The sequence below is a fragment of the Lactuca sativa genome, chromosome 7 (assembly GCF_002870075.4).
Source record: "Lactuca sativa cultivar Salinas chromosome 7, Lsat_Salinas_v11, whole genome shotgun sequence".
Classification (NCBI taxonomy): domain Eukaryota; kingdom Viridiplantae; phylum Streptophyta; class Magnoliopsida; order Asterales; family Asteraceae; genus Lactuca; species Lactuca sativa.
In genome coordinates, this window is record NC_056629.2 from 147,137,168 (window position 1) to 147,209,256 (window position 72,089).

Below are 72,089 nucleotides of genomic sequence, written 5' to 3' on the forward strand. Positions count from 1 at the left end.
AAGTATGCAATTAAAGTCCTGTATTATATACTATAATCTCTTGTAGGGAGAGCATGATACTTGTGTATAGGTTTATACAGGATTGACAATCCCGCACCTAAACTGTTAGCTATAGTTAGACCGGTTGGTCTGGGGTGACAAACGTCATAACATTCCAATGCCTGAAGAACATTGTTATAGGCAGTCTGGGTCAATAGCATGGTTATAAAACTCACATGGAGTATTAAAAAAACATTGATTTATGGGGTTATCAAATGCCTTAGTGATTTTATACATACGTAAATCTACCATTCTGGGCATGAAAAACACTATTGCATTACAGTTTTGGAACTTTTAAACTACCACACACTTATGGAAAAATATTGGATTTCTAGAAGCAAACATTCAAAACGGTCGGGTCTTGGTAGAAGACTACTTTTATACTGGTAGGAAATATGGGATTTTCTTGGAGTTTTCAAACATCTACAAACAATTTCATTCAAAATTATACAAACATTGACATTAAATACTTATGAACTCACCAGCTTAGATGGTAATCTACTCTTTCAAATCCACTTGTATTTCTCAGGGATTCAGTAATACCGGTAAACTTCAGCTTTTAGAGAAGTGACGCTAAGGCGTCGGTTTAAAACTCATTTTGTCATCATATTGTAATTTGTTTTGAAACAAGTATCATTCAACAATGTAACTTTTAAATTATATATGATGGTTTTTTTACTTTCTTTACTATGTATTCAACTGTTACGATACTACATGAAGTCATCCGCCCTCGAACGATTCCGCCATTCTGGTTTGGGGGTGTGACAGACTGGTATCAGAGCATTGTTTATAGTGAACTAAGTATATCAACTTATAAAAGATATACAGCTATAAATACAATGGGACTAAAATATTCTGACCAAGAGTTATACTTTTAAATATGATGATATTTTTATAAAAGTATACACGCGTACGTATACACAAGAACAATGTCATAATTAAAACCAAACAAAAGTATTAAGATTGTTGAGTAGCTCGAGTAGGCCTTGGAATATATAATCATGTCTGGGATGAATATAGCATGATCAACTATATTTGTTCGAGAGGTGATTAGCATATGCCTAGGAATGGTCGTGGTGTTGCAACAAGGTCTAAAACTTACCAAACTCTTCATACAAAGAAACCCTAGAACCAAACATAAAGTTAAAAATACTATAGGAGTATTTTAAGTGCAATAAGATAACTTGTGTGAAAACTAGAAGACCCTTACTGATAGGTCTATAATTGAGGAGTGTATGCTCCAAGGTTATATATAATTAAGATTTCATAGACTTAGAATTTGTGATCTTCGCTCTACCACCTGTTCCTTGTTTGGTTGTGGTTTTAGAGTAGGATAACTTAATCGAAAGTCTATTTAAACTCAATTATATACAACTGGTATACACTGCATAATTATGGGAGGACCCAATAAGGATCACCATAAAAACATTTAATATTCATTAGACATCCCCATTCTCGCACAAACCACATAGTTAGGTATAACCACTCCACCACATCAGTCAACAGTGGAGTCAAAGGAAGATCAAAGAGAGGTTCATAAGGAGAATTCCGAGAATGAAACAGACAAGGATCAAAGGAATAGAGAAACAACCAAGGACCTTTAACCTATTAAGAGTAGATGTGAGAAGCTCACTCAAACATTCATATTCAAGCCCCTCATTATGAAGTAATGAAGATCAATGTTAAAACCTAAAGCATGACAGAAAGGAGATTTAACATGCCCAATAAGATCAAGGACACCACATAGAAATCAGGAGATAACAAATCATTGCCACCAAGAGGAGAACAAAGAGACAAAGGAAATCACTCGTGAGACATGCGAAGTAGTAATGAACCTGATGCGTCATACTAATAGTTGATATAACCTAGTGACTTAATATTTACATTACTCACATTAGGTTTTGAAATTATCATCTTTTCCTGTCACGACTAATAACAATAAATCGGATCACGAAATCTCAATCGAGAGTGATTACTTCTGAGATTCATAAGTCTATTTTATGTACACTCTATTATGAATCACTTTTAGATCTTTTTCAAAGTTGGAACATGATATCCACCAACCAAAAATAACTCAGTTCGGATAACACTCCTCTAATAACCATTCTAGAAACTTACTTCTACTCTTTACTAGGACTGCATCATAGGGATGTAGGTTGAACCTTCGAGATTAGTATAAAGAAACGAAAAATTTATATTCATATAAATGATTAGAATACATCAAGAACCAACCATTGTTATTCACGAGCTCATGTTCTCATCTTATAACATAATCATGCCTCCGAAGAAACGTAACCAACCCACCGTCAAAACACCAATCCTTAAGGTAGATGCGGCTACGTTTCAAGCTACAGTCACAGCAGCTGTAGCAGCTGTCATGGCACATCTTAATGCTAATAACACAAATGTTAGCGAAAATGTTATCAGCATTTCCAATCGTCGTGATAACCAAATTGAGCAACGAGTGCCTAATTGTAAGGATACTCCGAACCTTAAACCTAATATCCTGAAACGAAAGTTCGAGAATGAGAAAGGAAGATGTTCAACTCAAGGACCTACCGAAGGGCAACAAACTAGGATAGCCAATACCCCCATCAGCGCTGCTATCTCAACACCATCCATAACATACATAGGAAACCTCCCATACTACAGCAAGTGCAACTACCATCATCATGGAGTCTATCGAATGCTGCATTTCTATAGATGCAACATGAAGGGGAATACCTCCCGCATCTGTAGGACTCTGGTCGAGCTTATCACTTCAACCACAAATGTTACAATCAATCCAATATGTCACCTATGTGGTGAAATAGGTCATTTCAAGAGGGACTATCCAACAGAGAGGAATAACGGGGGAGCAGGTGGAGTTTGACCCCAGATCGCAGGGAAGCATCAAAGAACCCTGCTATATTTTTTGTATGCTTCCAAACCCCAATAACTAATGGTATTTATAAATTACTCTCTCGTTCGAAACAAATCACAACACTCATATAAAACTCAGAACCTTAATAGATAAGCTATGATGGCTTAGTGTATACATTAGGGTCATTTATAATTAAGATTTGTAGACTTAAAGTGAGTAGTCCTGCCTCATTTCCTGTTCCTTGTTTGGTTGTGGATTTAGGGCAGGATTGCTCAGTCAACTGTCTTACAAATCTTAATTATACATGACTTGTGTATACCAAGAGGTTATAGAGAGACCTAGCAGGGATCATTTCATGAACGTTCATAATTTCAAATTGCCAGAACCCTCGTGTTATTAGTACTCGTCGTGTTCAAATCAAAAAGGGGTTCGTACCAATATAACAGAATAAAACTGAAGGCACTGAAAACTTATGTACTTAGGATTGTTCATCATCCTAATAATCATCTCTTCCTGAATGTCTTAATATCAAGTTCGTCGAGAAGTTCCGACATCCTCATCCGACATGGTCTGGCTTGGTCCTTACCATGTAAAAATTTTCATGTTGTGCAAAAGAACTTTTTACTTAATCAGCCGTCAGATAAAATTCCTCCAATCCATAATGCCAACCCTTCTATCACTTCTCACTTCAAAACTTCATAAGTACCCATAGAAAGGGTACCTATGACAACCTAAAATTTACCCCATCATTGTAACCTCTTTTTCCGTTAATAAAACCCGTTTGTATTTCAATTTTTCCATTAACTTTTGGATTAAGTTAATTAAATTGAGACTTTTATTATGACTTCATGAGTGTCCAAACACATTAGAAACACGTGAAAACACCCTCAATGTTCATTTGGAAGATTTTTAGTTACGACCGCGTCGGGTTACGGCAACCTAATCGGGTATGACCATAAGCCTTGTTTAACGTCAGTATCTGGTAGATTTCCTCCGAGCCTCAAAATCTAACCCTATATAAGGGTGAAAGAACTTCATTTGAAGCTTTTTCACTCTCTCTCTCACTACTCTCTCTCTACAATCCAAGTCTTGATCCAAAATCAACCATTTCAAACTCCAAATCGGTAAGTAATCCATCCTAGCTTATAGTTTAGATTGTTTAGCTTACAAATCCATGTCTAGATCATCCAAAAGTACCAAATATTTGTGTTTACGACCCAGGAACAATCCCAAACTGCAAACACCCACAAATGGGGTTTTGAAGCCCTAAAACCCTTCCAAATCACTTCTAGTGCTTCAATATGACTTAGGGTCTTACATGTACGAGCTTAGGACACCAAGAACTTGATATTTTGGGGAGTAAAAATGAGTTTATGGCCCAAGAACATTCTTGGACCGTAAATTGTCCTTCATAGGCCGTAAACACCATTTAAGGTGTTAAAATGCACCTTAAACACCTCCTATGGCTTGGAATAATGTCTAGAACCAACCACCATTGCATTAGGGACCTTAAACTTGAAGGAAACCATGTCCTTAGGAGATTACGACCGTAAACCCCCAAGGAATGGTTCCATGGCCGTAAACTCCTATAAAGTGGTCAAATGGTGCCCTAACTTCCTTCCATGGCTTGTACATTGGATTAGAATCATTTGTGCTTAACCTAGGTCCATCAAAACACAAAAGGAAAGGGTATGTAAGAGTTTACGGCCATAAACTCCTTGTTTACAGCCATAAACTCCTTGTTTACAGCCATAAACTCCTTGTTTACAGCCGTGAACTCCTTAAAATGGTCCATTTGTTGATCCAATCACTTCCATTTGCCCTAGAACTAAACCTAGCCTAATATCACAAGTGTTGTAAGACCATTAAGCATCCAAGAACACACCACCCATGAGTTTACGGCCATAAACTCATGGGGATATGGTCATTGGGCCAAAAACTCCCTTAGGAGTTTACTCTTGAAGAGCAAACTCCATATCTAGACCTTACACCTCCTTAGATGCAACCCGGATCACCCCTAACACTTGAAATAAAGTGTTTCCGCGTCTCGGAGTGTATTATGTCAAAAATAATTAGGGGTTCAAAGTATAATTAGATACAATTATGTATCTCTTCATATTACATAGGAACCTCGCATGTATTCAAGCCTTGAGCTGACACTTAGCGTCCTAACCGACACATTTCTCGTCTGGTGAGTTCATACCCTTACACCATTTTCCGTGTTTCTCATGTTTTCAGGGGTGGAATACAAGTAAAAGTACAAGTAAACTTGTACTCTAAACTTATTAATTTGTATGTTATAGTTACATGTTCAGTATGCTTTTAACATTGAAATCCGTATTAACCAACCGTTTAACTTGCAGAGTTAGTTTTCAAACTAATTGCAAAACTCATTATAAAATGTTATATTTTATACTTCACAAAGGATTTCATGTCACTCGTAAAACATAATTTTTCCGCATTATTACTTGTAAATTCTTTATTCTTAAGATTGGAGACACGTCCTCTGTAACACTCTAGAGAGATACGCGAGTGGAGGACCGCCCCTGTAGCCAGAATCTCCTGGATGGAGAGCATGACTTGAGTGTATAGATCTATATGGGGCTGACTAACCCGCACCTTGCTGCTAGCCACAGTGGGACCGACAGGTCTACGGGTGACAAAAGTCATAAAATGATAATGCACTTCTTATTGCCATATCTAGTCTATCGTATGGTTATAGAACTCGCAAACTTGAATAATGGAGATTTACTTTTTAGTAATAATGAACTTAGTAAACTAACACCCTTAGGAATTAGTTTACTGCCTACTTATTAGTTTTATATACTTGTTAAAACTAATGTACTTTACAAGGATAACCAGGCTTTCAGGATACTTCACTTAAACGCTACAAGTATGGTAGATACTTGTACACTACATTCCGAATCGATAACCAACCACCAACTTTTAAGGAAAATAAGGGTTTTTCCTAGGATAACTTAACTTTCTTAACCAGGTTGTTTAACAAATGGATAACTAAGCTTATCTTATAAGAAAATATGGGATTTTCTTGGATAACAACTTTTTCAGAAAACCAAAGGAAACTTGTTCTTTTACCAGAAACAAACCGCTATGAACTCACCAGCTTTATGCTGATATTTTCAAAACTGCTTGTATTCTCAGGTCCTCGTTAGACAGGTATCCCGCAATCTTTTGGAGAAGACGGAGCATTTTAGCAGTGTCATCTTTACTTTTGTTATACTAATGTATATGTAAAATATGTATTACTTCGCTTTCAAACAAATGTAAATACTTCTATGTAATGTAATGGTTGTGTTTACTATGCTTACTATGTACATTGGTTGTGATACTTTACATGACGTCCTCCGCCCCGGAACGTTTCCGCCATCGGTTTCGGGGTGTGACAGATTGGTATCAGAGCCCTTGTTTATAGTGAACTAAGTATACCAAACCTTACATGGTATATAACTATAAACACTAAGGGCCGAAGCGCTCTGAACTAAAAGTATACTTTAAAAATATAATTATTTTTACTCCAAGTATACAAGAATACCTAAACACCAGAAACCGTAAACCTGAGTAGAACAAAACATAAGTAGTTAGGTGTTCTGCACTATGGTTAAACCTAGGCAGTTATGTAGTCGTGTCTAGGTTCAATATAGTCTGATCAACTATATTCATTCGAGACACGACCAACATGTGCTTGGGAGTGACTGTGGTGTGCAGCAGGCCTAAAACTTACCTAATATCCAAACAACGAGTCATCGTCGCAGCGAAAATAAAATATTATGGGAGTATTTTCTAGAGCCAACTTCGTTATATAAATCCTCGTTCAAGTGTTGCTACTCATTTCCTCTTAGCGATAAATTTCCTTGCTTTGGTAGCTCTTCTATATATTATCGCATAGTACAACACTCTACCTATCATAATGAGATAACTCTTGTTCCATATCTCTTGATTCAATTCAGAGGACTTACCATCCTCTCTCTCCTGATCATTTTAGATCAAGATGCCTCGAAGGAAAAGACCCAGCTCAAAGAACAACAATCCTCCTCCACCACCACCTCCCTCTCCATTTGATCCCGCCATGTTCCAAGCAGCTGTTACCGCTGCTGTGGCTGCTACTATGTCACAAATGAACCCCGGTGGTTCAGGAAGACCAGGAGGTGGTACTCAGCCCCAAAACTAGGAAGGTAGACAGGGACACCGGAAGGAGTATTCCTACAAAGATTTTATGAACGCAAAACCCACACCCTTCAATGGCACTGGAGGTGTTATTTCTCTAACTCGATGGTTCGAGAAAATCGAGTCTATTTTCAAAATCTGTTCCTGTTCGAAAGCCAACAAGGTGAAGTTTGTCGCCTGCACTTTCAACGATAAAGCATTGACTTGGTGGAACGGCCAAGTCAAATCCTTAACCCTGCATGTAGCCAATGCAATGGGTAGGGAGAGCATGAAGGAGCTTATGTTAGCTGAATACTGCCCGCGAGGCGAAATGCAGAAGCTAGAGCATGAACTCTGGAACCTAAATATGAAGGGTTCCGATGTCGCCGCTTACACCTCCACATTTGAAGACCTGGGGCTTCTTTTTCCGGGAATGGTTACCCCGGAAAGTAAAAAGATTGAAAGATTCATCTGGGGACTGACCCAACCAACCAAGGGTAATGTTTTGGCTATGAAGCCAAACACATTCGACAGCGCTAAATGCCTGGCGCAAACCCTGATCGACCATGGAGATGATCTTGATGAAGTGGCCACCGCTCCTGAACCAGCAAAAAGGAGTGGTGAGAAAAGAAAATTTTGGAAGCAAAAAAAGGGTCAATCTTCCCAAGAGCCGTCAAAGAAGCAACAAACTGTGGCAGTCCATGCTGCTACTACTCCCGCTGCTGTTTCTGCCGTCACTTCTGCAACTCAAGCACCTACCAGTAGCTATGATGGTACCCTCCCTCGGTGCGACAAGTGTAACTTCCACCATAACCCTGCTCCTTGTCGTGAACTTTCATGCTGCAACTGCGGTAAGAAAGGGCATACAATCTGATTCTGCAAAACTCCATCCCAATCAACCAATCAAACTTCCGTAGCGGGTGTTGGACAGGCCTGCTACGGTTGTGGTGAAGTCGGGCATTTCAAGAGAAACTGCCCCAAGGCAGCAATAGTTGGCAACACTGGGAGAGTTTTAACTATGGGGCGAGATGAAGCAGTCGCCGATCCCACTGTCGTCACGGGTACGTTCCTTCTCGACAACTCTTATGCTAGTATCCTTTTCGATTCTGGTGATGAACAAATTTTTGTTAGCCATTCATTCAAACGCCTTCTTAAACATAATCCCCAACCATTAACCGAAACGCTTACCGTCGAGATGGCTAACGGTGAGAAAGAGAACGCTAACGATATGTTCATAGGTTGTACCCTTACCCTAAACGATCACTCTTTTCCCATCGACCTAATGTCAGTTTCCATAAAGAGCTTTGATGTTATCATTGGCATGGATTGGTTGAGTCCTAATCATGCCGATATCCTTTGTTATGAAAAAGCCATCCATCTCAATCTCCCCTTTGGCCAGACTCTCATGATATACGGCGATAAACTCAGTTCCAATCTTCACATCATTTCGTGCATCAAAGTTCAAAAACTTCTGCGAAAGGAATGTTACGTATTCCTAGCTCATGTGATCAACGAGAAACAGGAAGTCAAAGACCTCGAGAGCATCCCCGAAGTCTGTAACTTTCCTGATGTCTTTCCCGAAGAGCTCCCGGGAATTCCTCCCGAACGTCAAGTCGAGTTTTGCATCGACCTAATTCCTGGAGCAAATCTTGTAGCCAAATCTCCTTATCGCTTAGCTCCAGCAGAAATGCAGGAGTTATCCAGTCAGCTCAATGAGCTACTCGGCAAAGGGTTCATCAGACCGAGTTCCTCACCCTGGGGAGCCCTGATATTGTTTGTAAAGAAGAAAGATGGATCCTTTCGGATGTGTATAGACTACCGTGAGCTGAATAAGTTGACCGTCAAAAACCTTTATCCTCCTCGAATAGATGACCTTTTTGATCAACTCCAGGGAGCCAGTTATTTCTCAAAGATAGACCTTAGATCAGGGTACCATCAATTACGGGTTCATGAGAGTGATGTTTCCAAGACAGCATTCAGAACTCGATATGGACACTACGAGTTTGTAGTGATGCCCCTTGGTCTAACCAATGCACCGACAGTGTTCATGGATCTGATGAACCAGGTGTGCCGCCCCTTTTTGGACAAGTTCATCATCGTGTTCATTGATGACATACATGTCTACTTCAGAAGCGAAGGAGATTACAAACAACACTTGAGGATAGTGTTGGAAACTCATAGATCGGAAAAGCTGTACGCGAAATTCTCTAAGTGAGAATTCTGGATTCGGAAGGTAGCTTTCCTTGGTCACATGGTAAGTGAAGAGGGTATACACGTGGACCTGTCCAAAATCAAGGCGATAGAGAATTGGTCGTCACCGAAGACACCCACAGAAATCCGTCAATTCTTAGGTCTCGCTGGCTATTATCGCAGATTCATTCAGTTTTTTTCCAGAATCGCCAAACCCCTAACCACTCTGCCACAGAAAGGCGTGCCATTTTGTTGGAGTGAAAAGCAAGACACTGCATTCCAAACGTTGAAGCGAGCCTTGTGTAGCACACCTATCCTGTCCCTGCCCGAAGGGACAGAGGATTTTGTTGTCTATTGCGATGCGTCCAATCAGGGCTTAGGCTGTGTGCTTATGCGGAGAGGAAAGGTTATCGCTTATGCCTCGACACAGCTGAAAGAACACGAAGTTAACTATACAACTCATGACCTGGAATTAGGAGCAGTGGTCTTCGCACTGAAAATTTGGAGACATTATCTCTACGGAACCAGGTGCACGATCTTCACTGACCATAAAAGCCTGCAACATATCTTCGATCAGAAAGAATTAAACATGAGACAACGGCGATGGGTAGAGTTGCTCAGTGATTATGAGTGCGAAATCAGCTACCCTCCCAGCAAGGCCAATGTGGTGGCAGACGCCCTTAGCCGAAAGGAAAGTTCAAGCCGCGAGGTAAAGACATTGACAATGACCATCCATTCCCACTTATCCATGCAAATCAGAGAAGCTCAGTTAGAATCCCTAAATCCAGAGAATGTGACGAACGAAGCTCTGAGGGGAATGGATAAGAAACTTGAGATCAGAGTTGACGGAGTCTATTATTTCATGGATAGAATCTGGACCCCAAAGTTCGGAGGGTTCAGGGAGATTGTCATAAATGAAGCTCACAAGACTAGATACTCTGTTCACCCAGGTTCGGATAAGATGTACCTGGATCTCAAGAAACAATACTGGTGGCCAAATATGAAAGCCGAAATCGCTACCTTCGTGGGCAAGTTTCTGACTTGCGCCAAGGTAAAGGTCGAATATCAGAAGCCCTCGGGTCTGCTCCAGCAGCCCGAGATACCTGAGTGGAAATGGGAGATGATTACTGTGGATTTCATCACCAAGTTACCCAAATCTCCGAGTGGGTACGATACCATTTGGGTAGTTGTCGACCGATTGAAAAAATCCGCTCACTTTCTTCCGATTAAAGAATCGTTCAAGATGGAAAGACTCACGCGAAACTACATCCAAGAGATAGTCCGACTACACGGTGTACCTGTGTAACGCATGTGTTTCCGGGCTTGCCATTTTTAGCAATGTAATAGTCTAGGTTAACCTTTGTAACCCGTTTTAAAATAATAAAGATTGTATTATTTAAGTACTGTGTGTTTTGTGCTTAATTGCTTAATTATGTGGTTTGATTAATTAAGAATAAAAATAAGCGTCAAAATTTAAGTGTAAAATAAACTTAATATCTTTGATTTATGTTGTAGTAGTTGAAACGAGGTTTCTGAATATATATAGAACGCCCAAATCTGACTTCGTATGAGGAAGTTATGATTTATCGAAGTTTCGGCTTAGGGGTATGCAGCCTGTTTTACTCGATTTGAGATCGAGGGGTTTTTAGCCGAAGCAATCTAAATGAGAATCGAAGATCTCATTGTTGGTATCGAAGCGATAAAAAGTTAGGCGAGAACGGACGTCAAACGAAGAAGTTATGAATTTATAACGAAGTTTTTCTGTCGCGGACTATTAAAAATAAATAATAAAAATAAAGTCGAAATTAGCCGACGAAGTCTAAATGAAAGTTGTAGAGCGTAGTTTCACCTTTCCGTGGATATAAAGAACGTTGAAAACGAAGTATATATGAAGAAGATATGAATTTCCGAAGTTTATTAAATATTTTGTAATTAAATTTAATTGGAAATTCGGAAGCATTATCCGAAGGCGAGTCACCGGTCTGATCCGAGGTACGCCCCGCGTACTCCGAAGGTGTCGACATCGCAGCAAGTGGCTTCGGATGACGCATGCCATGACGACTTCGGACCAGTACGCCCCGCGTACTGGCGTACGCCCCGCGTACTCCGAGGCTCCAGCCTCCTATAAATAGGATTCGAAGGCAGCCGAGTCTTTTGTTCATTTTCTCTCTTCTCTCTCCCATTTTGCATCGTTTTGCATGCCAGAAATATCCCGAAGCCCCGGTATCATACTCTAGCCCCGAGGCAAGTCCCGAGATCCCGAAGATCCCGAGAAGTGCGGTTCCCGAGCCGAAGCTCTGCCCGCGAGAAGTTCGATTTTTGAAGAGATCTTCCAGATCTGCTGAGGATTACTACTTCTGCAAGTCGTAGTGCTGACCGATCATCTTCTGATCAAGTGAGTGTATACTACCTTTCATAAACACGATAATAATACAAGTATGGTTCGAGTGTATTAAGTATATTGTTGTTTATAGGTGTGAATGTGTATTCACTTTCTTCTAACTCATAGATATGATTTATTCTCTATGAGATACGTGTTATGTGTGTGTGTGCCTCATCTATTATGTGAAATATGTGTTGATTAAAGCATGCTATACAGGTATTTTAAACTATGTATACAAATTGAATAATTTTTATCTACTAATATGTTGGGTAGAACATGGGTAGATAGTTGGTGTGTAATAAACAAATGAGAGGCCTCGTTGTTGTTTGATCTAGTCATCTAGCGGAGTTTAGATGACGACCACATACTTTTCTAGATAGTCTTGTGGAAGCATTAGCAGGTTCGCCACCTGTAGGTGTTAATGAACTTGGGTGTTCATTCGCTGCACTCCATCCCCCTCATGGTTGCCTTATTTGACTTATATTGCTGAGGTACCCCCGAAGCATGTGTTGTCGCCCCGATGAAATATTCTTAGACTAGGTCCCTTATGTTAGTTGTCTTAGGGACATAAAGTGAGAATAACGGGAATGGGTAATTGGGTTATTGTTGGTTGGTGAAAATTAAATATGATTATTTATTGTGGGTTGAAAACCCTATATGCTCACCAGGCTCCCAAGCCTGACCCACTCAGTTTTAATTGTATTACAGGAAGTGGCGCAAGGGCATGAGATGGATGAACCATCAAGTTGTTTTGTTTACAAGTCTGCATATGTTTATATTTTTTGAATGACTTTTAATGTATTCGTTTATGCTTATTGGTCTGTATCGGAACATGACACCCCGAGTTTTGATTATAATGAAAAATACATTTCTTTTATGAAATGCTTCGGTAAACATTGTTTTATCATGTTTTGTTTTTGGGAACAAATTCCGCAACTCTTTCAAATCAAAAGGATTTACTCTGAAAATACTTTAAAAGCATAAATGAAAATCGGTCTTTTCTGGCCGAGATTTTGGGGATGTCACAGTTGGTATCAGAGCATTAGTTTAAGTGAACTAGGAATTTGTAGGATTTCTAGACTTAAACTTAGAATGCTAAGTGGAATTTTGAGATGTGTGTCTGTTGTGTTTTAGACACGAGCACTAGTTTATTTTAGGAAAGTTGCCTAAAATGCTTTATGTGCTAAATGTTATATGTTGCCATATATGATATTATTTGTTCAGATCTATGGTCTGTTGCCGACCGGATCTAGAAACCTTATGTGTGTAGGATTCTAAGCGTGCGTCTACGATATTAGAACTAGCATGTAAACGTTTCGGAGTGATAAGGATGATTTGAATATCTACCGTAATTGAGGATCTAATTTCACCTTATTCGGTGTGTAGATCAAAATGGTGAGGACGAGAAGTGGAGTTGGAAATGCTGACGAAAATAGGAATCAACCACCAGTGATTGAGCAAATACCTGTCGTAGCAGCAGCACCTGAGCCAATAACCATGGTTGGTGTGCAATTGATGATTCAGACAATGTTGGATCGTCAGATGGATGAAACTAGACGGTTGCTTCAACAGAATCGTGAAGAACTATTAATTCGTGTAGAGGAGCCTGAATTAAATGAAGGGCACTCTGAAGGTGGAAACTTCAGTGGGTCTATTGGTCAAGCCAACCCACCGATAGTTAGGCAAGATAATCATGCTGGAAGGAATGATGGAATGGGATGCAAGTACAAGGACTTTTTAACTTGCAAAACATCGACCTTCAATGGAAAGGAGGTTCCGATTGGAGTTATGGATTGGATCCCCAAAATGGAGCTAGCCTTCATGACATATGGCTGCAGAGGTAAATTGCAGACTATCTATGCCGTGCGTTAATTCCGAGGTGGAGCCGTTCGTTGGTGGAACACTCTAGGGAAGACCTTAAGCCCTAATGAGCCACTGCAATTGTCATGGGCAGAGTTCTTGGTGCAGTTCAAGCGCAAGTTCTGCTCGGCTCAAAATCTATTGGAGTTGGAGAATAAATTTTTGACATTAACGAAGGGCAGCATGTCGGTCGATGAATACACCAATAACTTCACCGATAAGATGGAGTTTGCCTTGCGTATCATTCTAGATGAGCAGACAAAGGTGGATCGGTATGCGAAGGGACTTCCATGGGAGTACGAGGTGCCAGTACGTCAGGCACTTACTCTAGAGGCAGCTATATGGGCTGCCAAGTCTGTTGAGAACATGATCAAGGGGAGAACCACCGACAAGGTTGATGTTGGTGAGAAAAAGAAAGTTTGAGGGAACATCTGGTTCCGGTAAGAAAGGAAAATTTTCGAAATCTGATTCGAAAAAGTTTGGAGGAAAAGGAGGTGAAGCAAAGTGGTGTGATAAGTGTAAGAAAAAGCACTTTGGGAAATGTAGCGAGGATGTAACCTGCTACAAGTGTGGAAAGGTTGGACATTTTGCCAATGAATGTCCGAACAACAAAAGGATGTGTTTTGGGTGCAATGAAGAGGGGCACATTTTGAAAGACTGTCCGAAGAAGAATGAGGCAGCTAGGCCCAACATTCCACCAAAGCCGAAGGCGAGAGCCTTCCAAATGACACTTAAGGCTGCTAAAGATGAAGCTAATGTCGCTTCAGGTACCTTTCTCGTAAACGAATTACCTGCTCAAATTTTGTTTGATTCTGGAGCCAACTACTCCTTTATTTCGCATGAGTTTGGTAGAAAGCTAGCTTTTCCTGTTGATAGACTAGATAATGCTTTATTAATCGAAGTAGCTAGTGGCAAGTTTGTACCTGTTAGCCTACGTATGAAAGGCATCTTAATCGACCTTAATGGGAATAAGTTTAACGAGGAATTATTGCCCATCGATCTAAATGGTTTCGACATCGTTTTGGGAATGGATTGGCTTAGCGCCAATGATGCCGAAATTTTATGCAAGAAGAAGATAGTTAAAGTAAACCCGCCTGGAAAAGATTCGTTTATGGTGTATGGGGACAAACGGCGAGTGAATTCTGGAGTCATTTCTCTAATGAAAGCCAGAAAGTGTTTGACCAAGGGATGTACATCATATTTAGCATTTGTGATTGATGCTAAGAAAGAAAAGAAGGTGATGTAGAGCATTCCAGTGGTGTGTGATTATCCGGAAGTATTTCCCAAGGATCTTCCTGGATTACCAGCTGATAGACAAGTGGAGTTCAGAATAGACTTGTTACCAGGAACCACGCCAATAGCAAAAGCACCTTATCGATTACCACCAACGGAGATGAAGGAGCTGATGATGCAACTTCAGGAGTTATTGGACAAAGGTTTCATTAGACCTAGTTCATCACCCTGGGGAGCTTCAGTGTTATTTGTGAAGAAGAAAGATGGAAGTATGAGAATGTGCATCGATTACAGAGAGCTGAACAAGGCAACAATAAAGAATAGATATCTGTTGCCGAGGATTGATGACATGTTTGATCAATTGCAAGGTTCGAGCTATTTCTCGAAGATCGATCTTAGGTCAGGATATCATCAGCTAAAAGTAAGAGAGCAAGATTCGAGAAGACTGCATTCAGAACTAGATATGGACACTACGAGTTATTGGTTATGTCGTTTGGACTAACCAATGCTCCGGCAGCATTCATGGATTTGATTAATAGGGTTTGTAATCCTTTCCTTGATAAATTCGTGATAGTGTTCATAGACGACATTCTGATTTACTCGAAAAGCCAGGAGGAGCATGGCAGACACTTGTGAGAAGTGTTAGAAGTTTTGAAGAAGGAGAAGCTTTATGCAAAGTTCTCCAAATGTGATTTTTGGATTCGTGAAGTCCAATTCTTGGGTCAAGTGGTCAACCAAGAAGGGATAATGGTTGATCCAGCAACGATTGAAGCTGTGATGAAGTGGGAACAACCGAAAAGTCCCACGGAGATTCAAAGCTTTTTAGGATTAGCCGGATATTACCGAAGGTTTATCCAAGGCTTTTCTTCGATTGCTACTCCATTAACAGCTTTGACCCACAAAGGAGCTACTTATGCTTGGAATGATAAGCATAAAGAAGCATTCGAGAAGTTAAAGAAAAAGCTATGCGAGGCACCGATACTTTCTCTACCCGATGGAGTTGAAGACTTCGCTGTTTATAGCGATGCGTCTGGTGTTGGATTGGGTTGTGTTTTGACCCAAAGAGAAAAGGTGATAGCATATGCGTCTCGACAGCTGAAAGAGCATGAAAAGAATTACCCAACTCATGATTTGGAGTTGGCAGCGGTAGTTTTCGCTCTGAAAATATGGAGGCACTACCTCTATGGCACGAAGTGCAAACTTTTTACTGATCATAAGAGTCTCCAATATCTCTTTAATCAGAAAGAATTGAATATGAGGTAACGACGCTAGCTAGAATTACTTAAAGACTACGACTGCGAGATACTTTACCACCCCGGTAAAGCTAATGTTGTTGCTGATGCTCTCAGTCGGAAAGTCAATCTTGAAAGGAAGAGGCCAAGAGCGTTGAGAATTGAAGTTGTCTCGACCATTGTGGAAAGTATAAAGAAAGCTCAAGAGGAAGCTTCTGAGAAAAATGACCGAAAGGAGGAACGTTTGGGTAAAACATTGGTGTTTGGTACTAACGGTCATGGACTGAAGGTATTCCAAGATCGTATTTGGGTACCTAAGTCAAGAGGAATTAGGGATCTTCTTATGGAAGAAGCTCACAAAACCATGTACTCAATTCATCCGGGTAGCACTAAAATGTATAGGACCTGAAACCTTACTACTGGTGGCCGACGATGAAGCTTGATGTTGCAAAGTATGTGGCCGAGTGTGTGACTTGTGCGAGAGTCAAGACACAACATCAGAAACCGTACGGGAGTTTAGAACGATTGCCTGTGCCTATGGGTAAGTGGGAAGACATTGCTATGGATTTTGTCACTAAACTGCCCAGAACAAAGAATGGTCACGACATGATTTGGGTGATCGTTGATCGATTCACTAAGAGTGCGCATTTCATAGTGGCCAGTGAGAAATGGTCTATGGAAAAGCTTATGAATTCTTATGTAAAGGAAATTGTGAGGCTTCACGGTGTTCCGTTAACGATTGTATCGGATCGTGATAGCCGTTTCACCTCAAGGTTTTGGAAAAGTCTACAAGAGGAAATGGGTACCAAGTTATGTTTAAGCACGGCTTACCATCCACAGACTGATGGTCAGAATGAAAGAACGATACAAACACTTGAAGATATGCTGAGAGCATGTACCTTGGAATTCCTAGGTAATTGGGATGAACATTTACCTTTGGTAGAATTTTCCTATAATAATAGTTTTCACTCGAGCATTAAGATGGCACCTTATCAAGCTTTGTATGGATAGAAGTGTCGTATGCCGTCTTGTTGGCTTGAGGCTGGGGAAAAACAGTTTATGGAACCAGAGATGGTTCATCAAACTGCTGAAAAGTTGAAAATAATTAGGGAAAGAATGTTAGCGGCTCAGGATCGTCAAAAGAGCTATGCTGACAAGAAGCGAAGACCGATTACTTTTGAGGTTGGAGATTCGGTTTTGCTTAAAGTCTCGCCGTGGAAGGGACTTATAAGATTTGGTAAAAGGGGAAATTTGAGTCCAAGGTTTATTTGACCGTTTAAAGTTCTTCAGAGGATTGGGAACCAAGCTTACAAGCTCGAATTACCCGAAGAACTGAATGGAATTCACAACACTTTTCATGTGTGTTATTTGAGGAAGTTCACGGGAGAAGTTCCCGATATAATTCCAATTTCTGAATTGAGAATTGATGAGAACAAAAGGTTGATTGAAGAACCAGAGGCAATTGTTGACCGAAAGACTAATAAGTTGCGACGTAAAATGGTTGGGTTAGTGCTTGTCCGATGGAAACACACGAATGGGCCGAATCTCACCTGGGAGACGGATAGTGACATGTTGAGTCGCTATCCGCATTTGTTTGTTGATGTGTGATTCCGGGGACGGAATCATTCTAAGGTGGAGAGAATTGTAACGCCTATATTTCTGGGCTTGCCATTTTTAGCAATGTAATAGTCTAGGTTAACCTTTGTAACCCGTTTTGAAATAATAAAGATTGTATTATTTAAGTATTGTGTGTTTTGTGCTTAATTGCTTAATTATGTGGTTTGATTAATTAAGAATAAAAATAAGCATCAAAATTTAAGTGTAAAATAAACATAATATCTTTGATTTATGTTGTAGTAGTTGAAACGAGGTTTCCGAATATATATATAGAACGCCCAAATCTGACTTCGTATGAGGAAATTATGATTTATCGAAGTTTCGGCTTAGCGGTATGCAGCCTGTTTTACTCGATTTGAGATCGAGGGGTTTTTAGCCGAAGCAATCTAAATGAGAATCGAAGATCTCATTGTTGGTATCGAAGCGATAAAAAGTTAGGCGAGAACGGACGTCAAACGAAGAAGTTATGAATTTATAACGAAGTTTTTCTGTCACGACCTATTAAAAATAAATAATAAAAATAAATTCGAAATTAGCCAACGAAGTCTAAACGAAAGTTGTAGAGCATAGTCTCACCTTTCCGTGGATATAAAAAACGTCGAAAACGGAGTTCGTATGAAGAAGATATGAATTTCCGAAGATTATTAAATATTTTGTAATTAAATTTAATTGGAAATTCGGAAGCATTATCCGAAGGCGAGTCACCAGTCTGATCCGAGGTACGCCCCGCGTACTCCGAAGGTGTCGACATCGCAGCAAGTGGCTTCGGATGACGCATGCCATGACGACTTCGGACCAGTACACCCCGCGTACTGGCGTACGCCTCGCGTACTCCGAGGCTCCAGCCTCCTATAAATAGGATCCGAAGGCAGCCGAGTCTTTTGTTCATTTTCTCTCTTCTCTCTCCCGTTTTGCATCGTTTTGCGTGCCAGAAATATCCCGAAGCCCCGGTATCATACTCTAGCCCCGAGGCAAGTCCCGAGATCCCGAAGATCCCGAGAAGTGCGGTTCCCGAGCCGAAGCTCTGCCCACGAGAAGTTCGATTTTTGAAGAGATCTTCCAGATCTGCTGAGGATTACTACTTTTGCAAGTCGTAGTGCTGACCGATCATCTTCTGATCAAGTGAGTGTATACTACCTTTCATAAACATGATAATAATACAAGTATGGTTCGAGTGTATTAAGTATATTGTTGTTTATAGGTGTGAATGTGTATTCACTTTCTTCTAACTCATAGATATGATTTATTCTCTATGAGATACGTGTTATGTGTGTGTGCCTCATCTGTTATGTGAAATATGTGTTGATTAAAGCATGCTATATAGGTTTTTTAAACTATGTATACAAATTGTATAATTTTTATCTACTAATATGTTGGGTAGAACATGGGTAGATAGTTGGTGTGTAATAAACAGATGAGAGGCCTCGTTGTTTGATCTAGTCATCTAGCGGAGTTTAGATGACGACCACATACTTTTCTAGATAGTCTTGTGGAAGCATTAGCAGGTTCGCCACCTGTAGGTGTTAATGAACTTGGGTGTTCATTCGCTGCACTCCATCCCCCTCATGGTTGCCTTATTTGACTTATATTGATGAGGTACCCCCGAAGCATGTGTTGTCTCCCCGATGAAATATTCTTAGACTAGGTCCCTTATGTTAGTTGTCTTAGGGACATAAAGTGAGAATAACGGGAATGGGTAATTGGGTTATTGTTGGTTGGTGAAAATTAAATATGATTATTTATTGTGGGTTGAAAACCCTATATGCTCACCAGGCTCCCAAGCTTGACCCACTCAGTTTTAATTGTATTACAGGAAGTGGTGCAAGGGCATGAGATGGATGAACCATCAAGTTGTTTTGTTTACAAGTCTGTATATGTTTATATTTGTTGAATGACTTATAATGTATTCGTTTATGCTTATTGGTCTGTATCGGAACATGACACCCCGAGTTTTGATTATAATGAAAAATACATTTCTTTTATGAAATGCTTCGGTAAACATTGTTTTATCATGTTTTGTTTTTGGGAACAAATTCCGCAACTCTTTCAAATCAAAAGGATTTACTTTGAAAATATTTTAAAAGCATAAATGAAAATCGGTCTTCTCTGGCCGAGATTTTGGGGATGTCACAACCTGTGTCCATTATTTCCGATCGAGATAGCAGGTTTACCTCAAGGTTTTGGCAGTCCCTTCAGAAAGCTCTTGGAACTAAGCTGGATATGAATATAGCTTATCATCCTCAGACAGACGGACAGAGTGAGAGAACTTTCCAGACCCTGGAAGACATGTTGAGAGCATGTGTCATCGATTTCGGAGATTCGTGGGACACCCATATACCCTTGATCGAGTTCTCATATAACAACAACTACCACATCTACATCAAGGTTGCCCCGTTCGAAACCCTTTACGGTCGCAAGTGCAGATCCCCTCTGTGTTGGGCCGAGGTAAGGGACACGCAGCTAGCCAAGAGTCAAATCCCCGACAGTGCTCTTACTGGTCCTAAAATCATCCGTGAAACCACCAAGAAGATCATCCAGATCCGAGAACGACTGAAAGCTTTACGAGACCGACAGAAGAGTTACGCTGATAAACAACGAAAACCCTTTGAATTCCAGGTTGGAGATCGTGTCCTGTTAAAGGTCTCGCCCTGGAAAGGCATGATACGCTTTGGAAAGCACGGAAAATTTAACCCAAGGTACATAGGACCTTTCGAGATCCTCGCTAGGATCGGTCTCGTAGCCTATAAACTCCGACTACCTCAAGAACTTGGCAACATCCACCCTGTATTCCACGTCTCTAACCTTAAGATGTGTTTATCCGATGAAACCCTCGTGATCCGTCTTGATGAGATCGAAATCAATGAAAACCTGAACTTTGTGGAAGAACCAATCGAAATCATGGATCGAGCGATCAAACGTCCGAAACAAAGCCGCATACCGATAGTGAAGGTTCGCTGGAATGCCAAGCGGGGACCCGAGTTCACTTGGGAGCGCGAAGACTCGACAAAGCAGAAATATCTGCATCTATTTCCAACTCCATAATTTGTATCTTAATTTTCAGTTTCGGGACGAAATTCCCTCTAACGGGGGGATAATCTGACAACCTGAAACTTACCCCGTCATTGTAACCTCTTTTTCCGTTAATAAAACCCGTTTGTATTTCAATTTTTTCGTTAACTTTTGGATTAAGTTAATTAAATTGAGACTTTTATTATGACTTCATGAGTGTCCAAACACATTAGAAACACGTGAGAACACCCTCAATGTCCATTTGGAAGATTTTTAGTTACGACCACGTTGGGTTACGACAACTTAATCGGGTACGACCATAAGCCTCGTTTAACGTCAGTATCGGGTAGATTTCCACCGAGCCTCAAAATCTAACCCTATATAAAGGTGAAAGAACTTCATTTGAAGCTTTTTCACTCTCTCTCTCTCTCTCACTACTCTCTCTCTACAATCCAAGTCTTGATCCAAAATCAACCATTTCAAGCTCCAAATCGGTAAGTAATCCATCCTAGCTTATAGTTTAGATTGTTTAGCTTACAAATCCGTGTCTAAATCATCCAAAAGTACCAAAGACTTGTGTTTACGACTCAGGAACAATCCCAGACCACAAACACCCATAAATGGGGTTTTGAAGCCCCAAAACCCTTCCAAATCACTTCTAGTGCTTAAATATGACTTAGGGGCTTACATGTACGAGCTTAGAACACCAAGAACTTGATATTTGGGGAGTAAACATGAGTTTACAGCCCAAGAACATTCTTGGACCATAAACCCTCCTTCATAGGCTATAAACACCATTTAAGGTGTTAAAATGCCCCTTAAACACCTCTTATGGCTTGGAATAATGTCTAGAACCAACCCCCATTGCATTAGGGACCTTAAACTTGAAGGAAACCATGTCCTTAGGATATTACAGCCGTAAACCCCCAAGGAATGGTTCCTTGGCCATAAACTCCTATAAAGTGGTCAAATGGTGCCCTAACTTCCTTCCATGGCTTGTACATTGAATAAGAATCATTTGTGCTTAACCTGGGTCCAGCAAAACACAAAAGGAAAGGGTATGTAAGAGTTTATGGCTGTAAACTCCCTTTTTACAGCCATAAACTCCTTAAAATGGCCCAATTGTTGATCCAATCACTTCCATTTGCCCTAGAACTAAACCTAGCCTAATTCCACAAGTGTTGTAAGACCATTAAGCATCGAAGAACACACCACCCATTAGTTTACGGCCGTAAACTCATGAGGATATGGTCATTGGGCCAAAAACTCCCTTAGGAGTTTACTCTTGAAGAGCAAACTCCATATCTAGGCCTTACACCTCCTAAGATGCAACCCGGATCACCCCTAACACTTGAAATAAAGTGTTTCCGCGTCTCGGAGTGTATTATGTCAAAAAAATTAGTGGTTCAAAGTCTAATTAGATACAATTATGTATCTCTTCATATTACATAGGAACTTCGCGTGTATTCAAGCCCTGAGCTGACACTTAGCGTCCTAACCGGCACATTTCTCGTCTGGTGAGTTCATACCCCTACACCATTTTCCGTGTTTCTCATGTTTTCAGGGGGGTATACAAGCAAAAGTACAAGGAAACTTGTACTCTAAACTTATTAATTTGCATGTTATAGTTACATGTTCAGTATGCTTTTAATATTGAAATCCGTATTAACCAACCGTTTAACTTGTAGAGTTAGTTTCAAACAAATTGCGAAACTCATTACAAAATGTTATATTTTATACTTCACAAAGGATTTCATGTCATTCGTAAAACAGGATTTTTCCGCATTATTACTTGTAAATTCATTATTCTTAAGATTGGAGACACGTCCTCTGTAACACTCCACAGAGATACGCGAGTGGAGGACCGCCCCTGTAACTAGAATCTCCTGGACGGAGAGCGTGACTTGAGTGTATAGATCTATATGGGGCTGACTACCTCGCACCTCGCTGCTAGCTATAGTGGGACCAGCAGGTCTACGGGTGACAAAAGTCATAAAATGATAATGGACTTCTTATTGCCATTTCTAGTCTATCGTATGGTTATGGAACTTGCAAACTTGAATAATGGAGATTTACTTTTTAGTAATAATGAACCTAGTAAACTAACACTCTTAGGAATTAGTTGACTACCTACTTATTAGTTTCATATACGTGTTAAAAATAATGTACTTTACAAGGATAACCAGGCTTTCAGGATACTTCACTTAAACGCTACAAGTATGGTAGATACTTGTACACTGCATTCCGAATCGATAACCAACCACCAACTTTTAAGGAAAATAAGGGTTTTTCCTGGGATAACTTAACTTTCTTAACCAGGCTGTTTAACAAATGGATAACTAAACTTATCTTTTAAGCAAAAATAGGATTTTCTTGGATAACAACTTTTTTAGAAAACCAAAGGAAACTTGTTCTTTTACCAGAAACAAACCGCTTTTGAACTCACCAGCTTTATGCTGATATTTTCAAAACTGCTTGTATTCTCAGGTCCTCGTTAGATAGGTATCCCACAATCTTTTGGAGAAGACGGAGTATTTTAGCAGTGTCGTCTTTACTTTTGTTATACTAATGTATATGTAAAACATGTATTACTTTGCTTTCAAACAAATGTAAATACTTCTTTGTAATGTAATGGTTGTGTTTACTATGCTTACTATGTACATTGGTTGTGATACTTTACATGACGTCCTCCGCCCCAGAACGTTTCCGCCATCGGTTTCGGGGTGTGACAGTACCACACCCTTATAACCTACCCAATAACTAATATCCTTGAAGCGAAAAATACCAAAGAAGTCTCAGAAGTCAGTAACCACCCGAAGTATAACCAGTAAATCTCCGAGAAAGACCACTAGTACCGCAGGTCAAGTTCAAGAATAGAGAGTAAGAACTCATTAGGTTAAGTCTATCGCTGCTAAGTGTATACGCAAGAGTGGTATATAATTTAGACTTAACAAGATTTAAGATGTGTGATTCCGCCCTATCTCCTGTTCCTTGTCTGGTTGTGGACTTGGGGCAGAGCCACCTATCCAAACGTTTTATCAATCTAAATTATATGCGACTTGTATACATGAGGTAAATAGTGGATGACCTAGGTATAAGTCTTATCATGAACTTCAGAGCAAAAGCCCGCATGCTTACTACAACAACCGAAGATACCTGAAGGGAAGTGGGAGCGGATAACCATGGATTTCATAACCAAATTACCCAAGACAGCAGGTGGGCTAGACACCATCAGGGTGATCATCGATAAATTAACAAAATTCGCACACTTCCTACCAATATAGGAAACCGACAAGATGGAGAAGCTAGCTTGAACATACATCCGAGAGATTGTATGACTGCATGGTGTACCAATATCCATTATCTCCGACAGAGATAGTAGTTTCACCTCGCAATTCTGGCAGTCCCTGCAAAAATTTCAAGGGATGAGGCTAGACATGAGTACCGCTTACCATCCACAAACCGATGGTCAAAGTGAGAGGACCATACAAACCTTGGAAGATATGCTAAGAGCGTGTGTAATCGATTTTGGTAAAGCATGGGATACCCATTCACCACTAGTCAAATTCTCATACAACAATAGCTATCACTCCAACATTAAAGTTGCTCCATTCGAAGCCCTCTATGGCCGCAAGTGCAGATCACCACTGTGTTGGGCTGAAGTGGGTGACATGCAACTAGCCAAGGGACAAGTACCCGACAGCGCTCTCACAGGCCCGAAAATTATAAGAGAAACAACTGAGAAGATTGTTCAAATTCGGGAACGACTAAAGGCTTCAAGAAACAGACAAAAGAGTTATGCAGACAAAAGACGGAAGCCCTTAGAATTTCAGGTTGGGGACCGAGCGCTATTGAAGGTCTCTCGCTGGAAGGGGTTAATACGTTTCGGAAAACATGGGAAACGAAACCCAAGGTATATCGAACCATTCAAGATCCTTGCAAGGATTAGCCCGGTAGCATACAAACTTCGAATACCGCAGGAACTCAATAACGTACATCCTACCTTTCATGTGTCAAACTTGAAGAAATGTTTGTCCGATGAGACCCTCGTCGTCCCTCTAGACGAAATCGAAATCAACGAGAGTATCCACTATCTAGAGGAACCAATTGAGGTCATGGATAGGGAAATTAAAAGAACAAAACAAACTCGCATACCTATTGTGAAGGTCCGCTGGAATGCAAAGCAGGGACCTAAATATACTTGGGAGCGCGAAGATCAGATGAAACAAAAGTACCCGCATCTCTTTCCCTAATCCACTAATATTTACCTTACATTTAATTTCGGGACAAAATTCCCTCTAACGGGGGGATGATGTGACAACCCGATATATCGAATCAATGTAATGACCTAAAAAGTCAAGAATTGTAATCTCTTTTGATATAATGAAATTATCGTCAAAAATAAAATGTTCAAAAGTCTCCACTGGATTTCATAAATGATAGATATCGTGTCAAGGGTATCAGAAATATAAAGAACACCAAAATTCGAGTTATAACGAAGAAGTTATGACCAACCTAAGATTCACAGCAAAACCGTCAAGACGGTTAAACGTAAAACACGAAGTTTCAATACAATAATTTATAGCTTTAGGTATCTAAATGAAAATTGTAGATATCATTAAACCGTAAATGTACGTGAAAAGAACGTCCAAGTCTAACTTTGTATGAGGAGGTTATGATTTTTTCAAGTTCCGGATATAGTAGTAGACAGCTAAAAACTCGAAATAAAGATCGAGAGACTTTTGGTCGAAACAACCTAAATGAGAATCGAAGATCTCAACAATCGTAGTGCAACGGTAAAAATTCTGACGAAAACGGACGTCGGATGAAGAAGTTATGGTTTTATGATGGAGTTTTCGTCTCCCGACCTGTTAAAAATAATTAATTCAAAATAAATTCAAAATTAGCCGACAAAATCTAAACGAGAGTTGTAGAGCATATTCTAACAAAATTCGATGCTGTCAGGATGGCCACGACGTGGTACTGTGACTGATGGGTGTCAGGGTTGTCAGTAGATGTCTCATCCATGGAAGAGGATAGGATCAACACAACGACGTGGTGAAGAAGACTACGATGTGGCACCCGAAAATAGGGCTGTAAATAGAAGCCGATGGTTTCAGGTTTAGGTGCTCATTTCTTCTCTTTCTCGTGCCAAAGCTCTGCGTTTAAACCCATGAAGCCATCCCGAAGCTCCGGTCTTCACATCCAAGTTTCGAAAAAAAAGGTTTTACACTCCCGAGATTCCTGAGAATCCCGAGAAATCAACTTTCTCAAGTCGATGTTCTGCTCGGTTTTCGTCTCACTTTCTTCAATCTATCAAGTGAGTTCATACCCATATAACTACCTTTTCAAATGTTTTGTAAATGCATTTATACACATTTAGGGGGGAGGGGGAGATACAAGTACACTCACGGTTATCCACATGTGAAAAACATCAATCTTTTTCTATACTTTTGTTATATAATAAATCGTATGTGATTTAAAACTATCATACGAAAACGTTCTCATACAACATATCACAATAACACTTTGTCTTTTTGGAATGAAACATGTTGTTATATAAATATCAAACACTTTATTTATATATTTTTTTTGTATAAATGTTCAATAATGTTATTACAAATGTTATACTTTACATACAAAGTCGACACTACACTAGGGTTTATCATACGAACGAATCACACATTTGAAAAAACTATAATAGGTATAGTTTACTAGATATTAATGAGACTTTACATACTATAAGTACTATATCAAGGAAATACTTTCATATACAAGAGCAAATGGACTTTTCATACGTAAATCTATTTGATACTACGTTTTGTGAGACATTCAACTTCATGTACTTTCAAGTATGCAGTTAAAGTCCTGTATTATATACTATGATCTCTTGTAGGGAGAGCGTGATACTTGTGTATAGGTTTATACGGGATTGACAATCCCACACCTAAACTGTTTGCTACAGTTAGACCGGCAGGTCTGGGGTGACAAACATCATAACATTTAAACGCTTGAAGAATGTTGTTACAGGCAGTCTAGGTCAATAGCATGGTCATAAAACCCACATGCAGTATTAAAAACATGTTGATTTACAGGGTTATCAAATGCCTTAGTGATTTTATACGTACATAAATCTACTATTCTAGGCATGAAAAACACTATTGCATTAGAGTTTTGGAACTTTTAAACTACCACACACTTATGGAAAAATATTGGATTTCTAGAAGCAAACATTCAAAACGGCTGGGTCTTGGTAAAAGACTATTTTTATACTAGTAGGAAATATGGGATTTTCTAAGAGTTTTCAAACATCTACAAACATTTTCATTCAAATTTATATAAACATTGACATTAAATACTTATGAACTCACCAGCTTAAATGTTGATCTACTCTTTCAAATCTACTTGTATTTCTCAAGGATTCAGTAACACCGGTAAACTTCAGCTTTTGGAGAAGTGACACTAAGGCGTCGGTTTAAAACTCTTTTGTCATCATATTGTAATTTGTTTTGAAACAAGTAAAATTCAACATTGTAACTTTTAAATTATATATATGATGGTTGTTTTACTTTCTTTACTATGTATTCAACTGTTACGATACTACATGAAGTCATCCGCCCTCGAACGATTCCGTTGTTCTGGTTTGGGGGTGTGACAATTTATCTGCAACAAGCGACATATCTTCAAGTTAAAAAGCCATCAAAACTTTCATGACCGTTATCAACAGTAGACTTGGAACCCCTGAAATCAAGACATTAAAAACATAACCTTTCGTATATGGGAAAAAAGAAAAAAACTAGACTTGTTGTGAATGCTTTTGGAAGTTGTCCACTAATACTTATATCCTATGGGATCACTGTAACCCATATAATTCTTTTAAAGAACATAAATCCAAAACCACAAGAAATATCAACATAAATCCAAAAAATGCATCAATAATCATATAAAAATTAAGTAGTTATCTTTCCATCATAATTAAAAAAAACACAACAAACCTTGTGCAATGGTTTTGTAAGGTCACACCTTATGTTCTGATGAGTCAAACACATGACATGCTGATCTAACAACGTCAGCTTCTACACGTCTATAGCGACAGCGTGTCGTGTTCGCCAACGTCAACACTCCATATAGTTATTTTGTGTAATTTTTGTATATTAGTTAAAGATATTGATAATATAGAGTAGATCTCAGATCTTATATATTTATGATAAGATCGGTTCTTATTATAGATTAGATACAATCTCATCAATCATGGGATATACATGTATAAAATAGTATATATACAATATTAGTGCAAACCCTAATGTTGTGGTGGTCGTAGTAGTTGTGATTGTGGCTTTGTGTCATTCGTATTTGTGACAAACTCATCTTCTTTGTGAAGACAAAACTGCTTTCCTTAGTGAAAGGAACAATTTGGTGAACTTCTGTGTTATTTATTTTTTGTTGATTATTTTTGCTTAGATTATTTTTACGTTTCTTATTCATACTTGAAGTGTATCCGATCATCATCAGAGCAGGTTTTTGATACTCTCAAGTTTTCATGTCGATTTCAAGCAATTCAAAATCCTTTTGTCTCAACTAAATTGATGAGCACAACTTCACCAAGTGGAAAACCAAGGACATGATGGTTCTTGAAACGATTAAGTATAAGATGAAAAATATTGTTGAAAAAGGTCCCTATGTTCCTATGTACCAACTCATGGTAAACAAAACTCTCGTTAGCCCCCTAAAGCAAAGGCCAGCAACGAGTTATGATGACGATGACAAGAGACGATTAAGTCTTGATGTGAAAGCTAGGGTCGATATTGGAAATTCTCTTCCATACCACATGTATCATCTCATATAGAATTGTGAATCATCCCAAGTGATCATGGGCATGTTGACGGTGACTTATTAAGGCACTATGGAAGTTCAATCCACAACCATCAATAATCTTAGTCAGAGACATGAGCATTTCTTTACTCAACAAGGTGAGTCTCTTACCTAAACCTTCAATTGGTTTAATTGTTTGGTTTATGATATGAACAGGCTAGGAATCGTTAAGCACTCATCACAGTTGGTTGTGAAGTTTCTCGATTCTCAAAGGAAGAGCTGGAAACATGACGTTGATGTTTTTAAAAACAGTGATAAAATCGATTCCATGGATTTGAATTCTTTTGTTCGGTAATATGTGAAATTATGAAGAGACCAAATCTCTTTGTAAAGAAATCATGAAGGACTTGAACAAGGAAAGTCTGTTACACTGGTGTCTTGAAAGGAAACAAGGAATACCATCAGCAACTCAGACAATTCAAATCAGGGTGAACAAAGTGATGAAGATCTCATGGATGAGCTTGACGCCAACATTGTACTTATGGTAAAGTGTTATGAAGAAAGCAAAGAAAACAGGGTTAGAGGAGCTCAATTCAAAGAAAGCAACTCAGCAAAAAGATGCACTTCAAAGAAGAAAACCTCAGGCAATTGCTTTAATTGTGGGGGCCCTAACCATTTTGCTAGGGATTGTAAGGAGAAGAAAGAAGCCTAGAGTCTTGAGAACTATAAAGGTTTGTACAAGAAGCTGGTGGCTCATACGAAGAAGGAAAACATATCTCTGCCAAAAGCATTCATTGCAAAACAAGAGGACCATGAAGAATGGGTAGACGAAGAGGATACATCTGAAGATGAGGCACTGAACGTTAAGTGTCTCATGGCTCTTGTAAATGATTCCCTTGATGACATTTATGATGCTGATGGTTCTCATGTTGATAAAAGATTACGTCTAAATCTAGGTCAAATTTGGTATCTAGATAGTGGATGTTCTAAACACTAGAACGGTTACAAGTCACTCCTAAAATTTTTATAGAGAAGGATGATCCAATGGTGACATTCGGTGACAATAGTGGAAGATCTATAATAGCTGTTGGAACTTTTAAATGCATGGAAATTAAGATGAAGGACGTGTTCTATGTAGAAGGACTGAAAGGAAACTTCACCTCCAACAGTCAACTTTATGATGTTGGTTACAAAGTTCTTTTCAACCATCATGAGGGAAAAGTGTTAGATTCTGAAAACAAAATTGTTCTTTTCGCTCTCCGAGAAAACAATATTTATATGGTTTGATATTTTGATTTTGACGCTGATACTTTTTTTATACTCTGCTACTTTTAAAATTTCGACCATAAGTTGCAACACTTTTAATTTATTTTTGGCTTGTTTTCATTAAAAAATTATTTTATTCTTTACCAAAGAAGTATACATTATGAATACACTTTCTTTTTCTACTAACATTTCCAACATGATCTTCTCTATCAATAGTGACCTTATCTGATTGATCTACTTTGAAGGGATCAACATGTCATTCCTTGAATGCATTACTCTCCTTGTGAAGCCAGCTGATGCTGACTCTGGATCTTTTCTTCAACAACAACAACCCTCTAACTGACGCTGATGCACACACCGATTGACATGTTCTTTTATGATGATGAGACCAAATGGGGGATAATTGTTCCACAAAGTATTCTTCTGGGCACATATCTCATCTGTCTTGAATAGCTTATTTCTGTTTCAATGGGATGAGATGAAGTTAGGTTATATGGCACAACTAATTTCCATAGACACTATGGCTACAACTTCATCACCTCAAAGATCCAAAGACGTCTTCAACAAGACAGTGATCCCACCTTCTCCTCCTTCACGGATATCAATGTATGGATCCTTCGAGGGTTCTCTTGGTGACTATCATAACTCAAAGGTTACAAAGATTGGATCCCTGTAACTTGTTTGTTACAAAGACTAGTTCATGTTCTTCATTTGTTCTCCGTGAACATGAAGCTTGGAATCAATCTACAGAACCTCAACTATTAAAGGCATTCTCTCTCTCCTTGTTTACTATAAATTGTGTTATTGTGTGATATGGTTAATCTTGTTTGTTCTATTTTATAGAAATAAATTCAAGGGTAGATATCTCGGAAAATAGAAGTGCATTAATTACCTTTCAATTCCAAGGATTTTATGGAACGAGTCTTTATCACTTTCTAAAAAAGCTGCACATTTTTCTCTATTTAAACTATTTCCTTGTTTAACTAATTCTTTTATTTGTTTTCTTATATTGTTTATTCTTTTCTACCATTTTGTAAAGGACTTTGACGATGGCAATTCTAAGCCTAGTACATATAACTTTTGACACATCATTGTCCCTAGAATCACGTTGTTTTATGTGACAAAATCTCTCAAAGTTTGTCATAAGCGAGACCATATGCTGATAACATTGAGTCACCCTCTCAAGCTGATTGTTTAGCACTGTCTAAACTCTCAAAGTGAGATCGCCTGGTCCAAATAAAAAAAATTGCTAAAAAGGCTAGGGTGTTTATTTTTAATTTAATCATCTTTACTTGACCATGTCCCTGAAGTAAGCTTGTCATATGCTTCAAGTCTCATCTTCTGCTTAAACATTGAGCGTAACCCAATGGCTTACTATGTTTGCATAGTTATCATCGTTGTGATTCACTTGTGATTTACATGTGAATCACTTATGATTTATATGTGACTTATATGCGATTTACATGTGAATCACATGTAATTCATATGTGATTTGTGTGTGATTACATATAAATTACATGTGATTCATATGTGAATGTGAATCACATGTAATTTATATGTGATTCAAGTGTGACTTATATGTGAATTACTTGTCTCTTCTTTTAACCTAACTGAATTTATTCATGTACTATATTTGTTGTTTAATTCATTAAAATAACAAATCATTTTTCATTTCCACCGATTATAGCATTCTACTTTCAAATTCTGATTAGGACATTGTAATTTGAAAAAAAAAAAACTACTCAATTATAGCAATGAAAGTCGCTTTGTATTTGGATGATATTTCTATTATTGGGTAAATATTTAAATGGATAAAAAACTAACAGAATGAAATGAAAATATAAGGCAATAATAAACAAATATATGAAAGTATTTTGTTGTTATTGGTGTGATCATTATATTTGATTGTATATTAAGAAATTAAAACTCTTAATTTATTTATATACATTCATTGAGCAAAACTAAAAGCAAAGGAAAAAAAGAGTTCTATTATACCTGAAAAAGAACAAATCCCTTCAACATGTTTTTGAAATGAACCTTCCTTTCTTTATCCAGTATTTCAATTTTTGTCATGTTATTTTCCTGCATCAATAAATTTATCATCTAAATGCAAGAAACAAAACAAAAAGATATAAAGATATAAAACAAATAACTTAACCTGCTCATACTTTCTAGTATCATAACTTTTTGCATCCTCTGTGACTCTAATTACTTCCCTTAAGTTTCCTAATCTGTGTTCCTTTAACCTATCTCTCCCAATAAGTTTAGAAGATGTTTTTGTTTTTTCTACTTGTGAGTATAAAGAATAGTCAAACACTCCCTAAAAATAAGAAATAAACAATTAAGTTTTATGACGTGGCGGTTGACACCACACTCTGGAAAGAGTTTTATGGCAGCAATACAAATTATTTTCCATATTTACCATCAAAAGTTATCTGAACTTGGATCAGCTCCATAAGATCTGCATATCTTGCAGCAGCAAAACAATGGCTTGAAATCGACTATTTCAGGTCAGGAGGATTTTCATTGTATGTATGTACAAGATTCAATAACATTAACAAGAATATATATTACTAAGATTTCTTGATAGTAAATCAAGAATCTAACCTATTAACTGTTTTTGGCATTCAAATCATCATATGATAACTTTCACACTTATAATTCATGACATCATCATTAGTAGAAGGCTTGAATAAAGGGTAAAAACAAAAAGACCAAGAATCTAAATTAAAACATTAAGAGAGAATCAAACATAATTTTGAGCTTTAAAAATTGGAAGACGGTCAACCATAAGCTCACAAAATAACTAGATGATTTCTTCGACATATTTATCAACAAAAACCATATGGACTTGGATCAGCTCAGGAAGATCTACACATCTTGGAGCAGCAAAACAAAGACATGAAATCACCTCTTCCAAGTCAAGAGGACATTCCATGTATTTGTATGTAGGACAAAACTCCACAAAATTAGATAATTAGGGAAATTGATAAGATCAATAAGAATAAATATTACTATATTTCCAGATGAAGGATATTGATTGTTTAAATCGGAGTACCTGATTCTTCACATCGATGGTGACTGCAACATGGCCTCTCTAATTGAAATCATCCGGGAGGTCGTTCATTGGAAGGATCAGAGCCTTGCTAGCATCGGCAGGGAACCTGAGATGAGATCCACATCTCAGTCTGAGATGCTATCGGAATTCTGATGGATTCATGTCGGAGAATCGACTGACGCCATGAACAAGTTGACGTATCAATCTTTTGGTGATTCCTTGCGCCGCAGAGGTTAGTTTTGAACGGATGATCGTTCACGTTCAAACGACTGGGATCCATCGTCGACCACCTGACGAATGAAGACGTCGTCTGCAACGAGGAGACACTCTTTCGAGTCAGTGCAACGGTAGGCGAGAGAGAGAAAGAGAGGTGGGGGTTGATGTGATTCAATCTGGTGATAGGGATTTGCATTATTTTTTACAAAATGCCCCTAATTCATTGAATTATGATGCCCCTTGTCCTTTTTTTCCAAAGAATTTTCAAAAGTGTCACAAAACATCCTAACTTTTTATTATTTTGATCTAACGACTCACGTTTGGTTCTCGGGAAACTTTGAGTTCTCAGATTATCTTTTATATATTTATATATATATATATATATATATATATATATATATATATATATATATATATATATATATATATATATATAGGTTCAGGTACATTTGAGACTATTCTAATTTTGTGAGACCGTGAGACTAAATCTAAAAATAATTTTAAAATGCAAAATAAAAGGAAAAGTCCAAAAATTCTTTTTTTAATTATTATTTTTGGAACTTTAATTACCTAAAAAGATAAAATAAAATAAAATAAAAATAAAAATGAATAAAATAAAATTACCGTTTTTAATCTGTTTTTTTTTTAATGTAAGAATATTCTACTGGATTTGTAAAATATGTAGAAAATTCTACTAGAATATGTAAAAAAATGTATTTTTATTTATTTTTTTGGTATTTTTATTTTATTTTTTTGGAAAATATAAATTCCGAAAATAATACTTCAATTTTTTTTTTCGAAAATTTTCAATTATTTTACATTTTAAAATGTTTTTTTTATCTACTTCATAAGTGGTTATGATTGCGTCTCACGGTCTCACCAAATTAAGTCGACTCACATGAACATAACCATATATATATATATATATATATATATATATATATATATATATATATATATATATATATATATATATATATATACACACATACAGAGAGAGAGAGAGAGAGAGGAAAGATCATTTGAGAACTCATAATTTTCCGAGAACCTGAGAACTAAAAGAGGACGGTTAGATCAAAAATTTTGATGGCTTAGATTAAAGATGGTATAACTGTAAATATAAGTGAATTTAATGATATTCTAGGTTATTATCCATAAATATTAGGGGTAAATCTGTCAATCCAGAAAAAAAAAATTAAATTGACAGTTAAACGAGGAAATCACAAAAATACTTTCTCTCTCTACCCCTCTCTCTCTCTCTCTCCACAGATGATCAAAGATGGCTCCCTCATTCGTCGATCGTCTCCCTCCTCCCTTCATCGGTGACTGTCAATCCACATTTATTGGTCTCCGACGGTTGTTGCATCTAGGGATGAGCAGAAGGACCGAACCGGCCCGAACCGGACCCGACCCGAGAACCGGCTTCGGCCAAAATCAAGAACCGAACCGGCCCGACGGTTCTACCGGTTCCCGATTCCTACTGGTTCTTGTCGTGTCTTCAAATGTTGGAACCGGTCCTCAAAAAATAGCATCATACGGTTCCGGTTTTCAGCGGTTCTACCGGTTCCGGTTATATCAGTTCCGGTTCCCGGTTCCAAAAATCCACAAAAATAACGTCCCGGTCCCAGCCCGACAGGTTCCATCGGGTTCCGGTTCCGGTGCCGTTTCCAGTTCCGGCCGGTTCCTCGGTCCATATGTTCATCCCTAGTTGCATCATCTCCACCTCTTCCGCCGATCGAACGCTTATCGGCTCTCTCATTATCTTGATTTTCCCGAACATAAACACCATCGTCCTCCAGATCTGGAATTAATCGCTAAACCTTAATGCCTTGTCTTCTGAGTTCGTTTCTAGCCTGTCATCGACATGTTCTACACCTGATTCCAAGTTGAATTTCCGACCGATCATCAGAATTCGAAGCCATCGATAGTTTCCGCCTGTCATCTCAACCAAAGAGTGAGCTGCAAGAGGTGGAAGACGATGAAAATTACGAACACGAGACAGTGGCACATAACGATAGTGGTTTCAAACGCATTCAGACCACCAGAGAAACGCTTCAATTTCATGCTCAACTTCTCCAATCATATTCCTGGAAGAAAAAAGGGTGAAGTTCCGAGTAGAATCGGTTCATTTGGTCAGGTATCAGGAGTGTTGGGTTGCCATTGGGGTAATGAAGGCAAATACAAGCTCGTTGAGATCTTGCCAAAGCACTTCGACTTTGTTGCTCGTCATCGGGTACTTTACTCATGTATTCATGTTTTTGGTTTATGTTATTTTTTCATAGTTTCACATAATCATAGTTCCTTTCATTTATCTTAGAGAGATTGATGACATGCATCTGTATAGGGTCACTTCCTTCATGAACTTTTCCTTTATGAACTTTGTAGAAAGGATCCTCCGGATGCGGGATGCATCAAATTTAGAAAAGTTTAGTCTAACATGTCGTATTTCGTCTTATGCATCCTAAATAAAGTTATGGATTTCTGATGCAATCTTCTACAATGTTTGGGAGATTCATCTTTGTACAGTGGATATGATTTTACCTGTGATTCCTAAGTCTTTGTTTCACAGCATGTCATTGACCAGCCTGAAATTAGAAATATATGGTGATGCAGAACAACTTTTCTCAGGTTGTCCGGTTCTAGAAAAAATGGTTTTATCATATTACCAATGAATTCACTTGGATAAAAATGTGATTTCTAATTCCACCTTAAAAACCTTGATCATATTTGGTAACTCAGACTTGAGCCAGAAGATGATGATACTGGTTGTAAGATCAAGATTATTGCAGCAAATCTTACATCTTTTGAATATCTCAAACATCTATCAAAGGAAATTCTCTTAAGTGATATATTTTCCCTTGTCAGAGCATACATTCGCATTTCTTTCCCTGACTTTGCAGTTAAAATGTTGAATTTCATGAGAATTTCTGATTTCTGACTTTGTATTTCAATTTATGAGAATTCTGAATTTTCGACCTTGTATCTGATTTCAGGCTTTGTATTTGATTTCTTAATTCTGACTTTGACTTTGATTTGTGATTTGTGCAGGAGGATCTTATGTTTTTAGTTCTTTATATTAAAGGACCAAACAAGAAGCCATATATGGCTATAATCAAGGTATTTTGCTTTGGTCTATTTTTTCTAAATCAAAACTTGCCTGGATACTGAAGGGTTTTGAACATTCTAACACTCCTATGGTGTACATGCAACCCTAGAAACCTTGGATCTATGTTTTACTAAGTTACATGCAAATTTGGTTTTCTAAGGTTCTTAACCTAACTAGCATGGCATGGGGAACTTTGAAACTTAATAAGCTAGTAGAGTTACATACATTTTAGTAGTGGTTGATTGCTTGGAGTTTGAGAGCCTAGCACCAATAATGTGGATTCCTCAAATGGAAGTCACAAATCACCACAAACCTTGGAAACTGGAGAGAATAGTAGAACACTTCTAGAAATCGCCACCCTTAGTTCTCACACAAAAACTAGTGTCATTTCAAGTGCCAAGGACTCCTTTATATAGTGTGGCGGATTAGGGTTACATGACCTTTCATTTCCATGAGATCCATGGGTTAAAGCTCCATGGACTATCCATGGACTTACTATGCAAGCCTAGCCCATTCTAAATAAGCATTAGCCCACATTATATAAATACAAGAGTCCATAATTAATTAGTCACACTTTTGATCACTAAATTAATTTTAGATCAATACTAATTAAATAATATGATTTCATATTAATATATTAGAACTTATAATATATTAATAAATCATAACCTATTCTATTCTCAAAAGATTATCCATATAAATTGTTCGGGTGAAGTGCAACCCAAATGGACCATGTCGGGTCGGGTCAAGTACATCTCATATATAGTTATGGAGTTAGACACCTTATCCAACAAATACTTGATGTCTTGATCCATAAATTACATATTATTCACCTATGAATCACATGTGATTCATATGTAAATCACAATTACACGTGATTCACATGTAAATCACATGTAATTCACATATGAATAACCTACAATTCACATGTAATTCACAAGTTCGTCACATATGATTCACATGTAAATCACATGTAATTCACATATGAATCACATTTGATTCACATGTAAATCACATATGATTCACATGTAAATCACATGCGATTCACATTTAAATCACATATGATTAACATGTAAATCACGTGCGATTCACATGTAAATCACATATGAATCATGTGATTCATATGTGAATCGTATGTGATTCATATGTTAATCGCATTAAATCACATATGTATTTTTGTGAGTGTTTTTGCATCAATCATTTTTTTTTAATTTTCTTGTAGATTTGGAAGAAATTGTGGTAAATATTGATGAGGTGAAAAATGATAAATTGAAGAAAATAAGGAAATATTGACATGATAACATGAAAAGGCTTTGAAATTTATAGCATTTTTTATAATTTATATTTTATTTTGTATCGAATAAAATACTTGTACTATTATGTTTATAGATTAATTAATAAAAATGAGATTATTTGTGAGTTACTTACGAATATTATAATATAAGAAATATACATATATGCATTTGAAAAAATATGCATATATGCACCGAAAAATTTATTTATTTATTTTTTAAAATGCATTTTTTTTTAAAAAAAAAAATTATAGTTTTTTTTGAAAATAATGTAACTTTCTTCAAAAAACTTGTAGTTTTTTTCAAAAAATTGTAGTTTTTTTCAAAAAATAATTGTAGTTATTTTATTTAAAAATGCAATTTTTTTTAAAAAAAAAATTCTAGTTTTTTTGAAAAAAATGTTGTTTTTATTAGAAAAATTGCAGTTTTTTTGAAAAAAAAATGCAGTTTTTTTTTTAATTTTCAGTTTTTTCAAAAAATTGCAGTTTTAAAAAAAAATATATTTTTTTTCTATTTTTTTGTAAAAATTCATGCTTGCTATAAAAAATTAAAAAATATGCATTTAAAAAAAAAGAAAAAAATACTATATTTAAAAAATTTTGAAAATTTGATTTATGATGTAATTTTTAGACTTTTATATTAATATATTAAATAACACAAAAAAACGTAAACATTAAATGAGATTGTTAAGATGACGATCATATCCTTAATGAATTATTTTTGATCCAACGCATCACTTTTAGTTCTCGGGTTCTTGAGAGAATATGAGTTGTTAATCTATTTCAACCTTATATATATATATATATATATATATATATATATATATATATATATATATATATATATATATATATATATAGTTAAGTTCAAATATTTTTACTATCTATTGTGTCCATATATGATTGATTCTGTACCAATCATTTTAGTTATTTTAATAAAGTAATTAATACATATTAAATGCTGAAGATGTAATTAATACCCATTATATATTCTACATTTAATATGCATTAGTTACTTTATTAAAATAACTAAAATGATTGGTCCAGAATCAATAATAAATGCACACAATAGATAGTGAAAATAAAATAACCTAACCCTATATATATATATATATATATATATATATATATATATATATATATATATATATATATATATATATATATATATATATATATATATATATATATATACACATGTTTTAGACTAATTTTGTTTTTATTTTTGCTCTTTGCTTTTTGTTGATACTAAGTCTAACGAGGTGAATTGACATAAATAGTTAAGACCAATAATTGGTTGTTGTAGATAGGGTGGATGTAGTTGTTCTTAAGATCAAAAATATTATTATACATAAGAAAATAATAGAGATATAGTATGATCTAGTTTATTTGGATCTAGGACAACCAACCTAACACAGCTAAATGAAAAAAAAAAAAAAAAAAAAAAAAAAATCTGCCTATGAAACTATAATTAGATATCCTTATGGTCTCTGCTGAAACATATCCGCATATTAAACATTTAAACTACACTTGAGGCGATTCTCTACCTCTCTCGTATTTACATAATTTTTTTTAAGCCGCAAATATAAATATATAATATATTTAAAAGTAACACATAATTCTCTCTAGGTTCACGACAGGATTTTACGAGAAGTTCTAAGTTCTTATTTTTATTATTATTACTAGGTCTAAGACCCGTGTACTGCACGGGTTTATTAAAAATATAAATTTAGTATCAATATTTAAACATTAAATTTAATATCAATATCAATTTTAGAGTTTTCATTAATTATGACATTTATTTCATTATAAATATATGAATTTTTTTTCAAAGAAGCATTTATTTCTTTCAATATTATAACCGAAATAAGTTATGATATGTGAACAAATCAGAAAATTACATGTGGAAATAAATAAATTCTAAAAATCTATTAAAATGCCATGTGTCCAAATCAATGAGGACATGACATGTGGCAGAAAATGAGTTTTATTTATTAGTATAGATTTTTTAATTCCTGCTAAAAAGTTTATAACCCAACGGATCATATATTGACAATCAACAACTTACATGATCGACAGTTCAATTCCTGTTAAAAAAAAATGTGTATTTTAAAAGAGGTTAAATCTGATGTCACCGTTTTAGTAAAAGAGAATTAAATGAATATGTTTTTTATGTACTTTTACTTTGAATATATTAGTTACTAGCTGTGATATCTATATATTATATAAGTTTATTTAACAATTTGAAAATTAATAAAGGTGTAATACATTAAATACATTACATATATAAATATTTTCTAATAAATACCAAATATATATATATATATATATATATATATATATATATATATATATATATATATATATATATATATATATATATATATTAACGTACATATTAAATGTGGAATTTTAATTTAATAAACTGAAAAATACAATAAAATGACAAGTGGAAAATATAAAATTCAAAAATTTTAGAAAATGTCATGTGTCTAAAGAAAGGAGAAGAGAACTTGTGGCAAAAAGATTTTGATTTATTAGCGAGGATTAAATGTTAAAGCGTTAGTTTATATATATATATATATATATATATATATATATATATATATATATATATATATATATATATATATATATATATATATATATAAATTAATATTCTCATATCATATCATTAACATCAAGATTTTGATGACTATAAATATTTTAAAATATATTATATAACGTATATTATTTTTTCAAATAAGGTAAATAATATAATTATTATGTTTTATTTATATTATTTAACGTAATCTTATTATTTGTCTTTTTGTTTTAATGTATAGAATCTTTTTTTTTTACATTTCGTTATATACAATATTTACATTTTTATTTTAATTTTATGTTTTGTTTGTTTAAATACAATTTACATTTTTCAAACTATATTCCCACTTTTATTATAAACCATCAACTAAAATATAAATACTAGATCCTTTCATTATAAACCAATGAGGGGACAACAGATAAAATATGTGTCCCCAATAAAAGAGTTGATAGAGACTTAAAGAGAATGAGAAAAAAGGAACATTAATGGATAGAAAAAGAAAAGTAAAGAAAGAATGGCAAGAAAGGGGATAAAAAAGTAGATAGAGTCAGGGGTTTGGTATGTCCAAAGAAAGAAAAGAAAGATAGAAAGAGTCTATCTGAGAAAGATCCTTGGGTTAAAGAGTAAAAGAAGTGTATTGTTGAGTACAAGAGTAGACTGGCATTGCTTGTGAGCAACTGGCCATGTAGAGTAGAAAGTCTATTATTGAATGGAAGGTGTATGAGGTATAATGATTAGAGCCTGCACCAAGTCATTGATGTTATATTAATAGCACTGACTAGAGATAGATTGGAAGAGAAAGGGGATAGATGTTCAAATAGAGAGAAAGAGGTGCAACAAGTGTCATGAGCGACACTCAAGAGAAAGGTAGTAACAATGCTCCAATAACGGCAGTTAAGGTCTTGAAAACATGAGAAGACGAGTCAATACTTCTGGCGAAGTAAGAGATATAGAGTATGATGAGTAAGAGGACACTTCAGTAGTGTATCCACAAGAGAAAAAGAAAATGAGCTGTAAATCGTAAAGTAAGAAAAGATAGCTCGTAAGAATATATAGATATGTATGTGTTATGTAACAGCTTTCGTGTGAGTAATTATTATAGAAAGAAGTAAGATTAGACATTATGTGTAATAAGGGGCAATTAGAAAGAGAATAAAAAGTGGCATTAAGAAGTGAAAAGATATTGACTCGTGAGAAGAGTCTAAGGTTGGATGTAGAGTCCTAGTATAAAATATAAGGACTAAGTTTAATATAGAGGTGAGAAGTTAGAAACATTGGGGGATTGTGACTCCTGATGTGAGAGACAAGCATGCTTGGTAGATACATCTTTTGATGTATTAAACATAGATTTTGTAAGAAGATGCAAGGAAGTCATAATAGTTGGATTGCAAGAGGCTGAGGACTAAGAAAGGTGATGAGACATCCCCTATTTTCCAGAATCGAAAAAAAATTTCTTTACGCTTTGAAAATCATAATATCTTTTATTTGCGGACAATCCCAGTACAACAAAACATTTTTCAGAAACTGTTTAGTTTTATTCAAATATGTTGAGTAAAGATGTTGTTTCGAAATACAAAACCCTAAGGATGTCATAATCAATACAATACATAAATTACAACATAAAGGCCTAATGGTTCTGAACCCTATAACAGGCTTGTCTCCTAATCATTCGACATCCTAATCAAGTTCCGACAGCTTAAACTCTGTTACCTATGGTGCATATAGTTTGATTGGGTTAGGTTTGGGAAAACCTGTTGAGATTCATGGGATTTTCAATCCCACAATGTTTTAATTAAATCATATATCTCATAAACCTGCAAAAACCAACTTTTATCAAACAACATAACATAAATATCTATAAGGCATTATACCCTTAGTTACTTATCCCGTCGATCCTCATATATTGATTCTATAACAATGAACTTATAAGATCTATCTTGATGGATCATTGTAAGCAACAAGTTGATTGTACTGCTTCGGGAAGACCTTGGCAGCAGGCGTTAGTAAATAAAGGAAACAATGAAGGGGATAGAGTACACGAATGAACCTACGATCCTATTTATTTGGTTTATTGGAGCCATTAAATTTCGTAAGGATAAGTGGATTAAAAAGAGATGTTCTATCATGGTAAGTTGAGAAGAGCTTACAATGAAAGAGATATTAAACTTGTGAATCAGGGAATGTAATGGGGAGGTTGGATCTAAGTAAGCGTAGTGTGCATGCAATGTATGGGCATTATAGATACAATACAATTATGGTGATTCAGGGGACCCATTCAGCTACATGAGGATCGAGTGGTAGGACAAGAAAGGTAGATGGTATTTAAGAAGAAACTTCGATGTATAGATTGAGACTTAGAATCTCAAGAATGGATAAGAGATACAAGTGAAAATAGTGCATGAGTACTAAGAGATTGTTGAGAAAAATAGTTGTAGTTAGATACAGCACTGTAGAATGACAGTGAAGTGATTAGATGTAAGACTTCACAAAGTCTTATAAAAGAGTTAAAAAAAATGGTGGTGTGGCCAACTATGTTGTGGAAGTGTTGTGGAATGGTAACTTACCTAATAGAAGATGGTTAAGAAGTGTGTAAGTATGCTTATGAGAAAGAGAATGAGAAAAGGTAGGTTTATTCACATGGTTATGAAAGTTGGACAAAAAAACGAAAGATAGTGTTACTTATGAAATATGATTGAATAAGGGTAGATAAATTAGTAGGCGTCCCTTAACAACCATTATGAGTAGATATATGAAGAAAGTTTGCCCATTGCATTGAAAATGCTAATAAAAGGAAAGTAGATTGCTATTTTGGGTTAAGACATTATAGAAGAAAATAACCTTAAAAATGGGTCATTAAGTGAGAACCCAAATTTAGAGAGTTTACTTTTAGTCAATTATTGACCAATAAGGCAAAATGGTCAATTATGAGAATTTTATAAGATTATGTAGTTTTGACTTCATGAAAATGACCAAAATGAGTTTAAATCACTTATAAGAGGTTAGATTAGTAAGTTCAACACAAAGAATGCATGAGAAGATGCATTTTGGCCAAAAGGGTAAAATAGGAAATTTTATGCTTCTGGGCCAAGTTTATGACTTAATAGATTAAGATCCACATTAAGTAAGTCAGAAGTGACTAAATAGAATTGTATAGTATGTTCCCACTTTTGCCTGTATATGAATAACATAGAAAGTGGGTTACAAAGGAAGAAGATATCCATGTTAGAAGTTCGGATAAAATCTGTCCCAAAGCTGGAATGGAATCAGCTAAGAATGTTGATGATCTACAACCACCATGACATAGAAAGTTGCTCACTACACCATGGTGAGTGATAACAAGGGTTCAAACTTTTTTCTTCTGGTATAGAGGGAAAGGAAAATGTAGTTTACACCACGACATAGTCGGAAAAGTAAGAAGCTATGAGAGAAATTACTACGACATGGAAAAGAGAAGACTAGGTGTTCTCTTAGGCCCCCATGGCGTGGTGAAGACCTCACCATGACCTAGTGTCGCACAGAGTTAAAGGCTGTTACGCCTTCATTCTCATTTTAATGCACCCCAAACCCTCCATAGCCAAGCTTTGACGAATTTGAGGTGGGAAACAGATCCAGAAGTGATCAATGGTTCTTATGCCTTAGATTAACGGTGGAAAGCTGATGAGGTAATCATCTTCTCTATTTTTAAGCTAGTAGGGCTTTAATGGTGTTTTGATGTATTGGCAAGATTGATTGAATTGATCAACCTATTGCTTGATTAAGATGTAGATGAGAGTGTTTAGATACTTTAATCAAGCTTAGAAAGTGATTCCCATGGTGGAATCAATCCAATAATAGTTAGGGTTTGAAACGCTAACTAGTGATTATTTAAATTGACAAATAACAGTAAACTGTAATGAATTAGGTACTATGGGGTGTTTAATTCATTGGTTAGAATAGATTAAGAGGTAGAGAATGAAAAGATAGAATGTTGATCCATTAAGTGGTCATTTTGACCATAAGAGTTATTAAGCTCTTAATAGGCTAAGACGTAAATTAAGAAATTTTTATATGTGTAGGAATATGCCTAAAAGCAAAGATGATAGATCAAGATGCATCAATAATAGAGTAGAGGAAAATAGGACAGTTAATCTTCACTAGCTGTGAGTTATATCTTTCATTCTCCATCTTTAAATTATCTTATTATCTTATACATTATATATATATATATATATATAATATATATATATATATATATATATATATATACACATATATATATATATATATATATATATATATATATATATATATATACATACATATATATATATATATATATATATATATATATATATATATATATATATATATATATATATAAGTATGTTTGTATGAAAAGGGTCATGTATCTGAGCATGCCATGAAGAAAAGATAGGATTATATAGATTATAATCCTATGTAAGACTAAGTGCTTGTGGTTATACATGTAAGACCGTGTAGCTAAGCATGTGTATATAAGCGAAGTATGTGTATATGTACAAGTAAAGGATACGGGTATTATGAGTAATACCTTTATGAGTAAATGAGAAAAGAATAGGATTATATGTAATATAATCCTATGAATGGTTAGATATGGAAAAGATATTTGTTAAATAGCTAAGATATATATATATATATATATATATATATATATATATATATATATATATATATATATGAGAAAAGAATATGTTTATATCCTTTATAATCCTATATGTGTATGCAAGTATGTTTAAACATTAATGAGATTGTGTAGAATACGCATATGTTACTAGAACATAGATAGATTTTCAGTACTTAATGAGTTAAGTACTAGATATGTATTAGAAGATCTCTTGGAGAGATAAAGATGTAGAATGTCTATGGGATAAATGTTATCTGATGAGTCACATAACAAAGATAGAAATGTTGGGAAATATGGTTCCTTCAAGAATAAAGAGTATGATTCCTTTATGAATATGAGTATTGCCCCTACGAAGACAAGAGTATAATTCCTTTAGAGATAAGGGTATGGTCCCTATGCAGACAATGGTATGATTCCTTTGGGAACAAGAGTGTGGTTAGAAAAGATAGAGAAAAGGTTCCATGAACGGAACAAGGAAAAAGAGTTGTTTTAAAAACTTAGATGTAACTTGTGAAGGATTAAGAGTAAGGAATCCGTGAAGGATTCAACATATGAAGACTGGTTAAGGATCCATCAAGGATCATAAGAGATGAAAGTATGGTATAAGATGATACCGTTAGGTCTAAAAGAGAATAGAATTTTGAGACATTAGAGTTTGAGAGAGTGTTGAAACAAATTTCAATCAGGATCGTTAGATTCTATGTAGAAAAACAATTAAGAATGTAATTATGAACACGAGAATGGCTTTGAATGTTTCGTATGATTAATGCTTCAACACCTGAGAAGAGCTCGATTAAGAACTTCGACTGTAGAGGTGTTTAGGGTTACAAAACAATAAACGTAATAAACCCTACTCCGTCTAATGCATACATGCATGCATATTTATAGTATAACCCTACTAGATAATCATGGATGGACATACCCAATCCGGATACAAAATACAAGCCCATGACGCAACACAAGTAAACTCTACAATCTCCCCCTTTGCGTCAATGGAGCCGAAAGCTAACTTCGGTTGAGCTACAGATAACTTCTTTACTGTTTTGAACACCTTCGGTATGATGGCCAACAGATGATGTCGAAACGTTATGTACCACCGCAACGTGTTCGTGAAGTTCTTCTTATCTACATCTGAGTTCTGCTTACACCGATAAATAATGTTGATAATGTGCTCCAAGCAGTCTGTTGAAAACAAATGTTTATCAACAAGAGCGAACAGAAATATGTGAGCTTCGCCTTTTGTAAACATCACAGTGAGATGTGTAGAATCTATTTGGCCCATCTTCATTTGGTTCACATCTCCTGGTTTTGGTGTTGGCTTGGCAGTTGGTTTCTTGTTCATTACTTTTGCTATCTCCTGATCCATAGCAGTAACCTCATGGATGTAGGAAGACAACATCCTCTTCAAGTGATCCAGTATCGGCTCATATTCTTTCGGATTAGTGAGCAGAATATTAAACAAAAGAATCCAGTCGTGTGATTTTGAAATTAACATTTACGAACTTCCCAGCAGGCGAGGGTTTGAGTACCCTGACAGTGATAATCTTCTGTGCGCTCCATGTCAAGTACTGCGGTGACCATAATTCAAATAAAATTCGATTAGCTCACAATCAACTTTTGGATGAGGAAAAGGAACATCAACAGTCGAATCGAAATAGTGAAATGTGAATGCCTTTCGTGTTATTGGCATGTCGAACTGTGAGTCCTTAGAATTGTCACAGTCAAACGAAGCAACTGGTTCCAACCAGTAAACACTTGTAAACTCTATAGCCTGATTGATAAGTGTCTCTTTTGTCCAAAGGGGAAATAAGGCCTTTTTGCAGTTTAAGGCTTCTTTTTCCTCCTTTTTCCTCCTTTCCCTCTCCTCAGCTTCCTTCGCAGCCTTTAGAGTTTCATCCAACTCTCTGTCTCTCTTCTTTCTTTTAAGAGCCTCAGCAATGGTCTCTTCAACATCATCATCACTATCATCTTCAATCTCCTTCTGCTTAGCTTGAGAACCAGAACCCGAAGCTTCATTACCCTTGGGTTCGGTTGTGACTTTGACATTCGGTTGGGCAGATTCAGTTTTCACAATCACCTTCGCCTTCAGTTGAGCACCTTCTCCTCCTTGTTTTGGAGGTAAGAATCTCTCCGAAACACCCTTCATCTCGTGTAACAACGCAAGGGAAGGAAGAAGTTTTGTAGTGAGATGATTCCTTATGGTCAGAGTGAGGATAGGATCATGAGCACCAATAATGTTGGTTATCATATCCTCGACATCCCCTGCACAGCTCCTAAAAACAGCTTTCTCTGTTTTCAACAAAGAAATCTCCTTTTCAGCTTGAGCAAGTTGAACCTTCTGAACTTCAATGGTGGATGCTTGTCGGGCAAGTTCTGCCTTTAGAGTACTTTTGTTTGCTAAATCAGCATGAAGGGATTCTAGCCAAGAAGACACATAACTGAGAAGTGAAGTGTTCTCTTTAGGGGTGAGCATGGTGCGGTTTGGTGTGGTTTTCAGACCAAACCGAACAGCAAACCACATGGTGCGGTTTTTGCATTCTTAAAACCGTTGTGTGCGGTTTTGTAATGGTTCGGTTTTTAAATGCGGTTTCGGTTTGTATCGGTGCAGTTTCGGTTTTTAAATCGTGTTAAGAATTTGGTGCAATTTTTTTTATGTTTTTTGGTGCGATTTTTTAAAACTGTAAGAACTGAAAACCATGTGCATATAGGCTTGTATTGTGCTGCTTTTTTAAATACATTCATTTTCAGCTCAAAACAAAATTACATAATCAAAAAGTGTAAGTCGCTTAAAATACAACTTGTGACCACTCTCACAAACTAATTAATAATTGAAGGTTGGTTAATTTTGACTTAATTTGTTACAAGCTTATTACATGTAATCGATTAGTACATTTGACTAACAATAGAACATTTCTTTTGCACCCGATATAGTCTTATACAAACACAAAATAAACATATAATAAATATATTATCGTTATAACTATTTTAAATAGCATGTATATAATATACATTGATTGATTTATTACTATACACGCTTGCGATGCGGTTCGGTTTTTAGGATAGAAACCGCACCGCACCATTGACCTTCGGTTTTTGCAAAAATTAAATCCTCACCATTGGTTTTTGCATCGGTTTCGGTTTTTTGGTTGCGGTTTTGTCGGTTTTTCTTTAGTCGGTTCGGTTTTTGCTCACCCCTAGTTCTCTTCTTGGATGGAAGAACGAATAGCCTCAAACTTTGTTTATGTCACACCCCAAAACCGAGAACGGCAGAATATGTTCTGGGGTGGGGGACGTAAGTACAGTATCATAACAATGCATAACAGTACAAACAAGAAACAACATCCACTTCATTAATATAGAAATTGTAAGACATGCGTGTTATGTACAGTTTATAGACACCAAAAAGTATGATAAAAAATAAAAAGGAGTCTTGTATGCGCTCCGTTTTCTCAAAACTGCTTCTGTACCTGTCTATTTCCGACCTGAGAATACAAGTTATTTTGAAAACGAGTATCAGCATAAAGCTGGTGAGTTCATAAGAATTTAGTGTCATTGCTTGTATAAAAATGTTTACAATCGTGTGGCATGAAGGTTGTTATCAAGTTTGAAAATAGTGTGAATCTCTAGAAAATCCCATATTTTCTAATAAAAGTAGTCTTCTGCCATGACTTGGTTACTTGTAAGTTCGATCCCATGAGTGTGTAAAAGTTTTCCTAATTAGGCTCGTAATTATAAACATATAATTTGGACTTCATTTGAACAAAGTAAGTGGGAAAAGAATGTATTATTCTAGCAGTGTTACTGCCGACTGGATGGTACTTAACCGCAGACTCTAGGTAGCGATATGTATTTAATACACCTTGGGGAGTCTACTTTACCTTAAACTCGTAATTTGTTAGATTAGGGTTCCGAATGTGAATATGTATGTAACCATGAGGATAGGCGATTGAATGTATCACGACCCTCCAGGTCATATGTAGTGTGGTAGCATGTTATCATCCCTGGGCCTAGTCGGCTCGGACAGTAGCTAGCAGTCGGGATGTATGAGTATCCACCCGGTATAGATCTATACACATAGAGCCCACTCTCCCTCCAGGAGACTAAGGTTACACGGTGAAGGCGCAATAAAGTGTTGTATGGATAAATAGTGTATCACATTCTGTTTTAGTATGTTCTCTGGTACTAGTGTATAGTGTGCTTCCAGGTACAATGTACGAAATGTTCTTTGTATAGTTTATAGTATTCTTCTTGTGTAGTACTTCACATGTAGAGACTCATAATAGTACTAACCGTGGTACGTATCATAGTAATGATAGTGGGGAGTGGTAAACCTTAACTATACCTATTATAGTTAACTAGTATGTTGCAGTCATTCTTGGATACTCGTAAGTATTAAACTGAGTGAAGGTATTCTTATCCAACACAAATATATAAAATATATAACTAAGAACTCAACGACAGTCAGACAGATAACAATATACCCTAAGACCCCAATCAAACAAGAACAGGTAATAAGGCGAGCTAACAGTCCAACGTCCTTCAAGTCTTACTTATATAAATATATTGGTGTGGATATATTTTAGAAACATAAGAAGTTTTAAAAGAGTTTGAAAATAGTTTTTATAACAAATTAACATGAAAATGAGTTTGAAAACATTGAAATCAGTTTTGATGGCAAACCGGTTAAAATTACAGAAATCCTTTATGATTGTAAGCTACAAATCACATGGGATTGATACTATAATTTTTTTGGATTCAACTTGTATTCCCTCCATAAAAGCATTTAAAAGCATTTGAAAGGTTAATTAAGGGGTGTGAACTCACCTGCAGCGAGTGGAGTGGATGGAATGTCGGGTAGGATGCTAGGTGTCAAGTGAGGACTTGAACACGCCCACGGATCCTATGTAACATATAGTGGCAGATGATGGGTCTAATTAGTCATTTATAACTAATTTAGTAAGTAAAGGCCCTTTAGTGTATGAAAACACTTTGTTACAAGTGCAAGGAATGCTAGGGGTTGCTTCTAAAGTATGTATGGCCTCACTATGGAGTTTACTCCTCAAATACCCACCTTAGGTGAGTTTATGGTTGAGGGACCAATTCCCCCATGAGTTCACGGCCGTAAACTCATGGGAGGGGTGTATTTGTATGCTTTAAGGTCTCTTGTATCATTAAGAAAGGTTCTAAGATCAAATCCAAGGCTTGTGAAGTGATTAGGGTTCAAAAGGGGTACTCCCTTGGAGTTTGCGGTCCTTAGACCACTCCTTTGAAGTTTACGGTCGTAAACACTAGGGTTTACGGCCATAAACCCTTGGGCACAACCTTTCCTTTGTATTTTGTGGTCCTAGGGTCATCCATACACGCTTCTAGTCCCTTAAACATGCTAAGGAAGGAGTTAGGGACACCAAAACACCCTTTTTGGTGTTTACGGTTTTGGTGTTTATGGTTCATGAATGTTCATGTACCGTAAACTCATGTTTACTCCCTTAAATGCACGATTTTGGGTTTCTAATTTCATACATGCGAGTCTCTAATTCATAGATAAGCATTAGAAAGGTTTTGGAGGGATTTTGGGGCTTCAAAACCCCCTCATAGGAGTTTACAGTTTTGGGAGGTGTTCCCCAACCATAAACTCTAGTTTTTAAGGTATTTTGGGTGGTTAACTCTCGAATTTGCATGAACACAAAGCAAATCAACAAGCTAGGAATGATTACTTATGGATTTGGAGCTTGAATGAGGTGTTTCTTGGCTAAACCCACTTGTAGAGAGAGAGAGAGAGAGAGAGAGAGAGAGAGAGAGTTGAGTGAGAAAGCTTCTAGGAGTGAGAAAAGGTTCAAGTGAAAGCCACTCAACCCTTATATAGGGCTTGAGTTGGCGGCCAAGTGGTGATCCACCCTATACCGACGTTAAACGAAATTTAAAATTTTCCCGATTAAATGGTCGTAACTCGGCTTAGTCTTAAACTAAAATTTATCTTAAATAATATTAAGGGTATTATACGTGTTTTTATTTATTTCATTTCGACACTAAAATAAAATAAAACATTAATTGATTTGTCTAACCCAAATGTTAACGGAAATCTTAATAATAATAGTAATAATAAAAATATTCTATTAACGGAAATGGGTTACAACGACAGAATAAATTTCGGGTTGTCACATCATCCTCCCGTTAGAGGAAATTTCGTCCCGAAATTTAGAATTCAAGCAGCTAAGTTATTACAACACAACTAAGCGAAGAGATTTGAATATTTAAGTTTCATTTGATCCTCGCACTCCCAAGTGAACTCCGTTTCTCGCTTGGCTTTCCAGCGAACCTTCACAATTGGGATGCGGCTTTGTTTCGTTCGTTTGACCTCTCAGTCCATAATCTCCACAGGTTCTTCCACGAAGTTAAGGCTCTCGTCGATCTCGATCTCATCTAGTAGAATTATGAGAGTCTCGTCGGATAGGCACTTTTTCAAGTTCAAGACGTGGAAGGTAGAGTGTATGTTACTGAGTTTGCGGGGTAGATTGAGTTTGTAGGCTACGGGGCTGATTCTGGCGAGAATCTCGAAAGGCCCTATGTACCTTGGATTCAGCTTTCCATGCTTTCCAAAATGTATCGTGCCTTTCCAGGGTAAGACTTTCAAAAGGACTCGGTCTCCCACCTGGAATTCCAAAGGTTTTCTTCGTTTGCTTGCGTAGCTTATCTGTCGATCTCTAGCGGCTTTTAATCGTTCGCGAATTTGTACGATCTTCTCGTTCGTCTCTCGAATGACTTCCGGACCTGTGAGAGTGCTGTCAGGACCTGTGATAACTGTTATTGTAGGAAAACTCGACAAGGGGTAAGTGGGTATCCCATGCCTTACCAAAGTCGATCACACAGGTTTGCAACATATCCTCTAGGGTTTGGATAGTCCTCTCACTTTGTCCGTCGGTCTGCGGACGACAGGCTGTACTCATGTCCAGCCTCGTCCCTAAGGCGCTTTGTAGTGATTGCCAAAATCTCGAGGTGAATCTACTATCTCTATCAGAGATTGTAGATATAGGGACACCATGCAGTCGTACAATTTCCTTAATGTATGTTCTTGTGAGTTTCCTCATCTTATCTGTCTCTTTGATGGGTAGGAAGTGCACGGACTTGGTCAATCTGTCGACGATGCCCCATATGGTATCAAGCCCACCTGTTGTCTTGGGTAGCTTGGTTATGAAATCCATAGTGATCAGCTCCCACTTCCATTCAGGTATATTTGGTTGCTGTAATAACCCTGATGGCTTCTGGTATTCGACCATGACCTTGGCGCAAGTAAGGCATTTACTCACGAAGGTAGCAATATCTACTTTCATGTTAGGCCACCAATACGACTCTTTAAGGTCCATATACATCTTATCTGAACCTGGGTGCACGGAATACCGAGTGTTGCGGGCTTCCTTCATGACCAAGTCTCTGAAGCCACCGTGTCGCGGCGTCCAGATTCGGTCCATAAGATATAAGGTTCCGTCACCCTTGACCTCCAAGTTCTTATCCATTCCGCGTAGGGATTCTCCCACCACATTCTCAGGCTCCAGAGCTTCGAGCTAAGCCTCCTTAATCTGTACGGCTAGATGCGAATGGATAGTCATTTTTAATGACTTGACTCTTCGACCAGAATATTCCCTTCGACTTAGGGCGTCTGCTGCTACATTGGCTTTTCACGGGTGATAACGAATCTCGCAGTCGTAATCATTGAGTAGATTGACCCACCGTCATTGTCTCATATTGAGCTCCTTCTGGTTCAGTATGTGTTGGAGGCTTTTGTGGTCAGTGTATATCGTGCTCTTCGTACCATACAGGTAATGTCTCCAGATCTTTAGAGCGAATACAACCGCTCCTAATTCAAGGTCGTGCGTGGTGTAGTTAACCTCATGTGTCTTCAGTTGTCTCGAGGCATAGGCGACGACCTTACCTCGTTGCATCAGGACACAACCGAGCCCCTGATTAGACGCATCGCAGTATACTACAAAATCTTCTGTCCCCTCAGGGAGGGACAGTTTTGGTGAGGTGCATAAGGCTCGTTTCAAGGTCCGGAATGCCTTCTCCTGTTTCCCTCCCCAGTCAGTCGAAGGCCACGCCTTTCTGGGTTAAGGTGGTAAGGGGTTTCGCGATCCTAGAGAAGTTCTGAATGAATCTGCGGTAGTAGCCAGCGAGGCCTAGAAATTGACGAATTTCCCTAGGCGTCTTCGGTGCAGACAAGTTCTCAATAGCTTTAATCTTGGATGGGTCCACGTGGATTCCTTCTTCGCTAACCACGTGTCCCAAAAATTCGACTCTTCGGATCCAGAATTCACACTTAGAGAAATTTGCATATAACTTCTCCGATCGTAGGGTTTCTAGGACTCGTTGTAGATGATCGCTATGCTCCACCTTACTTCGAGAGTAGACAAGTATGTCATCAATGAAGACGATAACGAACTAATCTAAGTAAGGACGGCACACCCTATCCATTAAGTCCATGAATATTGTGGGTGTGTTGGTCAGTCCGAAGGGCATCACTATGAACTTGTAGTGTCCGTAACGCGTTCGGAAAGCTATTTTCGGGACATCCTCCTCAAGCACTCGCAATTGATGATACCCGGACCGTAGATCAATCTTGGAAAAATAACTCGCCCCTTGCAGTTGGTCAAATAAATTGTCTATATGGGGAAGAGGGTAACGATTCTTGACCGTGAGTTTGTTGAGCTCCCTATAATCGATGCACATACGGAACGATCCGTCCTTCTTCTTTACGAACAAGACCGGTGCTCCCCAGGGTGAGAAGCTTGGTCTTATAAAGCCTTTGCTGAGCAGCTCGTTAAGTTGAATGGAAAGCTCTTGCATCTCAGCAGGCGCTAGACGATAGGGCGATTTGGCTACTAGGGTAGCTCCTGGAATTAGATCGATTCTGAACTCAACCTGACGTTTGGGAGGTAAACCTGGTAGCTCCTCTAGAAAGACGTCGGGAAAGTCGCATACAACGGGGAAGTCTTTTAGATCTCTCGTTTTCTGGCTTGTGTCGACAAAGTGTGCAAGGAATGCGCGATATTCCTTGCACAAGTACTTCTGGGCCTAAATACTCGATATGATGCAAAGGCTCGTACTGGGTTTGTCTCCATAGATTAACAGGGTTCCGTTATTCGGTAGGTTTAGACGGATTGCTTTGTCGAAGCACAAGATATCAGCACGATGGAGACTCAACCAGTCCATGCTCACAATGACATCGAAACTCTTGATCGATACTATTATGAGGTCGATTGGGAATGAATGATCATCTAGTGTGAGGGTACATCCTATGTAGATCTCGCTAGAACTCTCTGCCTTTCTGTTAGCCATTTCTACGAGAAATGTTTCTTTTAGTGGTTGTTGGGATTGCTTAAGTAAGTGTTTAAAGTTTTGGTTTATGAAGCTTCTTTCTGCTCCACTATCGAATAAGATACAAGCATAAGAATTGATGAGAAGGAATGTACCCGTGACTACTGTGGGGTCTTCTACTGCTTCATTGTAGCCAATAGCAAGTAGTTTCCATGTTCCACACGCATTTCCAGCTTTTGGGCAGTTTTTCTAGAAATGCCCCACCTTGCCAAAGTCACAACAGGCCTGGCTGACTCCCGAACCGGAGACCTGAGAAATGGGTTTGGGTTGAGATCTGCAAAACCTGGCGGTATGGCCCTTCTGATTGCAATTAGTGCAGTGCATTTCACGGCAGGGGCCGTTATGATGAAAAGGGAACTTTGGGCACTTGGGCAGGTTTCCAACATAGGTTTTTGCCGGTACAGGGGTAGCAGGAGTGGTGGCAGCATGGACAGCCACCATATGTTGGTTTTTGGAAGAGGATTGAGTTTTCTTGTCCTTTTTCTTGTCCCACCGCTTCCTCTTGTTGTCGGGTGTCTTGGTTGGTGCATCGGCAGTTGTTGTTGCTGTTGATGGAGTGGAAGGAATTTTATGATTAATCAACCTGTGGGCCAATTCCTTGGCGCTGTCAAAGGTTACAGGATGTGAAGATAGAACATTTCCTCGATACGGGGGCACTAAACCCCAGATGTATCGTTCAATTTTCTTGCTTTCATAGGGGATCATGTTAGGGCACATAGCTACCAGATTGCAGAACCTGGATGTATAAGCCACTATGTCTGTCCCCTTCATCTTAAGGTTCCAGAGTTCCTCCTCGAGCTTCTGAACCTCACCTCTAGGGCATTACTCCCTTCTCAGTAGGTCTTTTAGTGTGTCCCAGCCCATGGCGTTGGCTGTTACTAAAGAGAGTGAATTGACATGGCCATTCCACCATGTCAGGGCCCTTTCAGTGAAAGTTGCAACAGTGAACTTTATTTTGCTTTCTTCAGGGCATGAGCACATTTTGAAGACGACTTCAGTTCTTTCGATCCATTGGGACAGAGCAAGGATCCCTCCGGTCCCATTGAAAAATGTCGGTTTGCAGTTCATGAAATCCTTATAAGTACACCCCTATGTACGTGGATGGATTTCACCATGTCTAGAGTTTGTGCCTATTCCGGCTCCACTAGCATCGCCAAAATTCATTTGGGCCATGGCTGCTGTCGTAGCTGTCTGAAACAGCACCAGATCGAACTGCGGAGGAGGAGGTGGTGGAGGTGGGGTTTGAGCCGCATGTCTGCCTCTGTTCGGGCGCTTGCGAGGAGGCATCTTTTACTGATAGTTCATAGAGATTATGACAATAGTAAGATTCTATTGCAAGTATGATAAGAGCATTTCATGGACTAAATCAACATAACCTCATAATCAGAGAGAGTCATAGCAACATAGTAGGTAACTGCCAATATTACTGGTATTAATGATGTAATATGAGTTCGGGAAAAGTGACCTAACAGTAGGTCATACATCAAACCATAAGGGAAAATGTTGGCAGTTTAGGAGCCTAGGTAAAGTACTTTCAAAGTTAGGAATGTTTACAGACAAGTGCTCTATCGAGCATAGAAAAGGAAAGGCTAGTCCTTAAACAAAAGAGTGAGATGTTTTGACATCTTCTACTGACGACGGGTACCCATTAGGCGAACCCTCATATCAGCTAGTTGGGGCACAACTTCCTAAAGATGTCGTTCATGAGCCCTCTGAGATGCTTGGAGTTCCCTAACTTCGGCTCGGGATGCTGCTAGCTGTTGCTGCAGAGCCTCATTGGTCCTCCTCGTCCTATCCATAGCTTCTTCCAGTTGGCGGATACGAACAGTGTAAAGGTTAGAGTTGGCATCAACTTCTAGAACTCTACCAATGGCTTATTGACCTTGTTCGGCGTTCCTGGAAATCCTAAGGACCATGATGGGCAAGAATTGGTCCGCCGAACCTCCTTCTCTTATGTTGTAGAAGCTTCGGTCTCCGTTGAAAGGTAAAGGCTGACCCTGCTCATCGCTCCATCGGTTCAAGGTTATTGCCCACATGGGAGTGGGACCTCGAAATGTTGGGCGGGGGTTAGGGTTCAGAGCTACTGGGAGCAGGTTGCTGACTTCTGGTTCGGAATCGGAGCTATCCAGAAAGCCTTCTGCATGGTGATCATCCAAAGGGATCGGGTGATCATCTTCTGACTCTTCCTCGAGCCATCCTCCAATGCCTTGGTTTGGATAGTACGGGTCGTCGGGATGGTGGAAGTCAGCCATGCTATCTACGCGAGAATGGGGAAAGGAAGGTTAGGATACTTATAAGATGATCGTTATTAGCTGACCCAATACTTGGATAGTGCATACCAATTACATGAAATCGAAGCAGGATAGGCCTTCGAATAAGTGACCCTAACTCTAAATCCACAATCAAACAAGAACAGGAAATGAAGCAAAGGTCACAGATTCTAAGTCTATAGCGCCTTAGTCACATGTAACTGTCGTGTATCCATTTAGCAACTATTGCTATACTAATAACGGCCCTTTTAGTTGTCACATATGTAGTTAATAGAATGCAGAATACTCCTATAGTATTCTTGTTCTAACGTTCTTGTGGAAGTGTTGGTAAGTTTTTAAACTTGTTGCAACATCACAATCACTCTTAGGCACATGATAGTCACTCCTAGGAAAATGTAGTTGATCAGGCTACATCTGCCGAGACGTGACTATATGTCTCTAAGCCCGATTGTGTTGTCCAACAATCTTAATACTTTTGTTCTGGTCTTGTTTGATACTGATCCTTTGTATTAATGGATGTGTGTGTGTATATATATATATATATATATATATATATATATATATATATATACTTTGTTAAATATTTTAGTATTTAAGAGTATATATTCTTGGTCAGATTGTTTTAGTCCCGAAGTGTTTATAGTTCGTATATCTTTTATGGGTTGATATACTTGATTCACTATAAACAAAGCTCTGATACCAATCTGTCACACCCCAAAACCGAGAACGACGGAATACGTTCTGGGGTGGGGGACGTCATGTACAGTATCATAACAATGCATAATAGTAAAAACAAGCAACAACATCCACTTCATTAATATAGTAATTGAAAGACATGCGTGTTCTGTACAGTTTATAGACACCAAAAAGTATGATAAAAAAATAAAGAGGAGTCTTGTATGCGCTTCGTCTTCTCAAAACTGCTTATGTACCTGTCTATTGCCGACCTGAGAATACAAGTTATTTTGAAAACGAGTATCAGCATAAAGCTGTAGAGTTCATAAGAATTTAGTGTCATTGCTTGTATAAAAATGTTTACAATCGTGTGGCATGAAGGTTGTTATCAAGTTTGAAAATAGTGTGAATCTCTAGAAAATCCCATATTTTCTAATAAAAGTAGTCTTCTACCAAGACTAGGTTACTTGTAAGTTCGATCCTATGAGTGTGTAAAAGTTTTCCCAATTAGGCTTGTAATTATAAACATATAATCAGGACTTCATTTGAAGAAAGTAACTGGGAAAATAATGTATTATTCTAGCAGTGTTACTGCCGACTGGATGGTAATTAACCACTCTTGGTAGCGATATGTATTTAATACACCTCAGGGAGTCTACTTTACCTTAAATTTGTAATTTGTTAGATTAGGGTTCCAAATGTGAATATGTATGTAACCATGCGGATTGGCGATTGAATGTATCATGACCCTCCAGCTCATATGTAGTGTGGTAGCATGTTATCATCCCTGGGCCTAGTCGGCTTGAACTGTAGCTAGCAGTCGGGATGTATGAGTATCCGCCCGGTAAAGATCTATACTTGTAGAGCCTGCTCTCCCTCCAGGAGACTAAGGTTACACGGTGAAGGCGCAGTAAAGTGCCGTATGGAGAAATAGTGTATCACATTCTGTTTTAATATGTTCTCTGGTATTAGTGTATAGTGTGCTTCCAGGCACAATGTACTTAATGTTCTTTGTATAGTTTATAGTATTCTTCTTGTGTAGTACTTAACATGTAGAGACTCATAATAGTACTAACCGTGGTAAGCATCATAGTAATGATAGTGGGGAGTGGTAAACCTTAACTATACCTATTATAGGTAATTGGTATTTTGCAGTCATTCTTGGATACTCATAAGTATTAAACTGAGTGAAGGTATTCATATCCAACACAAATATATACAATATATAACCAAGAATTGAATGACAGTCGGACAGATAACAATATACCCTAAGACCCCAATCAAACAAGAACAGGTAATAAGGCGAGCTATCAGTCCTAAGTCCTTCAAGTCTTACTTATATAAATATATTGGTGTGGATATATTTTAGAAACATAAGAAGTTTTAAAAGAGTTTGAAAATAGTTTTTATAACAAATTAACATGAAAATGAGTTTGAAAACATTGAAATCAGTTTTGATGGCAAACCGGTTAAAATTACAGAAATCCTTTATGATTGTAAGCTACAAATCACATGGGATTGATACTATAATTTTTTTGGATTCAACTTGTATTCCCTCCATAAAAGCATTTAAAGCATTTGAAAGGTTAATTAAGGGGTGTGAACTCACCTGCAGCGAGTGGAGTGGATGGAATGTCGGGTAGGATGCTAGGTGTCAAGTGAGGACTTGAACACGCCCACGGATCCTATGTAACATATGGTGGCACATGATGGGTCTAATTACTCATTTATAACTAATTTAGTAAGTAAAGGCCCTTTAGTGTATGAAAACACTTTGTTACAAGTGCAAGGAATGCTAGGGGTTGCTTCTAAAGTATGTATGGCCTCACTATGGAGTTTACTCCTCAAATACCCACCTTAGGTGAGTTTATGGTTGAGGGACCAATTCCCCCATGAGTTCACAGCCGTAAACTCATGGGAGGGGTGTATTTGTATGCTTTAAGGTCTCTTGTATCATTAAGAAAGGTTCTAAGATCAAATCCAAGGCTTGTGAAGTGATTAGGGTTCAAAAGGGGTACTCCCTTGGAGTTTGCGGTCCTTGGACCACTCCTTTGAAGTTTACGGTCGTAAACACTAGGGTTTACGGCCATAAACCCTTGGGCACAACCTTTCCTTTGTATTTTGTGGTCCTAGGGTCATCCATACACGCTTCTAGTCCCTTAAACATGCTAAGGAAGGAGTTAGGGACACCAAAACACCCTTTTTGGTGTTTACGGTTTTGGTGTTTATGGTTCATGAATGTTCATGTACCGTAAACTCATGTTTACTCCCTTAAATGCACGATTTTGGGTTTCTAATTTCATACATGCGAGTCTCTAATTCATAGATAAGCATTAGAAAGGTTTTGGAGGGATTTTGGTGCTTCAAAACCCCCTCATAGGAGTTTACAGTTTTGGGAGGTGTTCCCCAACCGTAAACTCTAGTTTTTAAGGTATTTTGGGTGGTTAACTCTCGAATTTGCATGAACACAAAGCAAAGCAACAAGCTAGGAATGATTACTTATGGATTTGGAGCTTGAATGAGGTGTTTCTTGGCTAAACCCACTTGTAGAGAGAGGGAGAGAGAGAGAGAGAGAGAGAGAGAGAGAGAGAGTTGAGAGAGAAAGCTTCTAGGAATGAGAAAAGGTTCAAGTGAAAGCCACTCAACCCTTATATAGGGCTTGAGCTGGCAGCCAGGTGGTGATCCACCCTATACCGACGTTAAACGAAATTTAAAATTTTCCCGATTAAATGGTCGTAACTCGGCTTAGTCTTAAACTAAAATTTATCTTAATTAATATTGAGGGTATTATACGTGTTTTTATTTATTTCATTTCGACACTAAAATAAAATAAAACATTAATTGATTTGTCTAACCCAAATGTTAACGGAAATCTTAATAATAATAGTAATAATAAAAATATTCTATTAACGGAAATGGGTTACAGCGACGGAATAAATTTTGGGTTGTCACATCATCCTCTCGTTAGAGGAAATTTCGTCCCGAAATTTAGAATTCAAGCAACTAAGTTATTACAACACAACTAAGCGAAGAGATGAGAATATTTAAGTTTCATTTGATCCTCGCACTCCCAAGTGAACTCCGTTCCTCGCTTGGCTTTCCAGCGAACCTTCACAATCGGGATGCGGCTTTGTTTCGTTCGTTTGACCTCTCAGTCCATAATCTCCACAGGTTCTTCCACGAAGTTAAGGCTCTCGTCGATCTCGATCTCATCTAGTGGAATTATGAGAGTCTCGTCGGATAGGCACTTTTTCAAGTTCAAGACGTGGAAGGTAGAGTGTATGTTACTGAGTTCGCGGGGTAGATTGAGTTTGTAAGCTACGGGGCCGATTCTGGCGAGAATCTCGAAAGGCCCTATGTACCTTGGATTCAGCTTTCCTTGCTTTCCAAAATGTATCGTGCCTTTCTAGGGTAAGACTTTCAAAAGGACTCGGTCTCCCACCTGGAATTCCAAAGGTTTTCTTCGTTTGCTTGCGTAACTTTTCTGTCGATCTCTAGCGGCTTTTAATCGTTCGCGAATTTGTACGATCTTCTCGTTCGTCTCTCGAATGACTTCCGGACCTGTGAGAGTGCTGTCAGGAACTCATCCTTTAGCTTATTGTGTGTCACCCACCTCAGCCCAGCACAGAGGGGATCTGCACTTCCGGCCGTAGAGGGCTTCGAACGGAGCTACCTTGATGCTCGTGTGATAACTGTTATTGTAGGAAAACTCGACAAGGGGTAAGTGGGTATCCCATGCCTTACCAAAGTCGATCACACAGGTTTGCAACATATCCTCCAGGGTTTGGATAGTCCTCTCACTTTGTCCGTCGGTCTGCGGACGGCAGGCTGTACTCATGTCCAGCCTCGTCCCTAAGGCGCTTTGTAGTGATTGCCAAAATCTCGAGGTGAATCTACTATCTCTATCAGAGATTGTAGATATAGGGACACCATGCAGTCGTACAATTTCCTTAATGTATGTTCTTGTGAGTTTCCTCATCTTATCTGTCTCTTTGATTGGTAGGAAGTGCACGGACTTGGTCAATCTGTCGACGATGACCCATATGGTATCAAGCCCACCTGTTGTCTTGGGTAGCTTGGTTATGAAATCCATAGTGATCAGCTCCCACTTCCATTCAGGTATATCTGGTTGCTGTAAGAACCTTGATGGCTTCTGGTATTCGACCATGACCTTGGCGCAAGTAAGGCATTTACTCACGAAGGTAGCAATCTCTGCTTTCATGTTAGGCCACCAATACGACTCTTTAAGGTCCATATACATCTTATCTGAACCTGGGTGCACGGAATACCGAGTGTTGCGGGCTTCCTTCATGACCAAGTCTCTAAAGCCACCGTGTCGCGGCGTCCAGATTCGGTCCATAAGATATAAGGTTCCGTCACCCTTGACCTCCAAGTTCTTATCCATTCCGCGTAGGGATTCTCCCACCACATTCTCAGGCTCCAGAGCTTCGAGCTAAGCCTCCTTAATCTGTACGGCTAGATGCGAATGGATAGTCATTTTTAATGACTTGACTCTTCGACCAGAATATTCCCTTCGACTTAGGGCGTCTGCTGCTACATTGGCTTTTCACGGGTGATAACGAATCTCGCAGTCGTAATCATTGAGTAGATTGACCCACCGTCATTGTCTCATATTGAGCTCCTTCTGGTTCAGTATGTGTTGGAGGCTTTTGTGGTCAGTGTATATCGTGCTCTTCGTACCATACAGGTAATGTCTCCAGATCTTTAGAGCGAATACAACCGCTCCTAATTCAAGGTCGTGCGTGGTGTAGTTAACCTCATGTGTCTTCAGTTGTCTCGAGGCATAGGCGACGACCTTACCTCGTTGCATCAGGACACAACCGAGCCCCTGATTAGACGCATCGCAGTATACTACAAAATCTTCTGTCCCCTCAGGGAGGGACAGTTTTGGTGAGGTGCATAAGGCTCGTTTCAAGGTCCGGAATGCCTTCTCCTGTTTCCCCCCCCCAGTCAGTCGAAGGCCACGCCTTTCTGGGTTAAGGTGGTAAGGGGTTTCGCGATCCTAGAGAAGTTCTGAATGAATCTGTGGTAGTAGCCAGCGAGGCCTAGAAATTGACGAATTTCTCTAGGCGTCTTCGGTGCAGACAAGTTCTCAATAGCTTTAATCTTGGATGGGTCCACGTGGATTCCTTCTTCGCTAACCACGTGTCCCAAAAATTCGACTCTTCAGATCCAAAATTCGCACTTAGAGAACTTTGCATATAACTTCTCCGATCGTAGGGTTTCTAGGACTCGTCGTAGATGATCGCTATGCTCCACCTTATTTCGAGAGTAGACAAGTATGTCATCAATGAAGACGATAACGAGCTGATCTAAGTAAGTACGGCACACCCTATCCATTAAGTCCATGAATATTGTGGGTGTGTTGGTCAGTCCGAAGGGCATCACTATGAACTCGTAGTGTCCGTAATGCGTTCGGAAGGCTGTTTTCGGGACATCCTCCTCAAGCACTCGCAATTGATGATACCCGGACCTTAGATCAATCTTGGAAAAATAACTCGCCCATTGCAGTTGGTCAAATAAATCGTCTATACGGGGAAGAGGGTAACGATTCTTGACCGTGAGTTTGTTGAGCTCCCTATAATCGATGCACATACGGAACGATCCGTCCTTCTTCTTTACGAACAAGACCGGTGCTCCCCAGGGTGAGAAGCTTGGTCTGATAAAGCCCTTGCTGAGCAGCTCGTTAAGTTGAATGGACAGCTCTTGCATCTCAGCAGGCGCTAGACGATAGGGAGATTTGGCTACTAGGGTAGCTCCTGGAATTAGATCGATTCTGAACTCAACCTGACGTTTGGGAGGTAAACCTGGTAGCTCCTCTAGAAAGACGCCGGGAAAGTCGCATACAACGGGGAAGTCTTTTAGATCTGTCGTTTTCTAGCTTGTTTCGACAAAGTGTGCAAGGAATGCGCGATATTCCTTGCACAAGTACTTCTGGGCCTAAATACTCGAGATGATGCAAAGGCTCGTACTGGGTTTGTCTCCGTAGATTAACAGGGTTCCATTATTCGGTAGGTTTAGACGGATGGCTTTGTCGAAGCACAGGATATCAGCACGATGGAGACTCAACCAGTCCATGCCCACAATGACATCGAAACTCTTGATCGATACTATTATGAGGTCGATTGGGAATGAATGATCATCTAGTGTGAGGGTACATCCTATGTAGATCTCGCTAGAACTCTCTGTCTTTCTGTTAGCCATTTCTACGACGAATGTTTCTTTTAGTGGTTGTTGGGATTGCTTAAGTAAGTGTTTAAAGTTTTGGTTTATGAAGCTTCTTTCTGCTCCACTATCGAATAATATACAAGCATAAGAATTGATGAGAAGGAACATACCCGTGACTACTGTGGGGTCTTCTACTGCTTCATTGTAGCCAATAGCAAGTAGTTTCCATGTTCCACATGCATTTCGAGCTTTTGGGCAGTTTTTCTAGAAATTCCCCACCTTGCCACAGCCACAACAGGCCTAGCTGACTCCCAAACCGGAGACATGAGAAATGGGTTTGGGTTGAGATCTGCAAAACCAGAGACCTGAGAAATGGTTTTGGCCCTTGCCACGTCGTGGGATCCTTTTTCCACGTCGTGGGCTTGGTCGTCATTGCATACGTCATTGCAAGTTGCATATGGGGAACTCCCGAAGGTGTCAGGAGACTTGCCACATCGTGGCACTGCTTTCCACGTCGTGGTCTCTGACAGTTTTGGGGTTTCGCGCCCCGAACTTCAGAAATTCATAACTTTCGCATACGAAATCCGTTTTCGACGTTCTTTATATTGACGCAAAGGTGAGATTATGCTCTACAACTCTCGTTTAGACTCCATTGGCTAATTTTGACTTTATTTTTAATATATTATAATTATATTACTTATATTTTATTTTTAGTAGGCTGGGATAGGAAAACTCCGTTCGAAATTCATAACTCCTTCATCTGAACTCCGTTTTCGTCCGTCTTTCCGTCGTTGCACTACTATCGATGAGATCTTCAATTCTCATTTAGATCACTAACGATAGATATCTATCTACCTTAAATTCACTATTTACGTCGCGTTGGGTCGCGTTGGGTCGTGTCGGTTCTGTCGCGAAACTTCGATAGATCATAACTTCTTCGTTATAACTCGGATTTCGGCATTCTTTATATATTCGGAAACCTTGTTTCAACCACTACAACATTATCCATAGATATCGGCTTTATCTAACATTTCATTTTGATGCTTATTTTTATTCTTAATTAAATTAAGTCACACAATTAAGCACATAACACATAATACTTAAATATTTCATCATTAATACTTCAAAAAGAGTTACAAGGGTAAACCTAGACTATTACATCAATGATAATGCCTAGCCTATAAACGCGGGCATTTCAATTCTCTCCACCTTAGAATGATTCCGTCCCCGGAATCACACATCAACAAACAAATGCGGATAGCGACTCAACATGCCACTCTCCGTTTCCCAGGTGAGATTTGACCCATTCGTATGTTTCCAACGGACAAGCACTAATTCGACCATCTTGTGTCGAAGCTTCCTAGTCTTTCGGTCAACAATTGCCTCTGGTTCTTCAATTAACCTCTTGTTTTCATCAATTCTCAATTCAGAAATTGGAATTATATCGGGAACTTCTCCCGTGAACTTCCTCAAATAACACACATGAAAAGTATTATGAATTCCATTCAGTTCTTCGGGTAATTCGAGCTTGTAAGCTTGGTTCCCAATTCTCTGAAGAACTTTAAACGGTCCAATAAACCTTGGACTCAACTTTCCCCTTTTACCAAATCTTATAAGTCCCTTCCACGGCGAGACTTTAAGCAAAACCGAATCTCCAACCTCAAAGTCACCGGTCTTCGCTTCTTGTCAGCATAGCTCTTTTGATGATCCTGAGCTGCTAACATTCTTTCTCTAATTATTTTCAACTTTTCAGCGGTTTGATGGACCATCTCGGGACCCATAAAATGCTTTTCCCCATCCTCAAGCCAACAAGACGGCGTACGACACTTTTGTCCGTATAAAGCTTGATAAGGTGCCATCTTTATGCTTGAGTGGAAACTATTATTGTAGGAAAATTCTACCAAAGGCAAATGTTCATCCCAATTACCTAGGAATTCCAGGGTACATGCTCTCAGCATATCTTCAAGTGTTTGTATTGTTCTTTCACTCTGACCATCAGTCTGTGGATGGTAAGTTGTACTTAAACATAACTTGGTACCCATTTCCTCTTGTAGACTTTTCCAAAACCTTGAGGTGAAACAGCTATCACGATTCGATAAAATTGTTAATGGAACACCGTGAAGCCTCACAATTTCCTTCACATAAGAATTCGCAAGCTTTTCCATAGACCATTTCTCATTGGCTGCTATGAAATGTGCACTCTTAGTGAATCGATCAACGACCACCCAAATCATGTCGTGACCATTCTTTGTTCTGGGTAGTTTAGTGACAAAATCCATTGCAATGTCTTCCCATTTACCCATAGGCACAGGTAAAGGTTCTAAACTCCCATATGGTTTCTGATGTTGTGTCTTGAATCTCGCACAGGTCACACACTCGGCCACATACTTTGCAACATCAAGCTTCATCGTCGGCCACCAGTAGTAGGGTTTCAGGTCCCTATACATTTTAGTGCTACCAGGATGAATCGAGTACATGGTTTTGTGAGCTTCTTCCATCAGAAGATCCCTAATTCCTCCTGACTTAGGTACCCAAATACAATCTTGGAATACCTTCAATCCATGACCGTTTGTACCAAACACCAACGTTTTGACCAAACGTTCCTCCTTCCAGTCATTCTTCTCAGAAGCTTCCTCTTGATCTTTCTTTATACTCTCCACAATTGCCGAGACAACTTCTATTCTCAATGCTCTTGGCCTTTTTCTCTCAACATTGACTTTCCGACTGAGAGCATCAGCAACAACATTAGCTTTACCGGGGTGGTAAAGTATCTCACAGTCATAGTCCTTGAGTAACTCTAGCCAGCGTCATTGCCTCATATTTAACTCTTCCTGATTAAAGAGATATTGGAGACTCTTATGATCAGTGAAAAGTTTACACTTCGTGCCATAGAGGTAATGCCTCCATATTTTTAGAGCGAAAACTACGGCTGCCAACTCCAAATCATGATTCAGGTAATTCTTTTCATGCTCCTTCAGCTATCGAGACGCATATGTTATCATCTTCTCTCTTTGGGTCAAAACACAACCAAATCCAACCCCAGACGCATCACTATAGACAGCGAAGTCTTCAACTCCATCAGGTAGAGAAAGTATCGGTGCCTCGCATACCTTTTCTTTAGCTTCTCGAATGCTTCTTTATGCTTATCACTCCAAGCATATGTAGCTCCTTTGTGGGTTAAAGCTGTTAAAGGAATAGCAATCGAAGAAAAGCCTTGGATAAACCTTCGGTAATATCTGGCTAATTCTAAAAAGCTTCGGATCTCCGTGGGACTTTTTGGTTGTTCTCACTTTATTACAGCCTCAATCTTTGCTGGATCGACCATTATCCCTTCTTGGTTGACCATGTGACCCAAGAATTGGACTTCACGAATCCAAAAATCACATTTGGATTCACATTTGGAGAACTTCGCATACAACTTCTCCTTCTTCAAAACTTCTAACACTTCTCGCAAGTGTCTGCCATGATCGTCTTGGCTTTTCGAGTAAATCAGAATGTCATCTATGAACACTATCACGGATTTATCAAGGAACGGATTACAAACCCTATTCATTAAATCCATGAATGCTGCTGGAGCATTGGTTAGTCCAAACGACATAACCAAACACTCGTAGTGTCCAAATCTAGTTCTGAAAGCAGTCTTCTCGATATCTTTCTCTCTTACTTTTAGCTGATGATATCCTGACCTAAGATTGATCTTTGAGAAATAGCTCGAACCTTGCAATTGATCAAATAGGTCATCAATCCTTGGCAACGAGTATCTATTCTTTATTGTTGCCTTGTTCAGCTCTCTGTAATCGATGCACATTCTCATACTTCCATCTTTCTTCTTCACGATTAACACTGGAGCTCCCCAGGGTGATGAACTAGGTTTAATGAAACCTTTGTCCAATAACTCCTGAAGTTGCATCATCAGCTCTTTCATCTCCGTCGATGCTAATCGATAAGGTGCTTTTGCTAATTCGGTGGTTCCTGGTAACAAGTCAATTCTGAACTCCACTTGTCTATCAGGTGGTAATCCAGGAAGATCTTTGGGAAATACTTCCGGATACTCACACACCACTGGAATACTATGCATCACCTTCTTTTCTTTCTTAGCATCAATCACGAATGATAAATATGATGTACATCCCTTGGTCAAACACCTTCTGGCTTTCATTAGGGAAATGATTCCAAAATTCACTCGCCGTTTGTCCCCGTACACCATAAATGAATCTTTCCCAGGCGGGTTTACTTTAACTATCTTCTTCTTGCATAAAATTTCGGCATCATTGGCACTAAGCCAGTCCATTCCCAACACGATGTCGAAACCATTTAGTTCGATAGGCAATAATTCCTTGTGAAACTTATTCCTATTAAGTTCGATTAAGATGTTTTTCATTCGATGGCTAACAGGTACAAACTTGCCACTAGCTACTTCGACTAATAAAGCATTATCTAGTCTATCAATAGGCAAAGCTAGCTTTCTACCAAACTCATGCGAAATAAAGGAGTAGTTGGCTCCAGAATCAAACAAAAATTGAGCAGGTAATTCGTTTATGAGAAAGGTACCTGAAGCGACATCAGCTTCATCTTTCGCGGCCTCAAGTGTCATCTGGAAGGCTCTCCCCTTCGGCTTTGGTGGAATCTTGGGCCTAGCTGCCTCCTTCTTCTTCGGACAGTCTTTCAAAATGTGCCCCTCTTCATTACAACCAAAACACATCCTTTTGTTGTTCGGACACTCATTGGCAAAATGTCCAACCTTTCCACACTTGTAGCAGGTTACAACCTCACTACATTTCCCAAAGTGTTTTTCTTACACTTATCACACCACTTCGCTTCGCCTCCCTTTCCTCCCAACTTTTTCGAATCAGATTTTGAAAATTTGCCTTTCTTATCGGAACCAGATGTTCCCTCAAACTTTCTTTTCTCACCAACCTCAACCTTGTTGGTGGTTCTTCCCTTAATCATGTTCTCAACAGACTTGGCAGCCCAGATAGCTGCCTCTAGGGTATGTGCCTGACATACTGGCACCTCGTACTCCCATGGGAGTCCCTTTGCATACCGGTCCACCTTTGTCAGCTCATCTGGGACGATACGCAAGGCAAACTCCATCTTATCGGTGAAGTTATTGGTGTATTCATCAACTGACATGCTGCCTTTCGTCAATGCCAAAAACTTATTCTCCAACTCCAACAGATTTTGAGCCGAGCAGAACTTGCGCTTGAACTGCACCAAGAACTCTGCCCATGTCAATTTTAGTGGCTCATTAGGGCTCAAAGTCTTCCCTAGAGTGTTCCACCAACGAATGGCTCCACCTCGGAATTGACGCACTGCATAGATAGTCTGCAACTTGCCTCTGCAGCCACAAGTAATGAAGGCTAACTCCATTTCGGAGATCCAATCCATAACTCCAATCGGATCCTCCTTTCCATTGAAAGTCGATGGTTTGCAAGTTAGAAAGTACTTGTACTTGCATCCCATTCCATCTTCCGAGTGCCCTTCATTTATCTTGCCTAACTATCGGTGGGTTGGCTTGACCAACAGACCCACTGAAGTTTCCACCTTCCGAGTGCCCTTCATTTAATTCGGGCTCTTCCACACGAATTGACAGTTCTTCACGATTCTGTTGAAGCAACCGTCTAGTTTCATCCATCTGACGATCAACATCGTCTGAATCATTATTTGCACACCAGCCATGGTTATTGGCTCAGGTGCAGCTGCTACGACAGGTATTTGTTCAATCACTGGTGGTTGATTCCTGTTTTCGTCAGCATTTCCAACTCCACTTCTTGTTCTCACCATTTTGATCTACACACCGAATAAGGTGAAATTAGATCCTTAATCACGATAGATATTCAAATCATCCTTATCACTCCGAAACGTTTACATGCTAGTTCTAATATCATAGATGCACGCTTAGAATCCTACACACATAAAGTTTCTAGATCCGGTCGGCAACAGACCGTAGATCCGAACAAATAATATCATATATGGCAACATATAACATTTAGCACATAAAGAATTTTAGGCAACTTTCCTAAAATAAACTAGTGCTCGTGTCTAAAACATAACAGACAAATATCTCAAAACTTCACTTAGCATTCTAAGTTTAAGTCTAGAAATCCTACAAATTCCTAGTTCGCTTAAACTAATGCTCTGATACCAACTGTGACATCCCCAAAATCGCGGCCAGAAAAGACCGATTTTCATTTATGCTTTTAAACTAATTTCAGAGTAAATCCTTTTGATTTGAAAGAGTTGCGGAATTTGTTCCCAAAAACAAAACATGGTAAAACAATTTTTACCAAAGCATTTCATAAAGGAAATGTATTTTCATTATATAATCAAAACTCGGGGTGTCATGTTCCGATACAGACCAATAAGCATAAACGATAACATTACGAGTCATTCAACAAATATATACATATACAGACTTGTAAACAAAACAACTTGATGGTTCATCCATCTTATGCCCTCGTGCCACTTCCTCGTGCCCGGAAACACAGGCGTTACAAATTTTGACTTTATTTTTAATATATTATAATTATATTACTTATATATTATTTTTAGTAGGCCGGGACAGGAAAACTCCGTTCGAAATTCATAACTCCTTCATCTGAACTCCGTTTTCGTCCGTCTTTCCGTCGTTGCACTACTATCGATGAGATCTTCAATTCTCATTTAGATCACTAAGGATAGATATCTAGCTACCTTAAATTCACTATTTACATCGTGCTGGGTTGCGCTGGGTCGTGTCGGTTCTGTCGTGAAGCTTCGACAGGTCATAACTTCTTCGTTATAACTCGGATTTCGGCATTCTTTATATATTCAGAAACCTTGTTTCAACCACTACAACATTATCCATAGATATCGGCTATATCTAACATTTCATTTTGACGCTTATTTTTATTTTTAATTAAATTAAGTCACACAATTAAGCACATAACACATAATACTTAAATATTTCATCATTAATACTTCAAAAAGAGTTACAAGGGTTAACCTACACTATTACATCAATGATAATGCCTAGCCTGGAAACGCGGGCGTTACATCCTCTAAGATCCGCATCAGAAAAAGCTTGAATGAAGAATCCAGATCTAGCAGAGTACCAAAGACCGAGAGATGAGGTTCCCTTTAGGTAACGGAAAATATTTTTCAAAGATACCATGTGAGGTTCTCTTGGATTAGCTTGAAACCTAGCACATTAACAAACAGAAAACATTATGTTCGGTCTACTAGCTATTAGATACATAAGGGACCCTATCATTTGTCGATATAGTGTTATGTCAACAACAGGTTTTTCAAGAAAAGGTGTTAACTTAGTTCCAAATGCCATAGGAACCTTCACTTTCGAATCTCCCATCATACCGAATTTCGCCAGCAAGTTCTTTGTATAGGCCTCCTGGTTTATAAAGATACCTTCTAGTCCCTGTCTAATATTCAAACCAAGGAAAAATTTAATTGGACCCATTGCGCTCATTTCAAATTTAGTCTATCAACTTCATGAATTCAACCGTTAAGCTAGGATTCTTAGAGCCGAAGATGATGTCATCGACATAAATCTGAACTATCATTAGATGTTCTCCTTCTTTCTTTCGGAAGAAGGTTGGGTCAACCGAACCTTGCTTAAATTTTGACATTTTCAGAAAGCGAGTTAAAGTTACATACCAGGCCCTCGGTGCTTGCTTTAAACCATATACAACTTTATCCAGCACATAGCAATGATCAGGAAATTTCTCGTTCACGAACTCCCGGAGGTTGCTCAACATACACCGTTTCTTCTAGTTCTCCATTCAAGAAAGCGCATTTCACATCCACTTGGAAGACTTCGAAGTTTTTATGAGAAACATATGCCAGAACTCTAACAGATTCCAACCTTACTACAGGAGTGAAGGTTTCCTCATAGTCTATTCCTTCCTATCGACAATATCCTTGTACTACCAACCGAGCCTTGTTTCTAATAACATTCCCCTCTTTGTCCAATTTATTCCTGAAGACCCATTTCAAGCCAACCACTGAAGCATCCTTTGGTGTGGGAATCAGCCTCCAAACTCGATTGCGTTCGAGCTCATGGAGCTCATCTTGCATTGTTTGAACCCAATCATAATGATCAAGTGCAGCATTAACTGTTTTTGGCTCGACCTTGGAGATAAACGAATTAAACATCCATAATTCAACTTTAGAGAATAATGCAGTTTGTTTCACTTTCAACTGATAACGAGTAAGAACTTTCTCAGATGATTCTCTAATAATTTGAGCTTCGGGATGATCCTTGGTCCGTTTCACTAAAGGAGGATAATTTGGGTCATAGGCTGGATCCAACTCTGCGTTTACTTCCTCTTCAAGTTCTGATTGATCACCTTCGTCAGTTACATTCTCTTTCCCCCCCCCCCCCTCGACTGGCGAAGTGTAACCATTGTCAGAATCAGAGTTTCCATCCTCATTGGGAGTCGAATTCTCCTCCTTGATTGGACTACTATTGGGTGGGTTTGCAGCTGTATGTTCCCCCTCGCCTGGACCTTTATGAGTTAGGGACAGAATGGGATTCTCCCCCTCGAAAGATATTTCGGTTGTCTTTGGTGCTGATGAACTCTCCCCCTTGAACAATGAGTCGTTGGTTGGAGAGTCAGTGGAGGGTTGACCACCCATCGGTTTAGGAGGTTCAGTTTCTATTTCTTTGGCAGCTTCATCTATAATCTTTTTGAGAATATAAACAGTTTCCAATTTATTTTTATTTTTGCTATAATAAATAAACAAAATTCATAAAATCACCTTAATCTTTATAAAAACTAAGTTATATATTTTTCTAATTTATTTCGATTTGTGTTGGTTTGAGATATTAAATAAAGGAAAAATTAAACACATCAAAAATTCAAGAAAACTTTTCTAGAAGACCTTCACTATATATTGAATGAAAATATAAAGCTTGAAGATTTTTGAAAACTATTTGATAATATGCTGGATTTTCTTAGTTAACACACCTTTGTAAATATTAAAAGGCTCAACAATTAAAAATATAAAATTTGGAAAATATCA